Genomic DNA, 72,089 nt, shown 5'->3' on the forward strand with positions numbered 1-72,089 from the left:
TCTAGTAGGTTAGACTAAACTAGTAATATTATTTATTACGCTCTTATAGTAGTCTCTTTACTTACTTATAGTAAGGTAATAATTTATTTAGTTATAATACTATAAGTAGTTTAACGTCCTATATACTAAGTAGTAGTAATAATCCTATAAGGTACTATTAGTAAAGAGTTTTAGTTACTAGATAATCCTTAGGTTTTTAGAATAATAGTAGAATTATTACTATCTCCTTACTACTCCCTTATTAGTAGCTTATAGCTATATAGTAGCTTCTTTATATATAATACCTCTAGTTGCCTATAACCTCCTACTAACTAATATGCCCTATAGGTGCCCTAATAATATTTTAAATTAAAAAGATAAATCTTAATATTTTAAAAACTATTAAAAATATTTAATTTAGTTATAAAAGCTTTATATATTAAATAAACTATAAAGAAAAAGTCTTTTTTAATAATATAGATAACTTTAATATATATTAGATTATTAATTATATTACTATATATATATTTTAATAGTTAAAAATAAGTAATATCTAATAGTTAGAGTATATATAATAAATAAGTAGGTATATATAATATAATTATATTATTTACCTTATAATATAACTTAAAATCTATAAAGTAATAACTTTTATATTTATTAAGAATTAATAGTTTATATTTATTAATTCTTTTAGTCTTTATATATAAATTAAAATACTTAAATTATTTTAAGTACTTTTTATTTATAGTCTATTTATTTTTAATAATAAAAATAGTTTAATTATAAAATAAAAGGCTATTTTTATATTAAAAGGAGAGATAAGTTTTACTTATAATAATAATAAATAAAAGAATAATAATACTAACTATACTAATATACTTTATTATTATTATTTAAATATAATTTCCTTTTTATATTTTTTAACCTTTTTAATATCTTTTTATATCTATAATAACTATTTTAAATAATATATAACTTATTATAAAGTCTATCTTATTAAAGTTATAAATCTCCCCTTTTTATATACTATATTTTATAATAGTATTTTTTATAAATTAAAATTAGTTTTAATATTACTTTAGATTTTTATATTAGACTTTTTAATAGTTAATTTAATATAATAAATATATAATAAGTTCTAAGTATTACTTAATAAAGTTTATAAACTAATACTTTCTAATTAAAATATTATATTTAAGCTCTAATATATAGTTAGTTATAGCTTTTATATTATATAAATAAGATAGCTAAGATTATATATTTAAATTAAAAATATATTAAATAAAAAGATTTTTTTCTTTATTTATTAGTTTTTAAGAGTATACTATTATATTAGCTTAGTTTAGTTATTCTTATTAATAATATATTAGTATTATTTATAATATATTATAAATATAAGCTATATTTTAAAGTAATAGTATAAAGTCTTTTTTTAAAGCCTTAAAGGTATTAATAATATCTTTTTTATTTAAAGTTAAAACTATTTTATCTTATTAAGTTAATAGAATTTAAATATAGTTAGTTAAAAAATAATATAAAGTAGCTTACTTATTTAGGTAGCTTACTTACTTATAAACTATATTAGTATATATAATTATTATATTAGTAATAGGCGTTAAGGAACTATTATAATTAGATTCTACTAGCTTTAGTTAGGTTAGATCTATTATAATATATTACTACTAGATAGTAAAATAAATTAGAATTAATTAAAACTATAATAGTATAGCTTCACTACTATACTAGTAGGTCTACTATAATAATAGATAGGGTGCCCCTTTTTTAATAGGCTATATATAGACTTAAAGTATATAATTTTATAAAAATATAAAAATACGCTAAAAAAGGGAAATTATTTATAATAGTGGGATTAATATTAGGTTCTAGTTAGTATTCGTATATAGGCTAGTATAAGTGTGTATAGGTAAAATTATTATTTTTCAGTATTTATATAGTACTCTACGCCTAGTAGAGCTTTATATTAAAAACCCTAACCCTTTTACCCTACTTATACTAAAAGTCTACACTAAGTGAGGCTCACTTCCCTCTTAATAGTACCTAAGGTATTATATTATATATATATTAAGTGTATTATCTAATATCACACTAATTTTAACTCTTTTTAGTAATACTAATATTTTTTCTAGGTTTACTCTAAAATCCTTTAGTTTAAATTTAATATTATAAGTAATAGGACTTATTTATACTTCTACTAATATTAATGACTCTAAGCTATATACATTAAAGAACTTTAGAAACGCGAGAACCTGTGGTGCTGTTCCGCAACCCGCTATAGTAGGTGTAGTTGGCTGAAAGTCGACGAGTGGAATTTTATGGCCTCGGCAGCTTAAGCATGACGCTAACAATGTATACGTCTTATTAAGCGAGAGGTCCCGGCCAATAATTTGAACCATCTCAAGGCCGCCTTGCTGACGAATTGTGACGAGCGCTGATGGGTTGTAGCCTTTTTCTGCACCGTTGTGCGCACCTTGTAGTGTGACTACCTTGTTCGCGGCCGGCTTGTCCATTAGGCCTTGCCGGGCTAGGTTTTCGGTACCATTGCTGCCGCTCGGCACTGCGTTCGCGACATATATGAGGGCCTGGCCTTCTTGTCCGACATTGAGCGTTCTGACAATGGTGGGCGGGTAAACTGTCAGATCCACCTCGTCCACTGTATCGCTATGTTCGTTGAGAATGTACATGCGCGAGTTGTCCGGGCTCGGCCACAGGCCGTGAGGCTCGACACCTGAGGACTTGATGGAGCCGACGTACTTCGGTGCTTGATTTGCGTCCAGCTGTACGTACATTTTGGTCTCGTTCGTGGCAGCAACGGTCACGAAGCCGTACGTGGTGCCATTGATAACAGCAAAATTGGGGTGGTTCGTCTCTGCTCCCGTATCTAACACCGAAACCACCTTCCGCTCCTTGAGTGAGATAACTGAAACTTTGCCAACCATTTTGTGTGCGACCCAAAGCCTGTCGCCGTCGGCAGACAGCATCATATCTGAGGAAAACTTGTCCGCAAGCCCTTTAATGGTCGCCGTCTGACGGCGGCTCGCCACGTCGATGATAGAGATGTAGGTGCCATTAATGTGGTTAGAATACGCAGTCCTACCATCCGGGCTAAACAGTACTTTGCTCGGTCCACCTTGAGAGGGAATGCGGTCAATAACACCCCCGTTGATGCCGTCAATGACAGTAATGTTGTTAACGCCACGGGTGCCGACCCAGACGGTGCGGTTATCGGCTGCGAAGAAAGCCTCGTGAGCGTTGCGGTCGGTGTACGTTTGCGAGATGATCTTGTTGTCGGCGCACCGAATTACCGTCGCCGTATTCGTCGTCACACTTAGTGACACGATATACTTGCCGTCCCTGGAGAAGCCAAGTCCGTGTGTGTTGACAGACTTTAGGTATTGCGGGTTCAGCACGGCACCCAGACGCGTGTCTCCTAGACTGATAGTACCTAGCACTTTTCCCGTGGCAGGTTGTATGACGGTGATGGTATTCGACGACTGGTCTCCCGTGTAGATGCGATCGGCGTGAGAGATGGGTTGGGCGACGCCGCCGGGGGCTGGGGCCTGCACTTGCCCCTGCGCTACGGCAATTCGCAAGAGAAAAACAATGGATGCAAGTGCGAACTTCATGGCTTTTTTAGTGCAACAATCTGCTTTCGCAATAAAGGAATCATCAGAAAGAGACAACAGTTAACCTTATATAAATATAACATTCTTAGCGCCGGGTTTCACTTTCGTCCATTTCCCGATAGTGACATTAATAAGACCGTGCCAAACTCGGCAAAGCCGTGACTCAGCCTAAGCTCTTCGTCTCGTGTCTCACAAACATCCCCCTTAATAATTCTAGCAATCCGCTGTACTACTACAGTAATGGCTCATGTGTTTTTCATTTCCACGAATAGGATGTTGACAGCTATTGGAAGATTGCCAGATGTGGGGCAAGTGGGCCAGAAAGCGGGAAACACGGATATATAGAAAGGTGTCACTGCCGTGACACCCGTGGAGTGACGTAATTTGTCATGGTTTAGACCCTAAAGGAGACTCGAGCTAAAGCCCTTATTATATTATTACTATAAGATAGATTATAACTATATAGTTATAATACTTATATCTTATAGTTACTTACTTTACTACTATTTTAGTTAATATATAAATAACATTTTAAAATATATTTAGGATTTTTACTTTTTTAGTTTTCTTTATTCTCTTTTCTTATTATAAGATTATTAAATAAATTAAATAATATTTTTAAACTAAAATAGTTAATATATATACTTTTTAATATTAAAAAACTAATATTAATAACTTTTTTATAATTAATAATTCATATAGTTTATAAGTAAGTAAGCTATATAGGTAAGTGGGCTATATTATATAACCTTATACTTTAGAATATATTAGAATAAAAGAATAAAAGTTCTAGTTAATAAAAACTATTTAGAATCCACTAAAGAAGTAATATCTATTACCTTCCTATATATCCTAGAATTATAGCTAATTTTACTATAATTTTTATAGCGCTAATAGTAGGTTTTTATAAAGGTACTAGGCTTTAGCCCACTATTAAAACTAAGACAGTATAGGTTAGGCGTCGGCTAGCTAAGCTTTAGGAGGACTTTACTAAGACCCTAATTAAACTCCACACTAACTCTATATAAAACCTAAACTACTATAAAATAGAAAAGACTCCTCCTTTTTCTTCCTCTCCTTAAAAGAGTTAAAACTAATTATAATACCTATTTATAGCTACCTTAAGGCTAGTTTATAATAATTAACTCTTTTTATTAAGTAAATATATAATAGAAGGCTACTAAACTTATAAAGAGCCTTTAAGTAAGTACTATTCTCTTTAAGAATAAAATAAAGTACTATAAGAGTAAAATACCCTTATATAAGCCTAAATAAGGGTAGTATAAGAATAACTCTAAGCCCTATATAGTATAAAGAACCTACCCTACTATATTACCTAAGGCCCTGTAAGGTGCTGTCGGCGAAGAGCTTCAGTCACTAGATGATCCTTAGGTTTTTAGAATGATGGTGGAATTATCGCTGCCTCCTCGCTACTCCCTCGTCGGCAGCCCGCAGCTATATAGTAGCTTCTTCGCACGTGATACCTCTGGTTGCCTATAACCTCCTACCAACCAACGTGCCCTGTGGGTGCCCTGACAGGCTGCCCTTCCTTCTCACGCGCCGTCCCGGCGCGAAGCCTTCTCTCCTTCTGCTTCCCTATATACGCGCGGCTAGTACGCTGTCACTCCGTACTGCTTCCATCTCGGAGGTTCGCCTCTTATGCGGTCACGGGGCTAGGGTTCGCTTCGCAATTCACTTTTCTCTTAGTGACGTCGTCACTGCCTGTGTATTGCTGCTTACACGTCACGGAGTCGAAGCTTCTTCGTAGCGAGCCCGTTGTTTATTTAACTCGGTTCTAGCGCCTTCTAGCCTCCTTTGCAATAAGCTTCACTTTGTTCTTATATTGCGTACTGTTCGTCCTGCATTATAGCGTTAGCTTATGCCTCCGCTGTGTGCTCTGTGTGTGTGCGCGGTGACTTGCCTTCGTATTATCGCTTCCTTTCTATTCTCGAGTTTAGCTGTCTTTCACCTTTATTCTTGCCTTCTTAGCCACCTCGCTGGCCCTAGCGAGCTCTCACAATAATAAATAGCTGCTGAAGACTTGATTTCCTGCTTCTTCTTTCCTTCTTCCTTTAATAACCTCGAATTGTACGTTTTGGCATTATCTTTGCGTTTACTTTGCGCGTTATTATCTTATTCGCCGCTAACTCGATTTACAGATTGCCAAGTTTAGCCGCCCCGCCGCTGCTGTTTTTTTTTTGTATGTTCGCTTGTTGCTTGGTTTGGCGAGGTCGCAGCTAATTCGCGCGCAGAATTAAATAACTTTTTTTTTTTAAAAAGAAATCATCATGTAGGTTCGCTGCTTCCTCGCTGGGTCCTCGCTAACTTATCGTAGGTCTGCCGTTCCTACCGCAGCCCCCTTCCCTTTCGTGTAAGTCTGCGCGAGTTTGAGGTGGGTTTATAGCTAACTCGCTGCTTAGTACTATGCAGCTCTATATAAGCGAGAACAAGAAGGGTCTGCGTATTGTTAGCCTGTAAGTGCTTCCTTATCGCGTCGTTTTCGCTGCTAACTCGTATTGAAGTTAGGATGCTAGGTGCCGCCGCTGCCTTGGGCAGCTTATCGATAAGGGTGCCCCTTATCAATATCTGCAGACTGATAGTAAGTACCCTTTTCCCTACTAGTTCCCTATGACCTAACCGCGAGCTAGACAAGTCGCAGAAGTGTTTTCGCTGTTAAGACGGTGGCAAACCTTGCGTCGCGCTTACTGTGAGCGAGCAGCGAGTTTTCGACTCGCTCTGGGCTGCCTGTTGCTGTGGTGATTCGGTAAGTAGTTCCTTTTCTCCCTTCGCCTTCGCCGCTGACTCGCCGCTAGGGCCCTGTTCTCGAGGGTCTTTTAACCCAGGCTTGGAAGGTGCTGGGTTGTACCGACGAGGTCGTTGCGACCTCGCGGGGTCTGAAGCGCCGCGCCGACGCTGCTGCGGACCGGGGCGCTCGCGCTGACGCCGCTGCGCGCGCGCAGATTTTCTGCGCGAGAATGGCCCACTACCAGGGCGTCGTCGCCGCCGCTATGGCTGTAAGTTTGCTACTTTCTCGTAGCGTCTTCGAAGCTAACTTGTGTGTAGGCAGATCTCGATATCGAGGTCCCGCCGGTGCCGGCCCTGCCGGATTTCGGTTAGGATGACAAGGAGGAGGAGGAGGAGTAGGCGCTGCGCCCTTATTGTGTTGTCGCTGGCCCTTAGGTAAAAGTGTTTTTAAGAAAAGTGGAGTTTTAATACTGCGAGCTCGATTTGAGCTCGAACTGTCTTTATGGCGTGTTCGTAGCGATAAATTTATTAATAAAAGTCGCTATTTTTCCCCGCTTCTTTTTCACTTCTCCCTCGCCTCTTTTACTCTATAAACTTAATTCGTAGTTAGGGCTATAGCCTTAGCTTGTACTTTTTAGGTAGCGTTAGATCTGTAAAGTCGCTGCGCTTAACCTAGGAGTTTTCTGTGTCACTATAGCCCTCCTATTTTACTTTAAAGAGCCTTTATTTGCTGTTATATTTGTGCCTTATGATTTCTTCGACCACGTACTTGTCATCGTTCTTAAACGGGGCTCGCACATCTAGCGCTATACTCTTACGGCGATTATATAGTTTAAGGCTAGACATGTTAAACACGTTATAAATTCTTAAGCCCTAGGGTAGGTCCAGTTTATATACTCGTTTAGCTGTCCTGATCGCTAAGATGATCTAAAAAGGTCCCGCGTACTTCTCTACGAGTTTGCGGGTAGGTCGTGTTAGTTTCAGATTTTTTATTGACAGTAATACCTAGTCCCCTGCCTTATATTCTTTAGGCTGCTTTTTATTATTATAGTATCTTGCATACTACTTGTTAGCTTCTTATATGCATTTCGCAGCGTTTTTGTATACGATAAGTATTTCTTTTATGCGTTCCTAGGCTTATACATTGCCTGTATCTAGGGTGGGTACTAAAGGGTGGGTAGGCGTGTAGCCTAGCAGCAACTTCGCAGGTATATTACGGATTGCTGCTTGCCAGCTTGTGTTATAAGCGAATTGTGCTATAGATAGTTTTTCAACCCAATCGGTCTATTCAGTGTTGTAGAATACGCGCAGGTAGTGTTCTAGCGCCTGATTCATACGTTCTGTTAGGCCGTCTGTTTGTGGGTGGAATGCGACACTAAGTCGCCGCTTGCACGCCATAAGGTAGCAGAAGCTTCTCCAAAAGCCGGATATAAAGATACTACCTCGGTCTAAGACAATACCTTTAGGTGCTCTATATACCGCGATAATTTTCTTATAGAAGATTTCCGTGAGTCTATCGCTAGATAGGTGTGTGTTTGTAGCGATATAGATGTTATATCGCGTCGCCCTATCTACTATTACTAGTATCGCGTTATATTTACTATGTTGCCCCTATTATTCTGGTAATCCGGTAATAAGGTCTATTAATATTTCTTCGAACAGGCGAGATAGCGGCGGTAATAGTGTAAGGAGGCTATAAGGTCGATACGTTCTGGGTTTTGTTATTTAACACACGTGATAGTGTTTTACATATATGTTAATATCACGTCTTATTCCCTGCTAGAAGAAAGACATAGCTACTTTATGTAGTGTCCGGCGAGTTCCCTAGTGTCCCGTAGTGAGGTTATTATGGTATAATTATAAGATCTCTACCCTCTCTCTAAGTGGCACGTAGATTCTCCCCCTATTCACTAAGAGGCCTGCCACGTTTACCGCCTAGTGGACTCCCTGGATTCTCAGGTCTTCCTCGCCGCTATCACATAGTGCTTTCCTGGTTCGCTTAATAAAGACGTCTCCTTGTTAGGCCGCTAGCAGCTGCTCTTATAGCGTTTTCTCGCTTAGTGCGTTGTCTGTGTTATCACTGCTTCTTTACGGCGCGTTCTCTGGCTGCTCATCGCTCTCGGCCACCTGGGTGCTCCTCTGGCTCGCCCTAGTACGGCGAATTCTTACGTTATACCTGTTGTTCCCTGTTTGTATAAAACGGTTTAAGAATCGCGGTAGTAGTTGTTCCACACGTAGCTTATTTGCATCTATTTCGTGGTCCGCTCGGCGCGATAAAGCATCCGCGGGGTTATACTTACCTGGTCTAAAAATGATTCTGAAGTCATATAGAGATAGTTCGTCCATTACTGCTACTTGCCTGTGTGACAGCGTCTTCTTCTCCGCGAGATAGCTGTGGTTCAGGTGGTCTGTGATAACGTCAATAGTTGCTACCGGGTAGACTAGGTAGTGTCTCCACTGGCGGAATGCCACCAAAATTGCCAGCATCTCTGTATCTGGTGTTTAGTAATTTAGTTCGGCTCCTCGTAACTTCCTTAATAAAAACGCTACGGGATGCTAGCGAGTTCCCTGTAATTATGATAGTATTGCTCTGATCGCGAAGTCCGACGCGTCTGTTTCTACGTGTGTGCGGGCTTTTGGATCGAACTGCGTGAGTACGGGCGCTTTCCTGAATAATAGCTTAAGGTGCTGGAATGCCTGTAATTCGCGGATATTTAGCGTGAATTTCGCTAGTACGCCTCCCTTTGTTTTTTCCGTTAGAGGTGCCGCGATCTTGTTGAAGTTCTTAATAAATCGCCTATAGAAATTTATGAACCCTACGAATACCTGGATTTCTTTGATGGTAGTAGGTCGCGGCTAGTTCGCCACTCCTTTAACGTGTTCTAGATCTATTTCGATTTTACCCGGTTTAATAATAAAGCTAAGGAATTTGACTGTGTTTATGTTAAACTCACACTTTTCTAAGTTCAAAAATAGTCCAGCCTTACGTAGCTTTACGAGGACCTAGCGAACGTGCTGCGAATAGTCTGCGGGGTCCCTACTAAAGACTAAAATGTCGTCTAGGTATATAATACAGATATAATTGATATCCTCGTGTAGGGTAGTATTAACGTATTCTTAAAATGACACAGGCGCTCCGGTTAGCCCAAATAGCAATACCAAGTACTTAAAGTGTCCGAATCGATAGCGAAATGCCGTCTTCTACTCGTCGCCCTTGTGGATTCTTAGCCGCCTATACGCGTCTTTTATGTCCAGCTTGGTGTAGAACTTAGCGCCCTATAGTCGATTAATTATTTCTGTGATTAGGGGTAGTGGCGCCCTGTTTTTCTTAGTGATTTGGTTAAGGCTATAATAATTAACGTATAAGCGGAGTTTTCCCCCCTTCTTCGGTACGAATAAGACAGGAGCTCCCGCTAAGCTAGTAGATCTTCTGATCTATCCTTATTTTAGCCCTTTATCGATGAAGTTGCGTAGCTTATGTAGCTCTCTCGCTGCGAGGGGGTAGATAGGTCCCTATAGTGGCGTCTTGCCGTCTTCTAGTTCGATGGCGTGTGTGGGCCTATGTAACGGTGGCAACTTCGCAGCTTTTTCGGGTGAGAAGAGCTCTGCGAATTCCTGGTATTCTCGCGGTAACCTCGCGCGTATTCCTTCTATGGTTATAGTAGGTGGGTCCGGCTGGCCTACCGCTAGTATTATCCCGAATTTAGCGTTCTTTACAGCCCTTCGGGCTCCTTTCGAGTTCGATACTATCTTGATATCTTTCATATTAATGCCATAGTTCTAATAGTCTAGGCCGCTATAGATTAAAACGTTTTGTTCTCTGATCTATTACTAACTGAGGATAAAGTCCTCTAAGGATGTTATAACTAAGAAGGGAACTCATATCTCCTTTCTGCGCCTAAGGTCGTCTATAACTTGTAGCGTTTTAGTAACTTCCCCGTTTGCCTAGACTCCTTTTTTAGTTAAAGGATGTGTTAGTACGGTCGGTTTAAGGAAGCTACGGACTTCCGATCCTTCCACTATACGCTCGTCGATAATATTTAGATCGCTCCCTATGTCAATCATTACTGTCACTTCTTCCTAGCCGTGTCTTATTTGCGCCTTCGCTACGACCTTATATCGAGGGTAGATTTAATAGTGGACCTTATCCTATTATGTCTCCTCTGTCTAGCGGTTCTTAATTGGGCTATTATTTAGGTACGTCGCTGTGTCCTCACTCTAAGCTATCCGCTTCACCCTAGTAATTTTCAGCCAATCCCTATACTTATTAGTAGTATAACTTCCTCCTCTATAGATAGTGTAATTATCTACAGAGTAGTTTCTTTATAAGTAGTTGCCCCCACATTTGAAACATCCTATAGAGAAGTCCCTGCTAATACGCGGCGTATCTATAGCGTTCTGGTTACTTCGTAGCTTATTTTCATCTAACGTGGCGGGTCAAGGCCTCAGGATTATCTCAGCTTGTAGGGTTATGCCCACCGCTCTTTTAGTGTTCTCTGCACAGGACTCTAGCTCCTTCCACGTTATAGGATCGCTGCTACTGCTTATCGCCGTTTAGAGCCTATAACTAAGTCCCTCTAGAGCCATTATGATTTAGAAGCTAAGGGGTAGAGGATCTAGCAGCTCCATTACGGCGTTCTCCATTCGACGTAGATACTTCCTCACCGGCTCATTAGTGTTATGTTTATACCTTAGGAGGTCGCGGGTCGCTCGCCGTGCCCTGACGTTTTTATCCCCCAGTTCTTCTTTACACTAGATGTCGAAGTCTTCCCAGGTAACTCCCCTGTAAGTTCCCTGTAAAGTCGTAGTGAAGTAGCGGGCCCATCGCGTCTACGCCTCTCCTTGTAGACACTGTGCTGCGTGTATTACCCTATCGAGGTCATCTATATAGTCTTCCGCGTGCGCCTGGAAGTGCGTTTATAAGGTGACTATAAAGCTCATATACTCCTAGAACGATCGTCCGGTGAATACTGCGCTGGGGAGCTTCGTTGTCGCCGCGCGTTTCCTGCGAATTGGTTCCTTTAAGAGGTTTTCCAATTCTAGAGTTACCGCGATTAGCTGCCCTTTTGCCAGCTACTCATAGTATGCTGCTAGCTATGCTCGTTTCTGTTCCTCCACTGCTTTCTAGATGCTAACTCGTATCTCCTCCGCTGTCATTAAGCTGATGGCCGTGCTTACCATGCTGCCTGGTAGGTCGGACTGAACTGGCGATGTTGTTCGTTGCGCTCTCACGGCGGTCTCTCCGCTTACTTATAGCGAGGTAATAATTTGTTCGGTCATAGTGCTGTAAGTAGTTCGGCGTCCTATATGCTAGGTAGTAGCGATAATCCTATAAGGTGCTATCGGCGAAGAGCTTCAGTCACTAGATGATCCTTAGGTTTTTAGAATGATAGTGGAATTATCGCTGCCTCCTCGCTACTCCCTCGTCGGCAGCCCGCAGCTATATAGTAGCTTCTTCGCACGTAATACCTCTGGTTGCCTATAACCTCCTACCAACCAACGTGCCCTGCGGGTGCCCTGACAGGCCCCCTAATCTAACTAAATAATAATACCTATATATCTAAAAGGAAACCTCTCTTACCTAAAAAGAAGTATAATAGTAAATTAGATTTATTCTAAGGTTAGAAAAAGGTAATTAAGTATAAACTAGAAATTAATATAGACTTTATTAGTCTATTAAAGTCTTAGTTTATATATATTTAGAATAACCTTAGTCTAACTAACTAATAAATAGTTACTATATACTTTAAAAAGGGCGGCTAATATAGTAATATAAATCTATATAATTTCCTTTATTATTTAAGTAGAGTATTTAATAACTTATATTAATAAAAACTTACTTTAAATAGAATTAGTTAACTATAATAAAAGGAATAAGAGTCTTTTTTTAAGTTCTATATCTACTTTAAGTAATAGCTAGCCTTAATAGAAGGTCTATTATAAATAGATAATATTAAACTAAATAAACTTTATCCTACACTTTTAGACACTATAAGATATCTTACTATTAGCTAAAAGGTTTCTAAAAGCTATTATAATACTACTATATAATAACTATAATCCCTTATTATTAAGTAAGAATCTTACTAAATTAAAGTAATATTAAAACTACCTTTAAATAAGAGAAACTAATATTATATTAATTATAAAGGGGATTTTACTATAATAGGAATTAATATACTCTTAATACCTCTTTAAACTATAATTCCTAATACTTAAAGTAACTTAGGGTAGAAATAAGCTTTATAGGTTTTATAAGAAATTATATAGGTATAATAAGAATCTAATACCTATCTTAAATATAAGTAAAATAAGTACTATATTAAGGAATATAAGTTTATATAGGCCCTCCCCCTAATAGATATTAATTAACCTAATACTAGCTTAGAACCTAATAAATCTACTATAAGTTTAGAAAATAATAAACCTTAAAGAAAAGTCTTCTCTTAAAGTAATTAGAATAGTTAGTCTTAAATAATATACTAAGTATTAAATTATAAAATAAAATAGTTTAAAAGTAGGTAGAAAAAAGAATAAATACCTAACCCTTCCTAATACTAGTTATATTAGAGGCTTTTATATTACTTAATATTCTTATAGACTTAAATTATAACTATTATAAAGCTATTTAAGAGAGTATAACTAAGTAATTAGGCCTTTAACTTATACCCTTACCTATTAAATAGAATATCTAATTAATAGTAAAAAAAGGCTTTAAGTTTATAGTCTCTTATATAATATAAATAAGTATTAATATTAATAACTAGTCTTTTCTAATATTATTTTATATTATCCTCTTATTAGCTTATACTATTATTTTAGGCCTTATATAATTAAAACACTATAATCTAGTCCTAAATATAAATATAAGCTATATATATATATATATAATTAACTTTAAACTAATAAATATATATACTAAATAAAAGGTTAAAGGTATAAAGATATTCTTTACTTAATAGATATTAACTTTATAGAGTATTAAAATATAAATATATAGAAATTAGTAAGAAAGTTCTAATACTTATTATAAGTAATATAGTTAATAAATAAGTCGCTTAAATAAGTAAGTCGCCTATATTCTCTAACCTTTTACCCTTTAACTATTAATAACTTAATTATAATATAGAAGAATATCTAAAATTAATTAAAATCCTCTTTTTTACTAATATCTATATCTATAATATAAGTATATATATTATAGCTAGTCTAGTTATATATATTATATTACTAACTATATATTTTAACCCTTACTTTATAATAACTATAAGCTTATATTTTATCCTTTATTTAAGTATTAATATCTATTTATTCTTTTAAATCTCTTATATCTTATATAAAAAGAGATCTTTTAATTTATAGCCTTATTTTTTTAGCCTACTAATACTTACTAACTAGCTTATTTATAGTTTTAAAGCCTTATATTTAAGTATATAAAGATATAACCTTATATATAATAACTATTAATATAGTTTATAAGTAAGTAAGCTATTTAAGTAAGTAAACTACTTTATATTATTTTTTAATTAATTATATTTAAACTCTATTAACTTAATAAGATAAAATAGTTTTAACTTTAAATAAAAAAGATATTATTAATACCCTTAAGGCTTTAAAAAAAGACTTTATATTATTATTTTAAAGTATAATTTATATTTATAATATATTATAAATAATATTAATATATTATTAATAAGAATAATTAAACTAAACTAATATAATAATATACTCTTAAAAATTAATAAATAAAGAAGAAAATCTCTTTATTTAATATATTCTTAATCTAGATATATAATTTTAGCTATCTTACTTATATAATATAGAAGTTATAATTAACTATTAATTAAAACTTAAATATAATATTCTAATTAAGAGATACTAATTTATAAACTTTATTAAGTAATATTTAGAACTTATTATATATTTATTATATTAAATTAATTATTAAAGAGTTTAATATAAAAATCTAAAGTAATATTAAGACTAGTTTTAACTTATAGAAAATACTATTATAAAATATAATATATATAAAAGGGAGAGATTTATAATTTTAATAAGATAGGCTTTATAATAGGCTAAATATTATTTAAAATAGTTATTATAAGTATAAAAAGATATTAAAAAGGTTAGAAAATATAATAAGAAAATTATATTTAGGTAATAATAATAAAGTATATTAGTATAATTAGTATTATTATTTCTATATTTATTATTATTATTATAAGTAAAACCTATCTCTTTTTTTAATATAAAAATAGCTTTTTATTTTATAACTAAACTATTTTTACTACTAAAAATAGATAGACTATAAATAAAAAGTACTTAAAATAACTTAAATATTTTAATCTATATATAAAAACTAAAAGAATTAGTAAATATAAGCTATTAATCCTTAATAGGTATAAAAGTTATTACTTTATAGATTTTAAGTTATATTATAAGGTAAATAATATAATTATATTAGATATACCTACTTATTTATTATATATATTCTTACTATTAGATATTACCTATTTTTAGCTATTAAAATATATATATAATAATATAGTTAATAATTTAATATATATTAAAGTTATTTATATTATTAAAAAAGAATTTCTCTTTATAGTTTATTTAATATATAAAGCTTTTATAACTAAATTAAATATCTTTAGTAGTTTTTAAAGTACTAAGATTTATCCTTTTAATTTAAAATATATTATTTTATAACTTAATATAAAGTTATAGACTTTACTACCTTCTAGTTATAAAGGTACTAGGCTTTAGCCTACTATTATAACTAAGATAGTATAGGTTAAGTGTTAGCTAGCTGAGCTTAGGGTTGACTTCGCTAAGACCCTAGTTAAACTCTATACTAACTTCGTATAAAACCTAGACTACTATAAAACAGGAAGGGCTCGCTATCTTCCTATTTCTTCTCTTTCTTCTCTTTAAGAGAGTTAATAACAATTATAACGCCTATTCACAGACGCCCTAGGGCTAGTCTATAACACTAGTATTACTAATAGTTAAGAACTTCCCTAACTTCTAAAAACCCCTAATAACCTAATAGAGGCTTTATTTTAAATAGAATATATTAAAAAAAGGATAAGGATCTATTAGAGTAGCTCTTTAAGTAAAATTATTATAAATATCTTTTAATTATTAAAATATATAATAAAAGTAATATAATAGATAATATTAATATAAGAATAAATTAATAAGTTAAAAATAATAAATATATAACTTTTTTAGTACTAATATATAAAAAAAAATACTTATAAACTAGAAGATATTTTACTTTAAAAGCTAGTAAAAATTTAACTACTTAGTTATAAGAGAAGGGTTAAAGAAGATATAATAAGTCTAAAAGTCTAGGTCTATTAATATAGCCTAAATTATACTATTAGTACTATAATAATTATAGTAAAATTAGCTATAATTCTAAGATATATAAAAAAATAATAAAAATCATTTCTTTAGATAATTATAATTAATATTTATAAACTAGATTTTATTTTAGTTTATTAAAGTATATTTTCTATTATAAGGTCTTAGAAGGTAGCTTACTTACTTAGATGGCCTACTTATAAACTATATTATACTTTTTTTAAAATTATTAAGTATATTAAGACTTTTAGTTAAAAAGCTATTTAAGTAATTAGTAATTTATTTTTTTAAAATTAAAGACTATAAAATCACTTTATTTACTATACTTAGTATCTAAAAGACCTAAGATTTAGCTAATCTTAAATATAAGTTTAAAAGACTTAATATTATAAACTAAAGTTCTAAAATAGAAATAACCTTTTTAAAATTAAAATAGGTAATTCTAGTACCTTAAAAACTACTTTAAATATTTTCTTTTATAATAAACTTATTAAAAGTATTAAAAAATATAAAAAAGAAGTCTTTTATAGTAATATATATAATACTAGTCTTTATAAGACCTTTAATTTATTACCTATAAGTCTTTTTTAGTAAACTAAAATAGCTAATATCTAAAAGTTAGAATATATAAGAAAAATATATAGGTATATAAAAGGTAATAATATTTTTCTTTTAGTAGAAAAGCTTAAAAGTAGTTAAGTAGTAACTTTTATAGCTATTTAGAATTAGGAGATAATAACTACCCTTTTTTTAATCTTTTATATATTTATTAAAATACTTAATCTAATTTATACTAATTTTATTTATTATTTAGCTATTTAAACTTATATTAATATACTAATCTAAAAGTAGATATTTATCTTTATACTAAAATATAAAGTATTTTTAGCTTTTTATTATAATATATAGTAGTACTATTAAGCCCTAAGAATTTATTACTTAAATTATAATAACCTATTTTTTATTATTAAACTATACTACTTTTACTTTTTTAACCTAATTAGAGCTTATAATAACTATTCTTATTATAATAAAGTTGTAAGGTGCTGTCGGCGAAGAGCTTCAGTCACTAGATGATCCTTGGGTTTTTAGAATGATGGTGGAATTATCGCTGCCTCCTCGCTACTCCCTCGTCGGCAGCCCGCAGCTATATAGTAGCTTCTTCGCACGTGATACCTCTGGTTGCCTATAACCTCCTACCAACCAACGTGCCCTGCGGGTGCCCTGACAAAAGTCTATTAGAAATTTAGTCTTATTAAAGTTATAAATATTAGACTTTATAATATTATATTTTATAATTATATTCTTTAAAAGTATAAACTAATTATAAATAATAGTTAGATCTTTATATTTAGCTCTTTAATAATTATATCTTTATTAAAAATATATAATAAGCTTTTATTATTATTATATAAGGTTTTTTACCTAATATACTCTAATATATCTATTATTATACTTAGTAAATAGTTAATTTATTATATCTTCTATATTTATATACTAAAAGGGAAGTCCTTATAAATCTAACTAGAGAATATATTTTATTATAGCTTTTTCTTTTAAATTAGTAAGTTTTTTTAAATTAGGTATAAAGTTATATTATATAATTTAGCTATTATATTAGTTATAAATAGTTATTTAAGGTATATTATAGATTAATATAGCTTCTTTATAACTTAGTTTTAGGTCTTTTTTAAGAGCTTAAAGGGTAAGAATAATACCTATCTCTTTTAAAAGGATTTCTATAAATCGTTATTAAGTAATAGAAGTACTAAGACGAAGGGTGCTAAAAACTAGGTGGAGTGGGTGACTCGCTTATTTAAGCGACTCGCTTATTAACTACGTTAATTAATTATTTAAAAAGTAATAAACATTTCTTTATACTTTAATTACCTTATTATATACTATATATTAGGTGTGTTTATATTAGATATTGCCTTTTATCTATATAATTCTATTAGTCTATACCGCTAGTAGTGGACTTGCTAATTTATCTAACTCTACCCCCTATTGCTGCTAATTTCCAATCTAACTGTACTATAGTTGTGGTGGACTGGGTTAGTAGGCTAGCTTAATCTGCACACAAATAGTTCAGTCACGTAAAGTAAAGTAAAGCTAGCCAAGATCTGAGTATACATGAGACGAATTTCTTTCCTGTTTAACCGACTCCAGTCTAGGCGTCTGCGGGCTCTGCGCCTGGTGTTGTGTTGTTGGCAACTGGTGGCGACCCCGCATATATCTAGCGGACCGCGTCAGTCATCTCTCGGCACAAGAAGCCATCCACCGTCAGGTCAAAAAATAAACAAAAGGAATGACCATGCGATTCATCAAAAGACACACAGAATCATCATTGCAACTTCTGATGCTAAATATGTTCCGCAGCCGCCCCATAGGCAAGCGAAATCTCTGAAAGACCCTTGAACAGGGCCTAAGAAATAGAACAATCGGACTACTGCCCATGTAGACAGGCAGAGGTGATAAATTGAGTACAGTTTATATTCAAATACAAATCAAGATGACGATAATGCAACAAATCAAGATAAAACGAAGGAAATTTACAAAGGAAAGAAATATCGACCAATACCGTCGCCACACGCCTACGCGCCACTCGCCCACACGGCCATCACGTTCGTAACAGAGGCCACGCAGTTCAACCGGCCACTACCAGGGCCATGGTCGCCCCCCCCTATTCTCCCTACTTTGTGTCTCAACAGCGTTCAATAATGGATAATTGAGCGTTCCAGTCCGGGTACCGGACAATGTCCTCTACGCTCAAGGAGTACCCCTTGAGCTCCATATGCGCTGCCAGCAAACTGGCCGACACTAAATCGCCACCACTTTCAAAAAAGTTCAGGGGCGATGTGCTCCATGCTTCGAATGATCTGTTGAGTGTTTCAGACCAGGCCTGTAGCAGCGCCGCTTCGGCATCTGGGTTGTTTTGGGCTGCTACAGCATCGGCCTCGGTTATAGAGATATTCCTCGCATGATTGTCTGCATTCGAGCTCAGCGCCTTGGCGTATGTCGTCTGGCTCGGCGCCTGCAAGGGCGTATCCATAGCTTTGTAAAAGAGGATGATGGTGTCTCGCAGCCGGAAGGAGAGTTTCTGCGCCTCCGCGTCACTGAAGAGCCCGGGTCCGAAGCTGAGCTCGATCCTGTAGCAGTCTTTGTGCGCCTTCGAAGTGACATGAATGTCGACCATGTCAAGATCCCCGACCCCAAGATCAACGTCTTCTTCCGCGTGCATGCCGCGCGCCTTCTCAGCAGCAACTGAGTCTTCGAAGTTGTGGTGGTACAAGACGGTTCCGGCAAAGGCCCAAGTGGCCCAGTTCGTGCAGGCTCGGACAATTTCGCGCGAGCCGAGATTCTCGTGATTCATGCTGGCAATCTGCTGGTCGTTGATATAAGAGACGAGATCACGCGCCGTCCATGTTTGACCAAACTTCACACGCGTGGGAATAATGTTGACGCAGGCTCCGAAGACATCGTCTACTCCAGGCAAACCACGGCCGTGAGTCAAGGTGCCGAACACAATGTCATCCTCTGCGGTCGCGTGTGCAAGCGTATATGCCCATGCAGATTTCAAAATAGTTGAGAATGTAAATTCGCCGCCTTCTACGGCAGACCGGGGTATCTCGACTGCCATGGATGGGCCTTCACCATAACTCAGCTTGTACGTAGCGGGCTTTGTCATGGTAGTCATGGTCGAACCGTCGAGTAGTCGTCTCCAATATTCCAGAGCAGATTCCTTGTTCATTCGAGACAGCGAAAACATATAGTTTGAAAAGCTAGCCTTGCGAATGTCTTCGGAACGTGGGATGATACGGTTTGTGCTGGTTAGAGATTCGTTGTACATCTCTTCGAAAGCATCCCACATCTTGACCAGACTCATGCCATCATGCTGGGCATGGGACATGCGAACAATGATTCTGTAGGTTTGCTGTGCAACGTTGTGTAGGATTGAGATGCGCGTCAATGGTCTCCCATATGGGATTTGCATGGTGAGATCATGTTTGCGAATTTGTTCTGTCTGCGCATCAAAGTCGGTTCCGTTCTGGATTGTAAACACGGGTACGTAGACATCAATCTCTTTCAGAACAACCTGCAGGAAAATATCGTTGTGCGCGACGAAGACGGTGCGCAGCAGATCATATCGTTGGACTAGGGCGGCGCACGTTGCTCTCAGCTTGCTTATGTTGGGTGCACCGCTGCCGTCCATGGTATGATATAGCAGGAGATTGCGATTAGCCGAGTGTGTGAGAGCAATGCAACGCGCCTGATGGTCAGTGACAGGCAGTATGTCTTCAACAGTGTCCGAGCCGATGCCCAGCTCATAAAGCTGAGCATAGAGTGCCTCCTTGTTGTTAGATGCAGCAAGAGGTAGCAGAGAGAATGGTCTGTACCGTGGGGCATCCAAATCGTCTTCTTGACTCATTTTCTTCAGCAGCAGTGCTTGATCACAGAAGATTTTGCTGGTGAGGATGTTTGCAACTGTAAGCAAATAGCCACGCGCGCGAGCTTCACTGACAAGACGCATGGCGCTAATGGAATCACCGCCAAGTTTCAGGAAGTCATCATTGGCACTGATAGTAGAGGGCTCAACGTCAAGGACGGTAGACCACAGTTGCTGTAGTGACATCTCTAAGGCGCCGCTGGGCTCGCGGTACTCCTGGGTTGAACCGCCCGCGGCGGCCAAATCCTCGCGCGTCAGGCCGCTGGCAATTTCACGTAGCCGCCGGCGATCAGTTTTGCCAGTTGCAGTCAGAGGAGAATACAAAATGGGGATGTAGGCCGCAGGTATCATGTATGGCGGAAGCTGCAAAGCCAAGCGCTCCTCGAGGTCTTGTGTGGCTTGCTTGACAAAGTCCTGGAATCCAGCCTCATCCATATCCCGCAATTGCTCACCAGTCGCAATTACAAAAGCGACCAGCATCGACTTCCTGACGGCCGTGGGAGTAATCACTTCTGTAACCACTTGTATACCTCCACTGGTGAGGCAGGCTTCGATGTGGGATTCAATGTCGCCGAGTTCCACACGCTGGCCGTTTATCTTGACCTGCCCATCTTTGCGCCCGACAAAAGTCAGGGTTCCGTCCGTATTGTATCGTACCAAGTCACCGGTCTTGTACATTCGGCTGGTACGACCTGGGTGTCCTGGTGCGCCGCGGCCAAGGAACGACGCGCTGGTAATGAAGCTTGTTGCATTCGCATTGTCCCCAAGATATTCGCCGACCAAGGGGCCCTCCAAAAGAAGTTCTCCCACTACTCCAATCGGCACCAAGCTGTCTCCCACCGACGCATCCACAATCCAAGTATTCAACCCAAGTCCCCTTCCAATTGGAATAATTCCTGATGCGGCTTGTGTTGCATCAATCTCCGTAATTGTTGATGTCGGGGTACATTCACAAGGCCCATATGGGTTCAGCACCTTGGTCACTGCCGACCATGCTCGTGCATTCTCTGCCGACAACTTCTCGCCGCCAAGCACAATTGTTTCAAGTTGTGACAGCGTCTCCAGAGACAAGGTGCTGATTGCACTTGGTGTCATGTCCGCATGAGTTACCCGCATTCGGCGAATGGCTCCAGCGGCGTCGTTTTTTCTTTCGTCCTCGGATGGTACACACAGACAGGCACCAATGGTAAATGTGTGGCAAAAGTTTGACCAGCTCACGTCAAAGGATTGATAGGCGAAGTCGAACACGCGTGAGGTAGGTTTGAAATAGTGTGCTGCTTGCTGATGCTTGATGGCACTGCTGTAATTTGAGTGAGAGATTGCTACACCCTTCGGCACGCCAGTACTGCCGGATGTGAAGTTGACGTAAAGCCGGCATGCTGGATCCACACTAGGCAGAAGCATGTGGTGCGCTTGAGGTATACAGGATAGCAGCGCGTCACTGATAATGACCACGTTGGCGCCGTGGAGCTTGCTGGCGAGCTCTACCTGGCTGGGAGATGCCAATATGACCGGGGAAGTGACCTGGTTGACAATTGACTCTAACCGCTCAAACGGCTGGTTCACGTCGAGAGTGACGGAGCCCCCCCCGGCTTTCATTACCGCCAACATTGCAACAGAGGCCCATTTCGATTTTTCGACACAGTGAGGAACAATGGCGTCAGACGTTACGCCGAGCTCAATGAGATGATGGGCAAGGCGGGTTGCCAAGGTATCCAGTTCCTGATACGTCAGGTCGCCGTCCCAGGCGCAGACAGCAGCCGAATCTGGCTGCCTTGCGGCCGTCTCAGCAATTGAGTCGTGCACGCACTTATACTGAGTCTCCGGCACAGCCGCGTTCCAAGACCAAATATCATGCAAGTCATCCGAGCTGAGTGAGAGTGGCTGGCTGCCCTCGATGATGACCTCGATAGCTGACTGCATGTGGGACAGAACCCGCGCAGCTTGTTTCTCGGTTAAGTACGTGAGCGAGTAGCTGAGGTCAAGTTCAATCACAGTTGACCCATGGTTTATACCCAATCCAATCGCATACTGCAAACAGTGATTAGCCTTGGATACAATGGGGTGAGGAAACAAATCGGGCTTACCTCGGTTGGATCGTCACCATCAATGCTCTTTAAAATAATGGAGTCACTGCCCTGGTTATTGGAAGTTTCGACAACTCGCTGATACGAAACAATAGACCCAAATAATTGCTGATCGGGGCTGACTCCAAGGTCGTGCTGAATTGTAGCAAGCGAGCTGTGCTGGTAGCTGAGATCCTGCATCAGCTGTTGGTGAGTATGTTGCACAAAAGACTTGCCTGAGAAGTCATCATCAACTTCGGCCCGGCAAATCATCATATTTGTGTATGCGCCAACAGACGCGTGTATTTGCGGCACATCGACGTCTCTGCCGGATGCCAGGTATCCGAAGCAAACTGAGCGGCGGCCAGTATACGCAGACAAGGTGAGGGCCCAGGCACTCTTCAGCAGACTAGCAGGCGTCACCATACAGGCTGTGCAGAATTGCATGATGCGGGAGATCTGAGATTGTTCCAAGGAAACGGTGAGCTCCGCCGACTGAAAAGTGGCCTTTTCTGTGACAGCAGAGAGACGCGGAAACTGACAAGGATCCATATCTGACAGCTTTGTCGTCCAATATGCAGTATTGGCGGTCTTGTCCCTGCTAGATAAGACTTTTGCGTATGCCTGCATTGTGGGTAGCATGTTGGTAGAGAAAGATTGTCCCTTAAGTGAATCGATGAAGTTCTGCTCTAGGATGCTCGCAGAAGCGCCATCTGTTATAGCGTGACTCATTTCCAGCTGCCAGAAGAGCTTGTCGGGTGTTTGACAGAAAATAGCCCTGTGTGGAGGCACAGACGGTTGATATTCCACGCTCGAGATCCCTTGTATCTTCCGCAGTGCTTCGAAATCATCCTTTGCTGATAGGAGAATGGTATTCCCCTTGTACTCTGCCAAAATCACCTGATGGAATGCAGAACTACCATCTTGGCCGTTGATGAAGACGGTTCGTAATGCTGGTTGGTGTGCGATGACCTTTTGCCACGCTAGTAGAGCATTCTGCACACTTATAGCTTGACCATAAAAAGCAGATATTTCGTAGAGTTGCTTGGTTTTATAAGCGTTGTCCTCTCTCATTTGACTCAGGAGCATGCCATCAACTGTTGGTGAGCATGGAAGCACTTCTTGAACTGACGACTGATTTGTAGACTCAATCTCTGCGAGAATGTCGTTGGACATGAAGTCGAGAGTCCTATAATTGAGTGCAAGATGCTCGAAATCACAGAGAGTGCGTGATGGCTTGGAGTCCACCAGCTGACGGGAGATAACTTGCAACGAGTGGTCAATACCGGCAATCCACTGCCTGATGCGCCCCTGATGAGCAATATGACGGTTGAATGAAAAGTCAAAGCAAGCCCGACCTCTCTCGATTGCAACTTCGATGTTGAAGAAGCTGGATGCTGGACAGCTGTAGCCTTGCTCTGAGACACCCTCAAGATTAACGTCTTGAAACAGGGCCGATTTGTCTTCGAGCTGCTGGAATAGTCCGTGATAGTTAAAAACAACCTCCATGTCTGTGTTGTGAGACTCGAATACCTCCTGTCCTCGGGGATTGAGGTACCGCGAAGCAAAATAGGCCCATCCATTGGACGGGAGTCGTCTCCTGGCGTCCTTGACGGTTCGAACTAGCTCGATGACTGAGGAGAAACAGCTGACATGCAGAGGGCTGAGAGTGGTAAACCAACCAACAGTGCGCGATGGATCAATCTCGGCGGACCATGGCTCTCGACCATGACCTTCGTTGAAAACTGTCAAACCCTCTCGTTCGGGAAAGGAAGCCCGAAATGAGTGCCAGATAGAGGCAAGTAGAATTTCGACCGGTTCCGTTTTCAGAGAGGCATTGGCAGTTCCCAAAACAAGGCTTGTTGTCTCTTCACTAACATTGATATGCATGATGTCGTGATCCAACATATTGTTGGGAATGGGATTTGGGGATTCACTTGCCCAGAATCCGAGATTGTTAGATGCTTCCGAGGTTGTCAGCGTTGACGTCGGCACAAGCGATTGGGCCTTTTCGATCTGCAGCTCGTTCCACATCTGGAACGGCATTGCCTTTGGCAAGTCAACACTCTCTAATAGCAGCTTTAAATCATCCAGTATAATGCGCCAGGATACCAAATCAATCACCAGATGGTGCGCAATAAGTACCAAGTATTGGTCACCGTGCAGGTCGCAAATATCAGCGGAAAACACAGGGCCCTGTTCAATGTCGATGCTGCGGTGCCTCGCTTGTGCGAGATCGCGGATGGCATCCAGCGACTTGTAAGATGCGAGACCGACACCATATACGCCTTCGGAAGCGGCAACAATGCGCTGCTTCCACACCCCGGCTTGCTGCTCAAATCTGGCGCGCAGCATGGAATGATTTTCTACCAGCTTCGCAAAAGCCGCCATAATTTCATCGGTAGGAACACCTCGCGTTACCTTGACGTAGAAGCCCTGGTTATAGAAGGTTTCTGCCCCCTCAGAGCGGCTGGGCGGGTCTTGGTCAAAGTACCACTGCTGAATGGGCGAGAGAGGAAAGAGTGTATCGTGCTTCTCACTGTACGTAGCTGAGTCCAATGTGGTTCTCTTGGCGGAGCGCGCAAAGTCTTCCAATGTTTTGCTTTGAAGCAGCTCGGCAACGGAGAATGCGATATTGGCGACTCGAAGCTGCGAAGCTAAGCGCATAGCAGAGATGGAATCGCCTCCATTGGCAATGAATGACTGAGCAAAGTTCAACTTGTCAGGCTGCACATTAAGAACAGCGCTGCATGCTTCTTGGATAATGCGTTCCATTTCTGTGACTGGTTCTCGTACAGCGGCTTCGTTTCCGGAACTGTTGACTCTCGCAAACACTTCTGGATTCATCTCAGCCACCCAAGTGTTGACTGACATGCGGTCTTGCTTTCCCGAGGCAGTCATCGGGAGTGTTGCGGTTACCACCCAAATCGTTGGAATCATGTACCGTGGAAGAGAAGTTTGAAGCTGGTCTTGAAGCGCCATAAGATGAGACGAGACGATGTCATCATACTTCGAGGCTACCAACTGTACACTTCGTGCTGAGACGGTATCTTCGGAAGGAATATCTTTGAACTGGACAACGCAGACGAGGCGTTTAGCACAGAGACCTTTTGTTGGGAGTACAATGACACATTGGTGGGTAGCCTCATAGCGACCGATATGGCTCTCAATTTCGCTTAGCTCTACACGCTGGCCATTGATCTTGACCTGTGCGTCTTTGCGCCCAACGAACGCTACGGTACCGTCAGAATTGTACCTGACAATATCTCCAGTGCGATAGACGCGTCCGTGGCGGTGTTGACTTAGTGGGCCGTTGAGCAGGAACTTGGGGTTGGAAATGAATGCCAAGTTGGTTTTGTCGGGGTCACCAAGGTATCCGCTTCCGAGTAGCGGTCCTTCAAGCAGAAGCTCTCCAATGCCACCAATTGGGACCAGAGACTGGCCCGTGGCCGCGTCGGCAACCCAAGTGTTCAGTCCATGTGCGTGGCCGATGCTATTGCTCTGAACGTTACTTGGAGTAATGGCTTCCGTAAAAGTTGAAGTAGGAGTGCATTCGCTGGGTCCATATGAGTTCTTCACCGTGAGATTAGGGAACGCGGCCCATTGTTCTGCGTACGCAGCAGTAAGGCGCTCTCCGCCAAGTGTAAGGCTGTGCAGTATGCGTAGAGATTCATCTGATAGGACAAGGGCAGCAGATGGAGTCAAGTCTGCATGTGTCGGGTTCAAACGGGAAATGGACCCGTTCAAGTCGTCTTTTCGGTCACTGTCAGAGGGTATACACAGCGTTGCGCCCACTTCAAACGTCAGCAAGACGTTAGCCCAGGCAACGTCGAACGCGTATGATGCAAAGTCAAACACACGTGACGTTGGAATAATGCCCTGAGCTGTCTTCTGATGGCGAATCGCGCTGCTGAAGTTAGAATGTGTAATCATAACACCCTTGGGGGTTCCGGTGCTACCTGACGTAAAGACCAGGTAGAGCAGATTTGCGGGTGAAACGGTAGGCAGCGGCTTTTGCAACTTGTCTTGCGACATGTTGGCTACTAGGGCAGCCCCTATGACAAGGGTTTGTTTGTCACTCAGTGTAGAAGCGAGCTCTCGTTTCAAATAGGAGCACAAAATGATCGGCGCCTTTACTTGGCTGATGATGGAGCGAAGCCGGTCGAGAGGCTGGCTAGCGTCAACAGCGACCGAGGCAGCACCGGCCTTCATGACACCGAGCATTGCGATAGGCATCCACTTGGATTTTTCAAACACCAGGGCAATAATATGACCAGGACGTACGCCTTGCTCGATTAAATGGTGAGCCACTTGCGTAGAGAGGCGGTCCAGGTCAGAATATGTCCAATTACCGTCCCAGGCACACACGGCTTGGGATTCTGGATGCTGACAGCAACTGTCCACGATGAGTTCGTGCACGCAACTGCTGACAGTCTCTGGGACGGAAGCGTTCCATTTCCAGATTTCGCTGGAATCCTGCTCACTGAAACAAGATATGTCGCAGACGCGCTGTCCAGGCTGAGGGTCGGACAGCTGTCGAATAACATGCTCCAGCTGACGGAGAAAGCGCCACCCCTGCAGATCATCCATCACATATGAGTCGAAATTCATCTTGATTTTGATAGAATCTTTGCGCAAAAGACACTCTAGTGTCAGTGCATAGGTCTCAGACTCTTGCTGGGCGTCGTTGTCGTGGGAGCCCGATTCGTACACATCACGAACGATGACTTTACTATGCCACTCGGCACTTTCATCGGCTGGCTGAACGATCAGAAGAGTCTGGAAATCGCACAGTCGCTCCGCTGCCGCACTTAGCCGTCGTATATTTTGGAGACCCATTTGCTCGTAGCTGGTCATCTCAATCGACTGCTCTTGAACCATTGCTAGGAACATAGTCACAAGCGCATCCGCAGGAACAGAAATATGAACCGGCACCGTTGCAATGGCAGGGCCAATCATTGACTCGACACCAGGAACCGCAGCTTGTCGACCGGTGGTGGTTGCTCCATAGATGACGTCGGGTGAACTCATGTACGTCGACGCTAGAATGGCCAAGGCAGCACGAATTGCGGAAGAAGGTGTGACAGCGCTGTTTTCCCAGTTCAACGATTCAATTTCGTGCAGTATCCTTTGATCAGTCTTTGGCTGGTGCGACGACGATGGAAGTACTGGGAACGCTTGCGCTTCAGAGTCGGATAGCTGAGCGTCCCAGAATGTCGCACATTGCGACTTGTCAACTGATTGAATATACTTGACAAAGGAGTTAAACTGATGGGCGTTGTCAAAACCTTCGGCGCCATATGCTTTCTCGAGCCGATCAAAGATCAGATTTAGAGACCAACCGTCATAGACGGCGTGGTGGAGGGTAAGCATAAAGTAGGTTTTGCCATCCGCTGTCAACAAGCCATATTTCGCCAACGGAGAGCCGAGCGCAAACTCGTCTTCTGCTTCCTTCTCTGTGTAATCACGGAGCGATGCGGCAGAAGCATCTGTGTTCCACTCCGGAGTATACTTGACGGAAATCTGTGTAAGTCCTTTCCCCGTCAAGTCGACGATTCTAGTCTGCAGAATGGGAGTACTGCTGACGACGGAGTCCCACGCTTTTTTGAATTGCAGAACATCACAGTCCGACTTCAGCTCCAGTGCGCACCGAATAATATAATCTCCAGCGCGTTGTGCTGTGAGCGCGAGTAAACCTGCCTGGAGAGGCGTGCAGGGATACATATCTACAATGTCGTCTGGTCGTAGATGGCAGGCCATTGCGGCTTCTTCAATCATTGTAGCGAGTTCGCCCTCGAATGGCCTCATGAGAGAAAAAGCATCTACTATCGATACAGCCTCTGGGCGTTGGGTAGTTGTCAAGAGAGACATGTCGCTCAGTTTGGGGTTGCGAAGGATATTAGCAACAGAGAGAATCATTCCAGCCTCGCGAGCCGCTCCGACCAACCGCATCGCGCCGACAGAATCACCTCCAATCCGAAGAAAGTTGTCGTCCGCCCCGATGAGACTAGGCTCGACATCAAGAACCTTGGACCACAGTTCTTGCATCTGGCGCTCCATGTATGTATCGGGCATTCGTCGACTTTCGGACTGTGTTGATAGAAGCTGTTCCCACGATAAAGCATTTGCCATCTCCCGCAGACGACGCCTGTCTGTTTTCCCACTGGCGGTGGTGGGGACCTGTTGTAGTGGTATGTAGGCGGAGGGAATCATGTGCGCCGCCACTCTAGCAGTGAGAACATCGCGCAGATGCTTTGTCGCTTCATGTGTGAAACTCTTTAGCGTATCCGCATCCATTTCCTTGGCTAGCTCTGTGCCGAAGCATACAAAGGCAATGAGCATGGCATGTGACGTGCCCTGCGGCGTGACAACTTCTGCAACCACGTCAATATTGCCAAAGTCTTGCACAAGGCAAGACTTGACACCGGATTCGATATCGCCAAGCTCCACTCGCATGCCATTGATTTTGACTTGAGCATCTTTTCTTCCGAGGAAGGCCAGTGCGCCGGAAGCATCGTAGCGAACAAGATCTCCCGTCTTGTACAGCCGACCAACCCGGCCAAAGTCTTGAATAAATCTGGGGCTGTCGACAAATGCAAGATTGGTCTTAGCTTCGTCTCCTAGATAGCCAGCGCTCACTAGAGGCCCCTCCAAGAGCAACTCACCCGTTACGCCAATAGGGACGAGAGAGTTGCCACTTGTCGGGTCGACAACCCAAGTATTGAGGCCAGATCCAAAGCCGACACTTATATAACTTGCGTCTCTGCCCACCACCGGCGCCATGGTTGAAAACGTAGTGCATTCCGTAGGGCCGTACAAATTGGTCACGTTAACCGATGGATGCACAGATGCAAACGTTTCGGAGCGAAGGGGTTCGCCAATGAAATGGAGACTCCTTAGCCCATTGAGGGCGTCGAGATCATGGCCGCGCAGTGCCGATGGTGTCAGGATCACGCTGTTGACTTCGAATCGAGATATTGCAGACATGATGTCGCCTTTGCGATCTTCATCGGAAGGAATACAGACGCAACCGCCCGCTGACAAGCCGTGTAGGAGGTTGCACCATGCAACATCAAACATGTAGGATGAGAAGTCCAAGATTCGCGATTGCTCATCAAACTGAAGACTTGAGCGTTGGTGGTGAATTGCACTAGCAATATTGGCATGTGTAACAACAACTCCCTTCGGTACACCAGTGCTTCCCGAAGTGAAAACGACGTAAATGCTGTCAGAAGGCGAAACAGCTGGTAGAGGCTCTATAGACTCGGCCAATGTTGCAAAGAGTGTGTCGCTGACGGGGATGGCCACGGTTCCGGGGCGTGCAAGTCGGCTTGCAATATCGTGGCTTCTTGCTGAGGATAGAATTACAGTCGAATTCGCCTGCTCGACAATGCCCTGCAACCGATCCTCAGGCTGAGCTGAGTCCAAGACTACCGACGCGGCGCCGGCTTTCATAACGCCCAGCATGAGAACGGCTGTCCAGCGAGACTTTTCAATGCACAAAGGCACCACGTGTCCAGTGGTCACTCCAAGGCACGCAAGGTTCTTTGCCAATCGAGTCGTTAGCTTGTCCAGCTCGTCATATGTAAAAGTACCATCCCATGCGTCAATAGCTGTGGATTGGGGTCGCGACAGGGTCGTTTCTGCGATCAAGGCATGGACGCAACGGTTGACAGTCGTAGGTACAGTGCTGTTCCACTGCCATATATCGGCAGCGTCTTCGTCGCTGCAAGACGCTAAATCTTTGAGGGCGAACTCGCTACTCAATGCCGAGCAAAATTTGAGAAGCAGAGATAGGAGTCGGCTGGCTTGATTCTGGGCCAAATGATCGGACTTGTGATCGAGCAGGATTTCCACATTACTCTTTCCGTGGCTTATATTGACGACAAGGTCATACTGCGAAAATCAGTAATGCTTTTAGGCTGTGTCAATTGCTGTCATGACATACCTCTGTGGGATCTTCTCCGTCCAGAACAGTTATGCTAATGTGATTGCCAATGTCTGAAGGGCTCTCAACTTGACGTTGATATGACACGATACTATTAAATAGTGCTTCTTTAGAGGAAGCAAGCAGTTCGTGTTGCACGCTAGCAAGAGAACTGTGTTGATAACCGAGGTCTTCCATGGTTTGGTCGTGCACAGCGCGAAGCAAGCTGTTGCTTGACTCCTGGCAGTCTATAGCGACGCGGCTAACAAGCATATTGGTGTATGCTCCAACGACTTCATCTATTCCAGGAATTGGAACATCTCTACCTGAAGCCAGGTAGCCAAATACAACAGAGTCGGTCTTTGTGTAGGAAGCAAGACTCAGCGCCCAGGCCGTCTGTAAAAAGCTGGCGACCGTAATACCGAGCGTTCCACAGTGCGCCTCAATAGCACGCAACAATTCTCCATTGATTTCACAAGTCGAGACGAGAGCATGCGAGTCTTCGGCATTATATGAAATGGGTGGAAAATGGCATGGCTCAGTTCCGTGAAGCTTGTCTCGCCAATACACATCCTTCGCACTCTTGGGGACAGATGAAAAATGTTGCGAGAATGCTTCGGTAGTCGCAGCTAGGTTAGTAGTTGAAAGATTGTTAGCGTACGCATCGGCCCAGTCCTTCTGCAGGATTGAGGTCGAGGCACCGTCAGTGATTGCGTGGCTCATCTCCATTTGGCATATGACATCGCTTGATGAAATGCGGCAGAGCACCACGCGGTGGGGAGGGCAGTTTTCAGGGTATTCAAAGGGTTCCAAGCGGTCCAGCCAATCTGACGCACTTGCTTCATCAATGACAGTATCCTCCACCAGAATCACATTTGCGATATGCTTTTCGAGCACGACCTGGTAGAATGCCGAAGCACTGTCAAGAGCGGGAACAAATGCCGCGCGGAGGCCGGGTTGGCGATCCACAACCTTTTGCCAAGCATCTGCGAGATACTCTAGACTGATGATGTCTGTCGACTCGGATGTGATTCGGAAGCGCTGCATCGTTTTATAGGATCCCGCATAGTTGATTTGACTGATCAGAATCCCGTCAACTGTCGGGGTGCATGAGAGAACGTTTTGAACTTTGAAGCCATTTGCTAGTTCCACGGCGGGAATCACTGTTTCCTGAAGTGTCACAAGACTCTGATAATCAAGGTCCAAGAAGGGGTAGTCACATAGGGTCTGAGGCGGTCCAGAGTATGTCTGAAGCTCCTTGCAAATTGAGCGAAGAGCCGTGGGAATATGATCAATCCAGCTTTTAATCATTTCTTGATGGGCGATGTAGCGATTGGCAGACACAGATAACACTGCCATGTCGTCTTCCAGAGACACCTCAATACCGAATAGCGACGAAGCAGGAAGTAGAGGGCCTTGCTCTTGAACGTTGCTGAGTGTGACATTGGAGAAAAGTGCGTCGTCTTTTTCCAGCTGCTGGAACTGGCCATGATAGTTAAATGTCATCTCCATCATACTGCCATGTCTTTCGAAAGCCTGCCTTCCCTGCTCATTCAGGTACCTGGAGGCAAAGTATGCCCAACCGTTTGCCGGAAGACGACGGCGCGCGTCTTTTATGTACCTGAGTAGCCCCAAATTGGTAACTGCCGCACTCCGCGGAAGATTGATGGGGCTGATGGAGGTAAACCAGCCCACAGTTCGAGAAATATCCACGTCCATGGACCACGGTTCGCGCCCGTGGCCTTCACTAAATATGGTCAAATTGGTGCGATCTGAGAAGACGGCAAAGAATGCATTCCATACCCCAGCCATCAGAATCTCTACTGGCTCGGTGTTCAATGCGTCGTTGGCCGCGGACAGTATATAGGCTGTAATGTCCTTGTCCACAGAGACTGTTCGCACGCTGTGTTCTTCAACAGTGTTGACTCTCTCGAGGGGCAACTGCCAGAAATCAATGCTGTTGTGTATGTTTGTCGTTGAGAGAACGGAGTCTGGACTAAGCGTCGAAGCATGGGCTGTTTGCAGATCATTCCAGGTCTGAAATGGCAAGCTGGATAGAAGCCTGCCGCGAGATAGAATAGTCTCGAGATCTTCTAGCATAATACGCCAGGATACCAAATCGATGACAAGGTGATGTGCGACGAGTATAAGGTATGTGTCTGTCGAATCGTCACCCAGTGTACAGAAATCGGCCGAAAAAACCGGACCGTTCTCTAGGTCGAGCTCCCCATGACGCCTCATTGTCAGACTGCCTAACTCAGACAAGCTTGACACATGAGAATGAGAATACATAAAGTTTTTTCCGTTGCCGTGCGGTAGGACGAATTGCATCCATCTCCCTTCCACGTGCTGGAAACGTGATCGGAGCATCGAGTGGTGTTGAACAAGACTGTCCAGAGCGCTAGCCATGGTTTCGCTTGATAACTGCTGACCAAGCTTGACGTAAAAGCCCTGGTTGCACCAAGCATTCTTTGCCGAATCGCGCTTGTGTGCCACTTGATCGAAGAACCAGCGCTGGATCGGAGAAAGGCTGAAATTCTTGTTTTCTTCTTCCGTAAATGAAGTCGGTTTCACGGAAGCTGTCTGCATTCCAGTGGCGGCAAAGATCGCGAGCGACTTGCTCCTCAGCAATTGTGCAACAGAAAATGTGACATTTGCGGCGCGACAGTGCGCACTAAGACGCATGGCGGAAATCGAGTCGCCAGAGTTCGCAATGAATGACTTGTCCAAGTTGATGGCATCTGCTGGAATGTTGAGAATGGTACTGCAAGCAGAACAAAGGACTTTTTCTAGCTCTGTGGCAGGCTCGCGCCATGCTGCGGCGGTCCTGGCGAAGCTGGCTAGCGATGACACTGTCATTTCGTCAGCCTGTTCAATCCATTGACGCAGGCGCTTAGCGTCAAGTTTCCCGGATGTTGACAGAGGCAATTCTTTGAGAGGAACCCAAAGAGATGGCACCATATAGGCAGGCAGCGCCTCGCGCAACAGGACCTCGAGTGCATCGATGTGAGCACTGACTGCCTGCTTATGAGCATAGGATTGAAGCTCAATGCCGCTTTCACTTGAAGAGTCACTAACACCCGAAAGGCTAAAGAAACCAACTACTTTGTTGGCGCATAGTCCACTCTTTGGATATGCGCATGCAGCTTGGCGTGTGTTCGGGTGACGAGAGATGTGACTCTCAATGTCGCTAAGTTCCACTCGTTGGCCATTGATCTTGACTTGGGCATCTTTTCTTCCAACGAAGCTGAGACTGCCGTCTGCATTATAGCGGACCAAATCACCGGTCCTATATAGTCTTCCTGCGCGGCCAGCGTAGCCAGGGGCTCCTTTCGTGAGGAATAAAGCATCATCGACGAATGCTTCCTTCGTCTTCATTTCGTCATTGAGATATCCCAAGCCGACGAGGGGCCCTTCGAGTATCAATTCTCCAACAGCTCCGATCGGAACGAGCGTCTGCCCTGAAGCGGTATCAACCACCCAGGTATTCAGTCCAAGACCTTTGCCAATGCTTGCAGTAAAGGTGTCGTCTGGTGTAATATGCTGAAGGGTCGCAGTTGGTGTGCACTCACTTGGACCGTACGGGTTCTTGAGTGCCACCAGGCCCGACCAGTAACGCGCGTTGTCAGCAGAGAGCTTCTCGCCGCCCAACACCAGCGTCGTCAGGCTCTTGAGTGCTCCTTCTGAAAGGACCGCAGCAGTGGACGGCGTGAGATCTGCATGTGTCACTCCGAGTCTTTGGATGGAGCCGGCCAGATCGTCCCGTCGGTCTTCATCAGAAGGCACGCATAGACACGCGCCGATTGTAAAGGTATGGAAGAAGTTAGATACGCTAACATCAAAAGCGTATGACGCAAAGTCATATACTCGAGAAGTAGGCCGAAATCCGTGGGCTGCCTGCTGGTGTAAGATGGCACTACTAAAATTCGAATGGGATATCATGACTCCTTTTGGGGTGCCCGTAGAACCAGATGTAAAGATCAAGTACAGAGGGCTTGAAGGGTCCACGGTCGGAAGCTGGCCTTTGTAATGCTTTAAGGCGCGGGAGGATTGTGAGTCTAGGACAACATTCTCAGCCGAGCTAAGGTTTTGTGCAAAAGACGAGTTGCGCGCAGAGGAAATAATCGCGGTGGCGTTGATTTGAGCCACAATGGTACGGAGACGCTCCTCGGGCTGAGATGGATCTAGGGCAACAAATGCGGCGCCAGCCTTCATCGCCGCTAACATGGCGACGGGAGTCCACTTCGACTTTTCAAATAGAAGAGGTACAATTGTGCCAGCGACGTGAAGCTCCGTCAGTCGGAATGCCAACTTGGTCGCCAGGCCATCGAGCTCAGCGTAGACAAAGTCACCATCCCAGGCGCTGACAGCGGGCGAATGTGGTTGCCGTTTGACAGTCTCTTGGATTAGGTCATGAACGCACAGGTTTGCAGTTTCAGGAACAGTCTGGTTCCAGCCCCAAATCCTCTGCAGGTCGTCTTGGCTGGTCACATTGACGTCCTCCAGCTTACGAGTAGCGTTGTTTTCGTCGCACAGTTGTCGTACAATGTGCTCATACTGCGCAGAAAATCGCTGAACTTCATGATTGGTGATGACCTGCGAGTCGAACATGACGCGGACAGAGACTGCGCTATCTCTTAGTAGGCATTCCATTGTAAGGGCATAAGTTCCGAGTGCTGCAGCGCCAGACACATCGCCATCGTGCAAGTTGGAGGCGGCATCGGCAAAAATGGCCTTGCCGCTCTCGTTTGCTCCTTCTGCGGGCTGCACTACGAGGAGAGTCTGAAAACTGCAAAGGCGCGCGGCATCGGAGCTGAGACGCCGGATGTTGTGAAGGCCGTCTTGTTCGAACGCAATCATCTGCAGCGACTGTGTCTGAACAGCAGCCAGGAGACCTTGGATGTCCTGGTTTTGCTTTACAGAGACGCGGATAGGAACCGTTGCGATGGTAGGCGCCACGAGACTCTCGATATGAGGCACAGGGGCTTGTCGACCGGACGTGACGGCGCCGAATGTGGCATCTGGAGAATCTGTGTAGAAACTCAAAAGTAGGCCCAAAGCTGCGCGCAGTGCAGATGGTGCGGTACCTCCTGCGATGGGCCATACCAAGTTGTCAATGGTTAACTCGTACAAACTGTTAGCTCTGGGTTCGTAACCTGGCTCAGGGAGTGGCGGAAAGGTCTGCCCCTCAACACCCGCAGACTGCTGCCTCCAGAAATCGGCAGCTTTATCTGCGTTGCCATTCTTCATATATTGCATGAACGGGTGGAAGCTGGAGATTTGTGTGTCTTGGCCGTTGTCGGACAGATATGCTTGTTGCAGGCGCTCAATCATAAGGTTGACCGACCAGCCATCGTAGATTGCGTGATGCATTTGCCAGACAAAGTATACTCCCGCCTTGTCTCCTTCGCCCGTGGCGAGGTCAAACCTCCCCAGGCTTGCTGCTAAGCCAAACTGCCCATGCTCCTGGGTCAATCTCTCAAGGGTAGGAATATTCTCACACGAGAGGTTCGAGCCTTCATCGTGATGGCGCAATACAACTTGCACAAGACCCTCGCTGTCAAGATTGACGATTCGTGTACGAAGAATGGGAGTGGTGGAGAGTACGGTGGCCCAGGCCCTACATAATCGAGGCAGATCGACGGTTGGTTGCAGCTTTAGGTCGTAGCGAACAACGTAGTCACCTTCTCGCTTTGTAGACAGCGACATGAGGCCCTCCTGCAGCGGGGTGCAGGGAAGAATTTCTTCGATATCGGAGGCAGCGACGCGACACAAGGTAGCGGCCTCACTGAAAGCATATTTCGGGTTCGTATCAGGTCGGAATAGTGATGAAAGGCTGTAGACGGCTTCGTCACCTGAAGTAGAAGCATTGGTCAAAACTTTTGCCATTTGCTCTAGGTTTGGATGGAAGAAAATGTCGGAGACTGTCACGTGGAGGCCACAGTCCCGCGCCGCAGCAACCAGCTTCATGGCAGCAATTGAGTCTCCGCCGAGTCGTACAAAAGAATCATCGATGCTAAGCTCTATCTCACTGATCCCGAGGACGGAAGACCATAGCTCGAGTAGCTTGGCTTGGTTCGGTGTGGTGGGTAGACGCCTGGCCCCCAAGGAGCTCGCCGCCCCGGTCGCAGCAGCCAGATCCACTGATTTAACAAGGGAATGGAGCTTTCTTCTATCAGTCTTTCCAGTCGCAGAGAGAGGAAACTCGGCTAGAGGTATGTAGAGTGCCGGGATCATGTACGCCGGCACGGACGCACGCAGGCGATCCTCGAGCCCTTCTGTAATTCCGGCCAGACGTTGGGTAAGATCTGCCGAGTGGTTCTCGTCGGTGCTTTTCCGGTGCATGGCGAAAAAGGCAACAAGGAGTTTCGTCTCGCTGTTGCTGGGCTGAACCATTTCCGCGACAATGTCTTCGACGGAATCGGCCGGAATGGCTTGGCGAATGTGATGCTCAACATCACCAAGCTCGACTCGCTGGCCGTTGATCTTGACTTGCGTATCTTTTCTCCCGATGAATATTATGTCTCCCGTTTCTTGGTCATATCGCACCAAGTCGCCTGTTTTGTAGAGGCGCCCGTGACGACCGGAAGAAGCGGTACCCGGTACGCCATTGACCAAGAATGCTGGGTCAATCACAAACGCATCGGTATTCTTTGTGGCGTCCAGGTATCCCTCTCCAACGAGCGGCCCTTCAAGAAGCAGCTCGCCAACCTCGCCAACGGGGACCAAATTGTCTTCATCTTCGGCGCTGACAATCCAAGTGTTAAGGCCCAAGCCTCGACCGATGGCTCCACTGTACTCTGCGCTCGGGTCGACAGTGATGATTGTTGCAGTTGGCGTGCATTCGCTGGGTCCGTACGGGTTCTTCAGTTGTTTGACGAGTTTAGACCAACGCTGCCCGTGTTCTGTGCTCAGCTTCTCTCCACCGAGCACTAAAACATCAATTTGCTCCAGCACTTGGTCCGGCAATATCCGGGCAACTGAAGGTGTAATGTCGACATGTGTAGCTCCGCGACGAATAATTGACCCAGCGAGGTCGTTGCTGCGCTCGGCATCCGAGGGGATAAGGAGGCAGGCTCCTATAGTGAGAGTGTGTATCAAGTTCGACCAACTAACGTCGAATGCATATGAGGAAAAGTCGTAGACGCGGGAGCTTGACGTAAACCCGTGTGCGTCTCGTTGGTGGAGGATGGCGCTAGCGTAGTTGGAATGGGTAATTATAGCGCCTTTAGGCGTACCAGTGCTACCAGAGGTAAAGATGACATATAGTCGGTCGGCAGGAGACACTTTTGGCAGCTGCGTCGCACGGTATGGCGAGCAGAGGGCAACGAGGGCGTCGTCGCTGAGTATTACATGTGCCTCGCAGGAAACAATTTTGGCCGCCAGCGGCGCCTGCAATTGCGAGCAAATGATAACGGAAGCGGATGTTTGGCGTGCGATAGATTGCAAGCGCTCTTGTGGTTGGCTGGGATCCAGTAAAACCGATGCAGCGCCGCATTTCATGACCGCAAAAGCGGCTACCGCGGTCTGCTTGGACTTTTCGAAACAAATCGGAACAATTTGGCCCTTGCCAATGCCATTTGCAACCAGATATTGCGCCAACTCTGTAGACTTTTGGTCAAGTTCGTTATAGGTCCAATTGCCGTCATGTGCGCAGATGGCAAGTTCATCAGGTTTGGCGTGAGCCGTCTTGGAGAAGATCTCGTGAACGGTAGAAGCATTGGAACTGGGAACACTGGCGTTCCAGCCCCAAATCTTGGCTAGATCCGCCATGGCAGCAGGCATATGGGACGAGTCTGCGGTCCGCGTCATGTTGCTTTATCGTAGTGTTAGTGAGATAGGCGTGCGTCGTGAGCGTCGTGAATCGTCGCTTCAAGTCAGCTATCTCGAGTTTGATAACACAATAATTTGGGAGAGTGTTATCAAGAACTAGAGTGTTGGGTAGATAAGCTACAGTGGCCCTGATCCTTGGCTAAGTATGGCGGGTAAGGCGTACTTGAGAATGGGCGATCTCTGCTAAAGTCTTCGGGCACAGCGGCGATTAGCGCTCTTGGTTGTGTATCGCCCGCATTGGCAAGAGTAATCAAATTTGCCGTAAATAGGATCTTCTGTCATGCATTGCGAGATCTATGTGATATTCCACATACTGACCAGGACAGTTCCACTCAGGCTGACACAACGTCGAAACAAGCCTAGGCGCTCGTAGACGAATGCGGTAACGTGTACAGACACCATGCTTAGAATCGGCCTTGAAGCCACAGTGTCAATAGAGGCAGCAGCATAACTTCGAAAAGAGTGGGATGGGGCGTTACTGACCAAGTGCTGGCCGGAGTAATACGAACAAGACGGGGAGGTGGACCGGCGTTGTAGTCGCCGTCCAAAAGTAGAGCAGATGACCCGGAGGTTCCGTAACCACCACACGACAGCAGAAAGCGTACAGACGAGGGAGAAGAAAAACACTATTTGGAACCGCGGCTGATTAGTGAAGCAGCAGGGCTCTGTTAGCCTGCAGGTTACGAGCTACGGGCAAGTGCCGATAAGTCGTGGTCCGCCTGACCTTGACTTGAAACGTGCAAATACTCCAGGTAACCGAAGGACTCTGGGTCAGAGTTGGCAAGCAAACGGAATAATTTTAGACGAGGATTCCTAATCAACACGAATATTACAACCGCGGTGGGACATTATGATGACATGATGCTTCTTGCTCAGCTCGTGCAGGGGCCGGGAAAAACACCGGCTTAGCAAATACGCAATGGAAATTGTATTTCAGATTGGTTAGCACGTAGAGTCCGATTCTTCTACGTTACTTGCACTCGAAGGGCCGAAGCAAGTGTAAGGCCGAAGTAAGCGTTGTGGTCTGATTTCGTGGCCACTGGATGAGAATTGCCGACGTAAGCCACACAACGCATGTCAGACGCTTAGCATCGACGTCTTTCACCACGAGTAGCGTTCGGGCTGTTACCAGAAAGATCCGAGCTGCTCATGGAGTACAGTCGACCAAACTTGAACATTTCCATAAAAAAAGAAAAGGCCTGCGAGTGCCGATCAAGGTCCAACGGCACCGGGGCCTGTCAGCCTCACACAAGCATTGCGGGTTAGCTTCATTTCTTTGCCTGCGGGACGATGATATGGGTTATGAGACAACAGGACTTGGTATTACGCAAGCACGATTTTTCCTTCCATTTGTTCTATTCTCAGCTTCCAGAAGGCCTTTGTGGGGAAAGCCTGTCATTGGCGGAACTGAGAGGCCGGAAGATTTTTGAGGCCGGAAGATTTTAGATTGGCTGCAACCTCCAAGTTGATTTTGACGCAAGAAAATTGTGGAGTTTGGTGCGGGCACTTCGTAAAGATTTTGTTGTCGCCAGTGGCTGAGGCGTGAGCAACAGGCAGGGTTCGGAGTAGACGCCCCGGCTCGCGACGATGGAAGAAAGCAAGCAGTATAATCATCACGTCTAGCGTACTTGATGATTCTTGCACAGATTCTACCGGTTTATGAACTGCACTCGAGCGTATCCAAGAAAAGACATGCCCACCATTTGTCAACTGCTGGTCTAGCGCGAGATTTTACTTGCCCGAGGCGATTGCCGGCCGCGCCTTACAGGGCTAGCGAGCATTACAACTCAAGCCTTACCGAGCCGGCATGCCGGCCTATTTTTCTTCTTCGGCTTACCAATGCACAATCTACCGTGAGTGGGTCGGAGGTAATTCCGAGTGAAATGCCCCAAAGGGTGACAAAAAACATCGCCTGCGCACGCAAGGAATCTCACTCTAGCTACCAGCCATTGTCACACCAGACTTGGGAAATTTTATCTGAGAGTCGCTCGCTATGTGCAAAACTGAGCAAAGAATTTCATGAGATTCATTTTGTATTTTAAAATAACTTCTTCCTGTAGAGAAATTGTGTCTTTCCATGACATCTCTGGAGGTGGACCGGCCGTCCTTTTTGGTCACCCACATGACTGCCACCAAATCGCCGCCGTACATTAGCGCTCGGAAGTAACGAGGCACTAATCTGTATAATTTACTACTAGTTAGTTAGTCCATATTGGGCTCCATACTAAGCCGCTCCACGGACGTTGCCAAGCCACCTGGGCGTCTGCATCGGTACACACTTGGCACGTCAGCGTGGCGGCTGAGTAGCTCCGCACGGTGAGGAAAATCAACAGACGAAAATATGGTGACGGGGAAAAAAATTACTCGGTGAGGAAAATGACGCACAAGAGCTGCATGCTTATTTGTTGCCACTCACTTGACCCCTATTTGTAGGGACCCGGTCTAAATGCACCATGTACAAAGGTCGCGGCCTGCCTGCTGTGTGGTGTCATAGTAAGCACGCAGTGGTACATCACTACCCAATCGAATAATAAGACTGAAACTAAGTAACATTTAAATACACAAAAGAGGGATCCAGACCGAGAGCAGTCCCCACGACCTGTCAGCGTTACGAAAGGCAGAAGCGGCATTAGTTTTTCCAACCCCGCTTGCCATTGCAGTCATCTGCGGCTCGACGTTTGAGCCGCTACTTAACAATCGCTCGCTGAGGGCTTGCTACGGTTTCTGCATAGCTAGACTGCCGTGGCGCGCTTCTTACTTTGCCAATCGTAAAAGTGTTGTGTAGTACGAGTATCGTTTGCTCAGTCAAAATTGCAGCACTGTCGGAAAAAAAAAGTCCCAATCATGACGCTGTCGTGTCCCGTGTCCGCGGACAATGTCTTTGGGCCTGCGGTGGCGGCGCCGTGCAGGGCCGGTTTTGATTTTACGCTCCTTTTCGAAGAGACTGTCTTGACAATTTTACCCTTGAGTCTGGCAAGTGAGTGTGAGCCCCGCCTGAACAGGTCTTGTTTTTATAAATAAAAAATAAAAATTGCTGACGCGATTCAGTATGCTGGGTAATCGGTCGCCTTGTCCAATTACGTTCTGCGACAGCCAAAGTCACGACCGGCTGGCTCCTGTCTAGCAAACTGGTAAGTAAGAAACGTCGCCCGAGATGTTGGCCAGCCAGCCCTTTGTACAACGTTTAACGGTTCCAGCTCCTGTGGTCCGCCGACGTGGCTCTGCGGGTAGTCCAGTTAGCACTCTGGGTCTCGCGAGGCATACCCAGAACCGAGACGACGGTCGCTTGCTTGGCTCTATGTATCGTTGGGTCAGTTTTAATGCTCATTTGCTCGCACCGTGAGCATTTCCACGTGCTCCGGCCGTCGACTCCCTTGATTGTATTTCTAGGCGTGTCTCTCATTCTCGATCTCGCTCGCACACGAACGCTGTTCTTCTACTACACTGGCAAAGACGCTGTCGCCATTGTCAACGCGGTTGGGTATGGCGTAAAATTGCTACTATTTATTGCCGAAAACGTGGAAAAGAGACAGTGGCTGCGACCGCAATGGGCCGAAGTCTCTCGCGAAGAAGCCAGCGGCGTGCTAAACCGCTCGCTCTTCATTTGGCTCAACCCACTCTTCACTTTGGGCTTTGGTAGCAAACTGACGCTCAAGCAACTGTTTTCGCTCGATGCTGAGATTAAATCTGCGGCGCGTCCCGTCGAGCTGATGGAAGAATGGGAACTATGTGAGCGTGGTACCGCCTGTCGACTCGTGGACAACCGTCTGACCTTTGTGAACAGCGTCCAAATCGTCCAGTCATGCTCTGTTCTGGCAGTTTCTTCGCCACTACAAGTGGCAGTTCCTAGCGGGCGTATTGCCCCGACTCAGCTATAGCGGCTTCCTCTTTGCGCAGCCATTTCTCTTGGAGCGCGTCCTTGACTTTATCGATGAACAACGCGTGGCCAACACCGATTCGACTGCATATGGCCTCATTGCTGCCTATGGTATCGTATATATTGGGATCGCTGTAAGTGTCGGCTGGAGCGGTTGTCTGGCTTTTGGAACTGACGGAGAACGCAACAGGTCTCCTACACCATTTATCAGCACAAAACATATCGACTTCTCACACTATATCGCGGGAGCTTGATTGCCCTCATCTACAACAAGACGCTAAAGATGAACGTTGCGAATGTGACCGATGCGGAAGCCATAACGCTCATGAGCGCCGATATCGATCGCATCGGACACAGTCTGCCACTGATTCATGAGCTGTACGCAAGCCTCTTGGACATTGCCATCGCCCTTTGGCTGCTGTACGGACGACTCGGTATTGCCATGATAGCGCCAATTATCTGGATTGCTTGTGAGTTTGCGACCTAGGGAGAGGGAAATGCATGAGTGGCAGGCCCTGGAACTTTGCAAAAGCAGGACTTGTTTTGCTAACGCTCGCCAGTATTCACGATTGCCGGTCTACCAATTGCTGGCGCGGCTGGTAATGCTCAGTCGCCATGGCTAGACGCAATTGAAGATCGCTTGGCCGTAACTGCAAAGGCACTAGGCTCGATGAAGGCGGTCAAGATGACTGGCCTTTCTGATCTCGTTTCCACGACTCTTAGGCGTCTCCGATGGGCAGAGATTCACGCTTCTCTGCGCTATCGAGTACTAAACATTTTTGTGACCGTTTCCTGCAAGTGAATTACCATTCAACGGCTGAGGTCGAGTAACGTTGCTAACTTTTTCCCTCAAGATTTTGCATCCTCTGCCGTGGCTCCTGTCTGGGGGTTTGGTGTCTACAGTATACTAGCGAAAGCTAGAGGCACACCGACTCTCACTGAGGGCGTTGCTTTTGCTGCGCTCAGCCTGTTTGAGCTTATGAATCAACCGCTCATCCATATTGTAGATGGTTTTGAACATATTCAGACTGTCAGAACCTCATTCCGTCGCGTTCAAGAGTACTTGGAGTCGGACGAGCGCGAGGACTACCGTGTAATTGTCAATCGATCTCCTTCAATATCAGATGATGAAAAGGAAAAGCTTCGCATTCTCGAAAAGGCACCTTCACATCACCAAGATTTGAACGCAGATGACGCAGTCACTCTTGCGAATGTTTCGGCAGCATACAGCGTTGAGGGCGACCCGGTGTTGGCGAACCTCAACCTTTCCATCAAGAAAGGCGAGACTACAATGGTCTTCGGCCCAGTCGGGTGTGGCAAGTCGACATTTCTGCGACTACTCCTTGGCGAGATGGCTTCAGTCGTTGGAGAAGTCACGACATGCTTCTCCACGGCAGCATTCTGTCCACAGACGCCTTGGATCACATGGGGGTCTATCCAGAGCAACGTTGTTGGCGTACTAGACTTTGAGGGAAAATGGTACAACATTGTTGCGCAAGCTTGTCTGCTGCTGAGGGATTTCCAGGAGCTTTCTGACGGAGATCAGACCAACACCGGCAGCCGCGGGTCTCGACTCAGCGGTGGTCAACAGATGCGCGTGTCGTTTGCCAGGGCTTTGTACTCGAGGCGCCCTGTCATGGTCCTAGACGATGTCTTGACTGGCCTCGATCGTGTCACGGAGCGCGGTATTCTGGAGCGGGTATTTGGACCTGGAGGGTTGTTGAAAGAAATGGAATCCACAGTCATCATGGCGACAAACAGCTTTTCCCACCTTCAGTTTGCCGACAACATCATCATTCTCAATGAAAAGGGCCAAGTCGCGCGACAGGGCAGGTGGGAGGCTATTAGTGCTGATTCTGCATTTGCGCACCACTCCGTCCACGACGAACCCGTCGTTACACACCGCCCAGAGCTGGAAATCTCTGACGAAACCATGCAGGAAATTGGAGTTCCGCTCGATGCGAATGAAGACTCGGGCGACGATGACTCAGCACGTCCCGGTGACCTCCAAGTCTACGCATTCTATGCCAGAGTGGCTGGGGTTTGGCCAATACTTGCATACCTCTTCGCCTGCTCCGTGTTCGTGTTTGGTGTCAGCTTTCCTTCTGTTTGGCTGCAGAAATGGACAAACTACAACTCAGAGCACCCAAATGAGCGGATTGGATATTATCTAGGCGTGTACGGGGCTCTTGCCGGCGTGACCCTTCTAGGCTGCTCGCTCGCGGACAGCGTCTTCAACCTGGTGGTGATTCCTCGAACTTCGAAGAAGTTTCACGAGATGCTATTGACTACAACTATGAGGTAAGCGCCCGTCGAAATAAATGTTGTGGGACGCCGGAGCCATAACTGCATGGATTGATCGTCGATTAACAAAAAGCAACAGGGCCCCCACGTCCTTTGTCACATCAACCGATGCAGGAACAATCATCAACAGATTCAGTCAGGATCTTGAGCTGATCGACAATGATCTCCCCAAGTCTCTAGATCAAACTGTTTTCCAGCTGCTTAGCGCAGTCATGTCCGCTGTCCTAGTCTTCATCAGCTCAGGTTATGTTGCCATTGCGATTCCCTTTTGCATTGCTGCTATTGCTATTATTCAGCTCTACTACCTACGAACGTCGCGCCAGGTGCGAATTCTCGACATTGAGGCCAAAGCACCCCTTTTCTCGCAGTTCTTGGAAACTCTGGGCGGCATCTCTTGCATTCGTTCCTTTGGGTGGGTTGCTCAATACGAGAGCAACAACCGCGATGCTCTCAACTCGTCTCAGAAGCCCTATTACACCCTGTGGTGTATTCAGCGATGGCTGACACTGGTGCTGGACTTGTTTGTCGCGGGGCTTGCGGTCCTTCTTGTCGGGCTTGCTACAAACATACGGGGTGGATCGACTGGTTTCCTGGGCGTCGCTCTTTTCCAAGTGGTCACGTTCAGCACAACTCTTCAAGTCCTCGTGGCAGAATGGACACAGGTGGAAATGGCGCTCGGTGCCATTTCGAGAATTCGATCCTACGTACTGCAAACCAAGAACGAGAACCAGACGGGCGAGAATGGTACCGTTCCGGAAGAGTGGCCCGATTCCTCTGCCACCATTGAGTTTAAAAACGTTACTGCGTCCTATGACGGCGAATCTGAACCAATCTTGAAGAACCTGAGCTTCACGATCAATATGGGCGAAAAGGTTGCGATTTGTGGGCGCACTGGAAGGTAAGCTTACAGAATTGGCACTTTTGTACCGAGACTAATTAGTTGCTACAGCGGGAAATCATCAACCATCTCTGCTCTCCTCCGGATGCTAGAGCTTGATGGGGGGTCCATCCATATCGGCCAAGTCGATATCAGCACCCTGCCCCGCCAGTTGATTCGCTCAAGACTCAATTCCGTTCCTCAGGAGCCCTTCTTTCTCCATGGCAGCGTCCGCTGCAACATAGACCCTGCCGAAGACGCCGCAGACGATCGCATACACGAGGTTTTGGAGTCTGTAGGTCTGTGGGAACTCTTCCAATCTCGCGGCGGTCTGGATGAGGACATGAATGAGGAAACATTGTCTCATGGTCAGCGACAGCTGTTCTGTCTTGCCCGAGCAGCTCTCAGTAGCGCCAACATTATCATAATGGATGAAGCAACAAGCGGCGTTGACGAAGAGTCTGAAAATTTGATGGAGAGCGTTATTGCCAAGGAGTTTGAAACTCGCACGGTCATTTCCGTTGCGCATAAGTTGGACGCCATTCTCGATTACAGTAGAGTCATTCTCCTAGATAAGGGAGTCATATTGGAGACTGGTCAGCCGCAAGAGCTCTTAGCCAAATCCGGTTCTGCTTTCAAAGCTCTCTTTGATGGTCAGAGGCGTGGTTAGACTGGATCGGCTCGGGTTTTGGTAAATAGGTGCTGCCCTGCCTGGCCCCGCTACCCTACACAGCGAGGATTTCTGTAACGTTTATTCACTTAGAGAACCCGGCAGGGCGTATGACACAGAGAAGGCGATCTTATTGATGGAATCTAGTTACTGCTTGCGCATAATAACTAAGCTTGAAGCCCCTAAAAGCCTCCTGGCCCTTTCGGCACCGAATCGTGAGGGGTTCGGTGCTGGCACGAGGCCGAGTCATCAAGAGCCCACAGTGGCTAGATATGCTGAGTCGTCAGATCGTTACAATTTCCGCAGAACTGTAAAAATAGCTGCGCGACTTAATACCAAAGAAAAATGCTCTCTTTGCTCTCTGTTCGTCCTTTTTTTGTGTTCTGGGCTCAGAGAAAATTGTGTAAAACTGTAGCATCATTCCCACGTTTCCTGAAATAACTGCATTGGACCAAAGTCCGCATGAAATGAAAAAAAGGGTTTTGTCTCTTTTTATTCTCATTCTGTTCGCTCTTCTTTCTTAGTTACTTTGTAATCTGTTGTGAAAAAAAGAAGAACAACAAAAGCTCCATGAAATGAGTCTAAATTTCCCCATCCCCAGTTGCGGCTACTATTATTCCGCGTCCCTAACCAGATCAAACCAGATCAAATCCCGAATCGCCGGCTCGAGATCCAAGCCCAGTCGCACAGCCCGGTCATCCTCAAATACAAATTCGGCATCCATTGGATCGTCGCCACCTTCTAATGCATCACACAGGTGTGCTATATATTCCCTCTGATGACGTTTGTGTTCAAAGCTCAGGGTAAACCCGAACGCGCGATCGCATGCGTCCACGAAAAGCGCTTCGTCTTTCATCTCCACGGTCAAATTTTTATAACCAATGTTTGTGAAGGTGCCAATGTAAGCGTCCAGCGGTACCTCTTGCGGGGGCAGTGACCTTGCTTTTTTTTTCGAAGGCTTTTCCGCTTTTCTCTCATTCGCGGAAGCTTTTGAAGTAGCATCTACCGGCTTGCCTGCATTCCTCGCCTGCTTCTTCTTTGTGCCGGGAGCCATCGCGTACGACCCTTTGTCTCCTGCATTTTCAGTGGTCACATTCACTGAAACAGCAGCCGGGCGAGTGGGTAATTTTTTCTCCTTTGGTTTGGTTCGAAGCTGCCTTTCGGAAGCTGGGAGCCCGAGAACCTCGTCTACCAGAGCCCTAATAACAGCAGTGGAAAGAGCCCCTGCACCGGAAGAGTTGCCCATAACCACGACACCAAGTCGTTTTTCTGGCAAAAACACAAATCGGCTACCAAAACCAGCAATGTTTCCGTCATGGCCAACCAACATCTGACCTCTGTAATAGCACACTTCCATTCCAGCTGCATATATAGCAGGAGTCGTGTGTTGCTTCAGACGTTTTGCACCGGGGTTGACAATTGATCGCATCCTGGTCAAGCCCTGGTAGACCTTGTCGTTGATAGGAAACTCGCGATTCATGAGCGCTTTGACCCACTTGATAAAATCGGCTGCGCTGGACATGACGGAGCCGGCTCCTTGGCCTTCGGGGCAGTCCGGGCTGTCAAACTCGTCGTATGAAGTTTTGTTCCAAAGATGCCCTTTGGCAATGCGGTCACCGAGCCCCCTTTCACGGGCCAGGGCAGGTTGCAGAGCCGTTGAATTCATGCCGAGCGGGTTGAAGAAGCGATCTTCGAGGAAGCGGGCAAAGGGCATGCCGCTTTCCACTTCGACCAGGTGCGTTGCGGCTGTGTACATCATGTTGCAGTAGAGGTAACGAGAACGGAGTGGAGCTGCGACAGCCAGGTTACGTAGATTCCGGGTTATGGAACGAGCATCGTCTGGCTGTGCAGCGTATGTGCCCATGTAGGAATTATCATGGCTAACAGGTTTCGTTAGCCAACCTCTAATCAAAAGGGTTTCAAACTACTCACCTCGCCATACCAGTCCTATGACTCAAAACATCCTCCACCGTTACTCCATCGGTGTAGTGGGTTTCTGGCATGACAAAGTCATCCGCCAGAAGCGCCGACATAGTAGCATCGTACTGAACCTTGGGGTGGTTCTTATTGTCGTCCACCAGCAAGGCCACGGCCGCCGCAGTGAGTGATTTGGCAGAAGAAGCAACGTCAAACACAGTTTCTGGCGTACAAGGTTCATTCCTTTCGACAGACGCGAATCCAAACCCTCGCGCTGCTGTTGCGGAGTCGCCTACCGCAATGCCGACTGAGATGCCCGGAACGTGATGCTCCGCCATCAAGGCGTTCACATGGTCTGTAAAGCGACTAGACCCAAAAAAATCCATCGTGATGCTGGTTCGCTCTGTATGCGGAAATGAGAGCGTGACACGACCACAGAGAAGCTGGTTCTGTTCTTGTGTTTATGTGAGACTTCGCGTTTGTGACTACTTTTATGCTCACTAAGGTGCATGCAACCTGTCAGCGCTAGCCTAAAAATACAGCACCCCACAAAAAGTTAGTTGTTAAAATGCGGCGTGTTACTTTTCGGCATGTAGGGCACTGAATAAAAGTACTTCCTATACACGCAATTTAAGAGTAAAATAAGAAGTATTTAGATTTCTAGATTAATAATTAACTAAGGATTAATATCGTATATAATAACCCCCTATAGCTTTAACAGCTTCAAGCCAGCGAGGCGATAACTCTAGAATCTTTATAATATAGCTATTACTAATTACTACCTACACCTCTTATAAGTATACTTTAAACTTTTAGATATTTTCTAAATTATTAGTAAATTTATAAAGGTCTAGGTGTGCTTTAAATAATTTCCTTTTTAGAACTAATATAGTTTATAAGCGAGTAGGCCACCTAAGTGAGTAGGCCACCTTCTAGGACCTTATAATAAAAACATATACTCTAATAAACTAAAATAAAATCTAGTTAATAAAAATTAATTATAATTATTTAAAGAAGTGATTTCTATTACCTTTTTATATATCCTAAAATTATAGCTAATTTTACTATAATTACTATAATACTAATAGTATAGTTTAAACTATATTAATAGACTTAAACTTTTAGACTTATTATATCTTCTTTTACCTTTCCCTTATAACTAAGTAGCTAAATTTTTACTAGCTTTTAGAGTAAGAGATCCTCTAGTCTATAAGTGTTTTTTTTTTATATATTAGCACTAAGAAAGTTATATATTTACTACCTCTAGCTTATTAATTTATTCTTATATTAGTGCTATCTATTATATTACTTTTATTATATACTTTAATAACTAAAAGATATTTATAATAATTTTACTTAAAAAGTTACTCTAATAGATCCTTATCCTTTTTTTAATATATTCTATTTAAGATATAGCCTTTATTAAGTTATTAGGGGTTTTTAAAAGCTAGGGAAGTTCTTAACTATTAGTAGTACTAAGAGGTAATAAAGTTTATAACTTTATATTAAGCTATAAAATAATATATTCTAGATTAAAAAGATAAATCTTAGTACCTTAAAAACTACTAAGGATATTTAATTTAGTTATAAAAGCTTTATATATTAAGTAAACTATAAGGAAAAATTCTTCTTTAATAATATAGGTAATTTTAATATATATTAGATTATTAATTATATTACTATATATATATTTTAATAGCTAAAAATAGGTAATATCTAATAGTTAAAGTATATATAATAAATAAGTAGGTATATATAATATAATTATATTATTTACCTTATAATATAGCTTAAAATCTATAAAGTAATAGCTTTTATACCTATTAAGGATTAATAGCTTATATTTACTAATTCTTTTAGTCTTTATATATAGATTAAAATACTTAAACTATTCTAAGTACTTCTTATTTATAGTCTATCTAATTTTAGTAATAAAAATAGCCTAGTTATAAGGTAAAGGGCTATTTTTATACTAAAAGGAAAGGTAGGTTTTACCTATAATAATAATAAATAAAGGAATAATAATACTAGCTATACTAATACACTCTATTATTATTACCTAAATATAATTTCTTTATTATATTTTCTAACCTTTTTAATATCTTTCTATACTTATAATAACTATTTTAGATAATATTTAGCCTATTATAAAGCCTATCTTATTAAAGTTATAAATCTCCCCCCTTTATATACTATATTTTATAATAGTATTTTCTATAAGCTAAAACTAGTCTTAATATTACTTTAGATCTTTATATTAGACTCTTTAATAGTTAATTTAATATAATAAATATATAATAAGTTCTAAGTATTACCTAATAAAGTTTATAGATTAGTATCTCTTAACTAGAATATTATATTTAAGTTTTAGTAAGTAGTTAGTTATAGCTTCTATATTATATAAGTAAGGTAGTTAAGATTATATATTTAAATTAAGAATATACTAAATAAGGAGATCTTTTTCTTTATTTATTAATTTTTAAAAGTGTATTATTATAAAGGTACTAAGCTTTAGCCTAGTATAGATTAGTTTAGCTTTTTTATATTAAAAATGAAAAATAGTGGTGCGAATTTGCTCTATGTGCGAGTTGTGAAGCGGTATATGCTAGGTACCCCTAATAGCGTAATTTAGTGGCGGTATAATAGGACTATAATAGACATAGTATAAGGGGCTTTTTACTAGGGGATGAAAAATAAAATGTATAAAAGGGACGCTTATAATTAGCTAGTATAAAGGGGAAAAAAGATAAGGGAGATAAGGGTAAAAGGAATAGACTATCTTAGGCGTAGGCCTAGACACTTCTAGTATATTTGTTATAATTTATTAATAACTATAAGTATACTAGTACTATTATTTATCTACTCCTAATTAGACCTAAAGATAGCACTATAAACCTTATTAGGTATATAGTAGTATAATTATAACTCTCCTATTAATCTAACTAGTTCTATATATATATATATTATAAGGTTAGACGTATAAAGAGTAATATAGTGTATTTATTGCCACTCCTTCTTAACCTTATACTATTATAACTAGATGTAGAATATAGTAGCGCTATTCTAATACTATAAGGGCACCTAACTTCTTATATAATATAAAGTATTAGGTAGTAGTGTGCTAGAAGTGCTGTACTTACTTTATACTAGGCGGCCTAAAGGCTTAGAGAGACCAGCTTAGGAGGAAACCGTACTAGATAAAGGGTGATAAGCTATGTGTAATAATTAAGCTGCTATTAATATATGCCCTATAAGGGAAGAAAGAATTATAAAAGTGGCGGCTAAATAGGAGTTACTTAGGGTTAGGGTTAGAAACTGTAAATTGAGTTATCTAAGCTAGCTCGCTCGGGAATTTTCTAATAATACATTTAGAGAAAGTAATAGTAAGGAAAGAAAGTAAAGAGGAGAGTGTCCTATCACTTATACAGCGACAAACTAGGGGCCAGGTCGTTATAAAATACACTAAAAATTTAGACCTATAAAAACCATAGGGGGGCTAGGTTGTTATAAAATTAGAGCCTAAGTTGTTATAATAAGTTATAGTATAGAGTATAGTAAAATAAAAGGGAGAGGTAGGATAGAAAGAAGAGGGTTAAATTAAGTATAAAAATATAGAGTATATATTTTAGTGATTTTTAGTTAAATAGATATTATAGGTAATAATTCTATAAAAAATAGGTGTAATATAGTTAAGATAAGGCCTGTGTTATTATAGAGCGAGAACTTATTATATAAAGCGCTAAGAACTAAGGGGGTTTAGGGGGTAAGCCCCTAATAAAATAGATAGGAGGAGGTTAAATAGATATTATAAGGTTAAATTCTATTAGAAATAGATATATTTAGCTAAGATAGGCCTATACTATTATAGAGTAAGAACCTATTATATAAAGCACTAAGAACTAAGGGGGTTTAGGGGGTAAGCCCCTAATAAAATAGGTAAAAGGCGGGTATAGATAAAGTTAGAGGCTAAAGAAGTATTTAAATAAGATACTAATATATAGACGCCTTAGATAGGTTTTTAGGTATAAATATTTATAGTTATAAAAAGAAATTTTAATAGTAATATAGACTATAAAATAAAGCTATTTATATATAATAATAAATACCTATTTATATTTTACTAGATATATTAATAGGCATATCTATAAAATAAGGTTAGGTTATATTTAGCTAAATATTATAATTCTATCCCTATTATAATATATAAAGCTATTATTAACACTATATAATAAATCCCTAGTTTAATCTAAGATTAGGTATAGTTAGTATAGTATATATTACCTAATTACTAACACGCTATCCCTTATATCTAAGCACTAAAAGAAGATAGGTTATATTATAAGGCATACCTATATATTATATATAAGGTCTACTAGATATAGTAGTATTACTAAGAGTAATATAGATAGTAGAATAATTAGAGATAAGGCAGCTATAAGAAGGCAAAGCCGCCTAAGTAATACCTATTACTATAAACTAAGAATATATAGTACTAGTAGTTATTTACTAAAAGGGGGGTTAGTTATTAGTTTAAGGTTAAGGCTAAAGTTAGGGTTAGGTTAATACCCGCCTATACTAATAATAAAGGTAGTAGGTTAGGTTTAGATAGTTAGGACGCTAATATAGACGCTAAGGCTGTATAGGATATATTAACTAAATAGATAGACACTATGAAGGATTCGGGCTTTGCCCGCTCCCTAGGGACTTAATACGAGAGCTTACTTAAGCTCTCGTATTAGGCGTAGATTATACTTACTTTATAGTGTAGATTATAAGCTAAATTAGGGGAGAGGGAGAGAGAGAGAGCCTCCCCCTTCCTTCTTCTTTCTTCTCTCTTTAAGAGAATTAATAACTATTATAACGCTTACTTATAGTAGCTATAAGGCTAGTCTATAATAATTAATTCTCTTTATAAAATAGAGAATTATAACCCCTATAGTACTATATTAGAGATATTCCTAGGCGTATAAGAACAGTATAACGCCCTTATAGAATAGAATAGGAGATAAGCTAAAAAGATATAGCTCCTCTATAAATAAATACTACTCTTATAAAATCAGGCCGTACCGCCCTTAAGAGTAACTACTATACCTTTTTCTACTAAATTAACTAATACTAATAATAATCTAATAACCTATAAAAGGAAACCACTCTTATAAGGGGATAAATTTAATAGCGACTAAAAAGCCTTTATAGGCTAGAAATAGGTAATTACCTATAAGCTTAAAATTAATATAGAATTTATTAGGCCCTTAAAGGTATAATTTATATATATTTAGTTAAATCTAAGCTTAGTAGCTTAACTTAAAGTTACTATATACTTTAAGGTAGGCAGGTATAATAGGGAGTCTAACCCTTATACTTTCTTAAGCTACTTAAAGATAGTATTTAGTAACCCTTACTAATAGGAACTTATAATAATAAAGCTAAACTACTTTAAGTAAGGGGAGAGAGAACCCTTCTTATAGTTCTATATATAATTTAAATAAGAACTAGCCTTAACTAATAGCTTACTTTAAAATAATAAGGTTAAACTTACTAAGCTCTACTTAGTACTTTTAGATATAATATAGGGGCTTATAGTTAGTTAATAAGTATTATAGATAAGCTATAAGTCTATAATATAGGAACTATAAGAGCTCTCTATTAACTTAGAATTATATTAAATTAAAGAAAACTACTAATATAATATTTAGTAGAGAAACCCGCCTCTAAGAAAGGACTTAAAAGGGGACACTTTAATAATAGGTATATAAGGCCTATATATCCTACCCTCTTTTAACCTAAAGCCTTAAGGATAAAACTCTTTATATTAATAAACTACTTAGGTAACTAAAAAGGTTCTCTAGGAATAAAAGGATATAGGCGCCTGCCTTTATTATAGAAAAGATAGGCACTATATTAGTAAATACTACCTCCTACTAGCATATTAGCTAATAACTAGGATAAATAAGATTAACACCTATATAAAGGAGAACACTATATTAAATAACTTAGAAAATAAGGACACTTAGGGAAAAGACTCCCCCTAAGCTAATAAAATATAAATATATTACTAAAAGACTAACTAAAAAACGTATACTAGATAGAAAAAGTGTAGAAGGATATAGTAGGTAGAATAAATATAAAACTATTTCTTATACTAGCTATCCTTAAGACCTATACCCTAATAGATATCCTTATAGATTTAAGGTATAAGTATTATAAAGCTATATAGGAGGACACTATAAACTCCCTATAATTAGAGCGCGTATTACTCCCTTTATAGCGGTAAATTAAACTTATTACTAGGAACTCCCTAAAGTTCCTAATATCCTATATAGCTAAGATATAAGTAGATATTAATAGTTAGGTATTTCTAATACTCCTCTATATTATACCTTCTCTCTCTTAGTTATTAATCCTAAGATTGTCTTAGCTAGCTTACTATAAATTATTAATAGATATAGAGTAGCGTTATATCTACCTATAAGTAGTAGTAAGATAGAAGATATACTCCCTAGACTAGCACTAAATTATATAAGGCTCTAACCTATTAGGTAGTAGCTAGTTTTACTAATAATTAAAATAAGATTAAATTATATATAGTATAAAGATAAGGGTCTTAGTTATAAGTATCTATAAAATTAATAATATTATATAATATACCTTAAAGAGCTTAAAAAGCCTATTAGAATAGTACTAGGCCTTTTAGAGCCTATTTATAAAGAAGGATATAGCTACCCTCCTACTATACCGCCCTAACTTTAATTATAAAATTAAAATCCGTATAAAGCTAGATAGGAGCCCTAAATAACTTCTATATAGTAGGCTATATTATATACTATAAGACTAATTACTTAAACTATACTACTAACTAACCGCCCTTCTTAATAAAGGCTAGATCTAAGCTAGCTCCTCTCTAGCTATAGTACCTATACTTTTAGTTAAAAAGGCAAATAAGAGTTAGCGTTTTTATATTAATTACTAAGGTCTTAACGCTATATTAGAAGATAACTACTACCTATTACTACTTATTAAGAAGACTATCTATTCCTTATTAACTATAAAGTAGCTTACTAAGTTAGACGTCTACTTTACCTTCTATAAGCTATAAATAAAGCTTAGTTCTAAGAAGTATACTATATTTTATATAAGATTTAGATTATTTAAGTAGCTTATCTATCCCTTTAGCCTCTTAGATATACCTACTATATTCTAATAATATATAAACTAGGTTCTAGGCGATATTCTAGACGACTATACTATAGCCTATCTTAATAATATTCTTATCTATAATAATAGCGACCTTACTAACTATAAGTAAAAGGTTACTATAATACTATTATAGCTTAATAAAACTAGACTTTATCTTAATCTTAATAAGTGTAAATTCTTTATTAAGATAGTAAAATACCTTAGGTTTATTATAAAGGTAGGTATATTACTTATACCTAACCTAAAGAAGGTTTAGGCTATCTATAAATAAGAGCCCTTATAGACTATAAAAGGGGTATAGAGCTTTCTTAGTTTCTCTAACTTCTACTAGGAATTTATCTTAAAATTCGCTACCTTATTAGAGCTACTTACCTAACTTACTTAAAAGTATATCTAGTTCTACTAGGGGGGGGAGGAGGATACTATTTTTAAAAAGCTAAAGTTACTATTTCTCTCTAAGCCCTACCTTATACTTTAAGATCCTACTAAGGAGGTTATAGTTAAAACTAACTATTTTAGTATAGGGCTAAGAGGTTACTTATTATAACTTAATAATAGGAATATTTTATACCTAATTATATATTACTCTTAGAAGCTAATAATAGTAAAGTAGAACTATACTATCTATAATAAGGAACTCCTTACTATAATTAAGTGTATCTAAGTATAAGAAGTAGAGCTTTAAGGGTAAGAGTACCCTTTTACTATACTTACTAACTATAAAAACTTAAAGTACTTTATAAAACTATATATTATCTTAGAATAATAGGCCTACTAGGCTAAATTCCTCTTTATATTTTAATACCGCCTTTACTACTAGCCTAGCCCTCTTATATAACAGCTAGACGTACTTAGCTATTAGGAGGTATATAAAGATAGACTAGACTGCCTACTAATAGGGATCTTAAGGCTAATTAATATTACTATAATAAAGGATAGTCTTTATACTAAGGTGCTAATACCCCTATTTATAGATAATAACCTTAATACACTATAAGAATTAGCAGTTTAAATAGACCTAAGCTATATAATAAAGATCACTATAGTCTAAGATAGCACTTATATATTTCCACCTAAAGCTAACTTAAAGGATTAAGTAATAGACTATACTATCTCCGTCTATTACTACCTATAGTTCTAAAGCTATCTCTAAGTACCTAATTAGGAGCCCCTTACTACTACTCTAATTAAGAAAGTATATACTAACCCCTCCTTAGTGTATTTAGGGAAGAATAATACCTTCCTCCTCTTTATATAGTTATACTACTAGTCTAGTATATTATAGGATATTATATAGTATATCTAAAACTATACCTATTTTAGAGCTTATAAGTCTAAGAAACTATAATAGGGCCTCTTTTAACTAATACTAGTAGCTAACTACTACTAATAATAAATATCTATTAACTTTATAACTAATTTACTAGTATAAAATAGTAATACACTATAGTTCCTTATAGTAATTATAAACTAGCTATCTAAATTTATTTAACTAAAAGTAATAACTATAATAACAGCTAAGGCTTATATTAAACAGTTTCTCTTATATTAATAGCGTTTTTATAGCTTCTTTAGGTAAATTATTAGTAATAAAGGCTTTAACTAGGTTAGGGAATTTTAGTGTACACTATACTGCCTAATAGGCACTAAGTAACTCCTTTCTACTATATATTACCCCTAGATAGATAGTAGTATAAAGAGGGTAAACTAAGAAGTGTAAGTAGTACTATATATACTTATCTTATACTTATAGTATAATTAGATATAGTAACTACTAACTATATAATAGGTGTTAAATAATAGAGACTCCTTTATTACTAGTTATAGCTTAAACCTCTTACTTTATAGCTATAATAAGGAATTAATTTAGACGCTATAAGAGGTAATAATAGTACTAAAGTCTCTAGTAGGACACACCTAGACATTCTTTAAATAAATTTAAGATAAAGTTAAGCTTATATAGTCTACTATTATATATATATAGTAGTAATAAAAGGACTTTATAGATTAAATATATTAACTAGCTAAATAATTCTATATTAGTAATAAAGTATAGCTTTCTTTTTAAAATATTACTATATTATAACTAAATAAGAAACTTAACTAGGTCTATATAAAATATATAGTAACTAATATACTATTACTATTAATAGTTATATTAGACGTCCTTAGTAATATCTATAAAACCTTTTATATTAACCTTATTAAAAGAGCTATTACTAATCCCTTACTATCCTAAGCTTATAATAACTAGGCCCTAACACTTATACTAGTAAAAGATAAACTAGGTTCTAATCTAGCTAAAAAATACTTTATTAAGAAAATCCTATACACTTAGAACGCCTATAGGCGTATAAAGAAAAGAGAAGTACTAGTAAAATAGACTAGCTATCTTACTCTAATATAGGAGCCCTTAGTAGTACTAATAAATAGCGTAGCCTTATAGGAATTTAAAGTGGAATAAAGAGACGCCTAGACTAATAATAGTTTATATATAACTTATTACTATATAGTAAGAGCTACTTAATATTATAGAAAAGATATAGGCTTAAATTATAACTTTTAGAAAAATTTAATTAATAAATAGTATATTACTATAAAAGCCCCCTAAGAGCTTATAGCTTCTTTAACACCACACCTAGCCTCTTAGTATATATAACTTAGACCTATATAGGTATTAGGAAAATAAAGAAATAGTAAAGCTATAAGTATATATTAGTATAATATAAAAGATTAGGTATAAAAGGCTAGGGGTAAAAGGAAAAATAGGCGGGAGTATAGTAGCACTATACTAGGTATATAATAAAGATATCTTACTCCTTATTAGTAGACTACTTATAATTAGGGTAGGGGGAATATAAGTAATAATAAGCGTATAGTAAAGGCGACTTAAAGGAGTAAGAGTAATAATAGTGCCTAAAGTAGTAATAACTAGAACTATAGTAATATAAAGAGTGTAAAGAGTGGCACTTATCCTACTTATTATTAAGATAGGTAAGAGTATAGTATTAAGGAGTAATAAGTATAGTAATTAATATAAGGGTAGTAATTATTTACTATTATACTATAATATTATAGTTATTATATTCTATAATAGTAATAGTAGTAGTATAGTTCTCTATCTATATAGATAATTAATAGTATACTAATAGAGAAGGAATAGAGGGTATACCTAGATAGCTTAAAGGCTAACAGCTAGTCCTTAGAAGGCTTATATAGTTTATATTATCTCCTAAGAGAAGTTATAACTCTAACTAGAGGTAAAGGTAAAGACTATCTATAATAATATAAGAGGGGGCGGCGTAAATAAGGCCTTAGTTAGGGGGGGAGTAGTAGTGAATATATCCTAAGCGATATAGGGCTATAAGCGTATAGACTTTAAAGCGCTATTATACTAATAAAGAGCCTTTCTAAAGGTAGGTGTGGTAATAAGAAACTTATACCCCTTCTAGTAAGGTATACTAGTAGCTGCCTTTATAATAGCTCTCTTCCTATTAATAAAAGACTATAGACGTTTAGTAGTATAGTAAAGGCGTGTATTACTAGTAAAGAGTGCCTAGTTATAGATATAGAGCTTCTTCTTATACTAGTAAACTAAATAAGAGCTAGTACTTATCTAAATATAGATAAGTGTTAGATTTTTAGTAGTAGTATAGAGGTATATAAGGTAGGGGTATTCCTCCTTATTCTTTAATATAAAAGCCTTATTATCTAAATTACTAATAATAAGAATACTATTAATAGAGTAATAGGGGGCTTTATACCCTAAAGGACTAATATTACTACTACCTTATAGTAGAGGAGGGGGAGGAGGAGCTATTATAGCGGATATAGTATAAAGGTGTTAGGGAATAGTAAGGGAGTTATCTAGATTTAAAGATTAGGAAGTTAATAGTATATAGGTAGAGGATAGAAGGTAGAATATAGTTATAGAAGTTTATAAGAGGTTTAGTAAGATAGAGAAGAGAGATAGGATAGGGGTAAAAAGAATTTTTTAAGAAGTAATAATAATAGTTATAACTATAAGACTTCTTTTATAGGATATTCACTTTAAAGATAAGTAGTGTTATAAAAGGGCCTTAAAGGCTACACTTAGTTTTAATTATAGTATAAAAGTAAAGTATATTATAAAAGTATTATATATAACTAGTTAGGGTAAGTAAATAAAGTAGGATATAGCCTTTATAGCCTACACCTAGCCCCCTATTTATATATAGAGTACTAGTATATAAGTTTCTCTATACTATAGTATATATAGCGGAGGTATAGCGTATAGTATGCCCGTATAGTATAAGCATATAAGAATAGTTAATCTACGCTAGGACATACCTATACTAGTATAGCGATAAAAAACCTTTTTCTAGCGGCCGATATACATATAGTGTATTCTATATTTATTTCGGCCTAGCCTAGGAGGACAGGGGTATATAAAGGATTCAGGCTTTACCCGCTCCCTAGGGACTTAATATAAGAGCTTACTTAAGCTCTTATATTAAGCGTAGATTATACTTACTTTATAGTATAGATTATAAGCTAGATTAGGGGAGAGGGAGAGGGAGAGAGCCTCCCCCTTCCTTCTTCTTTCTTCTCTCTTTAAGAGAATTAATAACTATTATAACGCTCACCTACAGCAGCCGTAAGGCCAGTCTATAACAGACATATAGATATAATAGTACGCTAATATAGTAGGGATATAGCGTGTTAAGGAATTAGACCTAAAGAATAAAGCCTATTTATAGTTATAATATATTAGATAGATATAGTATTTAGAAGGATTAGAGGTTAAGATATTATAATAATAATAGTATAATATAGATAAGGAAGAGCTATTATTATAGTATATAATAGACTAGTACTATATATTATTAGAAGAGGTATATAAGATATACTAGTTATACTATATTAGATTAGCGGCTATATTTAAAATAAACTAGTATAAAGGGTTAATAAAGGCTATATAGCTATTTAAGCTATATATAGAGTCAGATTTATAGTCCTAGTACTAAGGTGTAATAGCGACTATTATTTAGATTATTTACTATATATAATAATAGCTATAGGACAAGTAGTTACTATATATAATAATAAGTATATAAGCCTATTATTAGTAGTAGTTTATAAAGGCGTGTATATATTTATAGGGATAGGAGGCGATAGAGGCGGTAGAGGTGGTAGAGATAGCAGAGCTAATAGAGGCGGCGGGGGTGAGTACTATAATACTAGTTTAATCTAACAGAAGGCATACTATAACTAGCTAGGTTATATTAGATCTAACTAAGACTATAGTAATAAAGACAGGCTATATAGCCTATATTACCAACCTAGGCACTAAAGCTAGTATAATATAGGACCCCTAGGCTGTATATTAGGACGTGTTATTATTATTTATTATCGCTATATTAGACTATATATTAGGCGACTACTAGTATAATAGTGTGTTAATTAGCGTGTTAGTAGTTATAGGCGTATAAAAGGACGGCGGATAAGAGAGTATATTAGATTACATACTAGTATTATTAGTGGTTATTAAGATAGTGTAAGTTATAGTATTATACTAGGTATATACTAAGTAGTAGGCAGAGGTGTGGCGTACTATAGATAAGTTATAGGTATATAAGGCGGACATATAGTAGTTAGGCATCTCTATATTTATATAGGTTTAGTAGTATATATAGCGGTTTATAATATAGATAGGCTAAGACGAAAAGATATACCTATTACTAATAGATTAGATTATAAAGATATAAATATATAGGATAAAGATTTAGTTTATAATAATAGTAAGTAGAGTAATTAATTAGATTAGCGATTAGGTAATATTTTATTATATCTAGTTTATAATAGCTAAGTTAAGTGGGTTTATATATATAGTATTATAAAAGGTATATAGTGTTATAGCTAAATTAATAATAGTAGGTAGCGTAGATAGTAAGGGTAGTATTAGTAGTATAGAGTTAGTAAGGTTATTAGCGATTATATAGGATAATATATATAATAATAATAGTAATAATGCTATAGGGTATTTATTTATATAAGATAAGTATAACTAGTTATAAGTTAAGAAAGGGTAAGGGTTTATCTAGAAGCAGTTAGTATAGAGCTAGTAGTAGCGCTAGGCGTAGTTATAACTAAGGTAGGACGGCTAAAGTAAGGGTGTGGGTAGCTATTACCTATTTAAAGAGATATAGGTAGGTATATATAGGCGGTTAGTAGATAAGTTCCGGGCTAAGTTATTATTATTAATATATATAGTGTTAGGTTTACTAGTATAGGTTATAGAGATATTAACTATATAGATAGAGAATATAGCGAATATAGGGATATAGAATATATTTATAAGTTATAGGTAGATATATTTTATAATAGTATACTATAAGAATTTCTAGTAGTCTAACTAGGCTAAGATTATCTACTAGTTTATACCGCCTAAAATAGGGGCGTTATTAGTGTAGTATATATAGTTAGTATTGCCGTTTTAGTAGAGTATATAGAGGACAATTAAGTAGTTAACGTTTTAAAGTATATATATATAGGTAGATAAGATTATATTATATAACGCTATTAACTAGGCTATAGATTAAAAGATAGGTAGCTACTAAGACTAGGACGAGGAGGGTATATAGTTAGATAAGGGTATAATATAGATATTCTATAAAACTAAGTAGTTATCTAACTAGGTATAGCGTATTATATAGTAGTATAGTAAGATATTATTAGGGTATAAGTTAAGTATAAGTAGTTAGTAATAGATTATAATTATAATATTAAACTAATATATTAATATAAAGTATAATCTGTTATATTATAGTAAGTATAGTAAGGATAAAGATAGGATTAATAATATAAGCTAGCTATAAGATTTATAGGTAGGCTATATAATATATATAATAGGGATAATTTATATATAAAAGATATAGTAAAAATTAGGGGGGTTAGTATTAATATAAGAGAAGTTTTATAAGGTTAGCTAAGAATAGTACTAATTTTTTAATTTTAGCTAAGATAGTATAAGCTATTAGGGCGTATAGGGCGAGGCTATAGGCGCGGTATAGTAGTAATAGTAGTAAAATAAGTTTAAGAGTAGCTAGTAGTACGTCTAGTTATAGCGTTTAGAAGCGTTATAGTAAGTAGACGTAGGTGCTATATTAATAGCTATTAAGGGCCTAACTATTACATTTCGCCCACACTAAAGGGAGATTATTCACACTATTATATATAGCGAGAGCCTAGTAGTTTAGATTACGCCTATAGGTAGGGGAAAGAGTATATTGTTTATATTACTAGCGTATTATTTAAAGTAGGGGAAGATAATTATTATTATACTATTAGTAGCGTTATAAGACGATATATAAGAGGAGTACGCTAAGTACGGGATTAAAGCTAGTAAGTAAGATAGTAAGAAGGGCGTGTTATAGAGCAGCTAAGTTATTTTAGTAATCACTAAGACAGTATATATAATAGCATTTTAGTATTATATTTAGCGATTATAGAACTAGTTTACTATAAACTAGGTAATAGTAAATAAGTATTACACTATATTAGATAGGTTAGACGTATTCTAGCTAGCGTTATAAGATATAGGCTAGGAAATTATATTATAGGGGGTATAATAGGTATTTTTAATAGTAATATTATATCTAAGTAAAAAAAAGGAGTTTTTCTAGTATGCCTATATTTATTTATATAATATAGTTATATTCTAAAGCTATATAATATAACGTAATATCTATCACTTATACTATTAATCCTAAACTTAAGGATTTTAGGAAATAACACTAATTTAAAAAAGGGCGCTAGTATAACAGATATTAGGGATTTTAAGTAATATAAGGTTAGGGATTTTAGGATAAACCTATAAAAAAATACACGTTATTAGTGTTATTTAAAAGGTAACTTAAAGTAGATATATTATTTATAGTAATAAGTGTATTTAGGCTAAGTAGTGGTCGTACTATTAGGTTAAAGTTTAGCTATACCCTAGTCTAGGTGGCATATTAGTGCTAATTATATAACAGCCTAAGCCTAGTAGTTAACTTAAAGGTAAAGGAATATATATATAGGCTACTAGTAGAAGGGAAAAAAAGAGTAAAATATATATATATATATAAATATAATTTAAACTAACTATATAGTAAGGAGCTAAATAAAGCTATAGCTAACTAAGTTATAGAGAATAAAGCTAAGAGGACATATCTATTTATTAAGTTACCTAAGTACCTATTTATTATATATAGAGCATATAAGTACGTATATATTACTAATAAGGTATAGGCGCATTTAAGGCGGTATTACTAGGAAATAGATAAAAAGAGCTAGAATAGGGTAATATATAATATAAAAGTAATACTAGGTATTATATGCAGCTAAGAGCGGTTATACTAGTACTAATTGCTAATATATATTAACTAGCCTATACCCTATATTACACCACTATAACTAGATAGGTTCTAGTATAATAAGTGCCTATATATTATTTAGATAGTATATAAGATATAAGAACACTATAAGAATAAGTATAGTTAGGTAAATAAATAGAAGTAAGTTAATAATTTTATAGAAGGCTAAATTATCCTATAAAAGGCCTATATCTATTACTAATAATTATTTCTAACCTAAGTGGTAAGTAGGTGGTTTAGGGTATAAGAGTTTATAATTAAACTAGCTAAGCTAGAGAAGGAGAGAGAGGTTATAGACTAGATTTAGGAATATTATAGTATATAAGAGTAATAGTTTTAAAACGCTAAAAAGACCGTAGTAATTACTAAAATTAACTAAAAAACAGAAACTAATAGGTAGTTAAGGCGTGTTAGGTAGTCTATATATTTAGCTAAATTAGACCCTAATAAGTTATATACTATAATAAACCTAGCGGGAAAGGATAAGGGCGTATTATAGTATATATATAATAGTTTAGATTATATAATAGAAAGCGCTTAGGCTATATACTATATAGGTAAGGTCAGATTATCTATATTATTTAAGATTAACCGCTATAAAGTGTAAAAGAAACCCACCTAGCTATTTAACGTATATATAGAGGAGGATTTATAGGCATAATATAAAAGCGTATAGTAGAAGATATTATATATATAGTACCACACCTAGTAATAAGAGGAGAGAGCCTAGCTACTATACTAGTTTATAAGTATATAGTAAACTATATAGGATTAGTTTATTAGGAGCGTATAGGTCTAAGAGGACATATTATAAGGCGGGGAAGATAGTGAAGTTAGTACTGTTATGGACTAGCCCTAGGGCGTCTGCGAATAGGCGTTATAATCGTTATTAACTCTCTTAAGGAGAAGAAGGAGAAGAAATAGAAAGACAGTAAGCCCTTCCCGTTTCGTAGTAGTCTAGGTTTTATACAGAGTTAGTATAGAGTTTAGCTAGGGTCTTAGTAAAGTTAACCCTAAGCTCAGCTAGCTAACACTTAACCTATACTATCTTAGTTATAATAGTAGGCTAAAGCCTAGTACCTTTATATACCCCCCCTATCTGTCCCCCCCTACTAACTAGTAAAAACTTTTTTTTTTTTTTTAGTATATATTATTCTTAGGCTCCCTAGGCGTGGCGTGGAAAAACGTGACTCTGGCGGGGCTATACGTCGCTATTAGCTAGGGGTTAGTAAGTAGTGGTCAGCGATTATACAGCTATAGCTAGGCCTTACCCGCTCCTTTAAGCGTCTAATTAGGCCTTTATTATAAACTATTATATAACATATAGTACTATCTAGGTACTTTAAGTGTAAATAAAGTAAAGAAATTATAAAAAGGTAAACTATATAGTAAAAGGACTACGCCCCTTTAAAGGAAATATTCGTAATAATAAGGTCTTCACTATAGCGCCTAATAGTGTTTTCCTCTTTTCCCTCTATTAACTATTCTATTTCCTTATAGCGCTATACTTATATTACTTTATTCCCTTCCTATCTTAACGATATTCTTATTATATCCTACTATGTGCCCTTCTAAACTTAACGACTTTCCTTACACGTCGTTATATCTTTATCCCGGACTTAACGATATATCTGCCACCGCTATACCTCCCCCTCCCCCTCCCCCTAGTAGGAACGGCCACGACCTAAACGCTAGGTATTATCGCCCCTAATATTCCCTAGCCGGCTTTATTATAGAGGGCGACTCTAATAGCGATAAATTTGCCTTAGATAATAAACTTAATATACCTTACCTGACCTATCTTAAGGGCGCCGCTAATAATAGTGTGCTTAACTACTAGCTAGGGCCTAAAGACGCCTACGTATCTTATAATAGCAGATATTAAACCTATAAATAGGCCCCTACTGTTTTTATAATAAACCCTACCCTACGCCACCTTATTTATAACATATAGTGGATTTACGACTCTAGTAAGGCCGTAAAGACTCCTACTATAGGCAAGTCAGGGGAGAAGGGCTCTAAAAAGGCCGTCTTACAGCCCGCTATAGCGCGCCTTGTCCGACAATATCACAGCGCGTTAGATACTACTATGCTCCGCCCTATCCTCGTTTAGGATGCCTTCGCTCCCCGTTGTCTCAGCCCTAACGCTAGTGAGGGCGCTGCCACTACCTCGTCGTAGGTGGCACTCCCCGCTGGTTCCCTAGGTGGAAACCGCGCTAGCCGAACCGACATCGCTGGCGCTACCAACGCCTTCAATCAGCTTAGCCAGAACATCTAAGCACGCATAGTGCGTATTCCCAAAAACCTAACTGTTATGCTAGATCAGATTAGGGGCCAGTCTATTTACATCAGCAGCTAAAAAAAAAACCCACAAAAAAATACAGGGGGCTAATCCATTTAGCCTAGTTGACCCTAATCTATAATAAAAGTATAGGCTAAAAAAATAAACCTAATCTAACTAGAGTATACCTAAAGTTAACCTAAGGCTATTCCTATAAGCGTAAGACATAAAGTAAGTTAAACGTTATTAGCTCGAAAAAAGGAGCCCTAAGGTAGCTATATATAGTAGATTATATTTAGATATATAGAAAGGTAGTAAATTATATATAGTATAGAAATATAGAAATAGCTAAGCTATACCCTAAGCTATATAGTATAATTATAGGGCGATTAAAGTAAATAAGGGTAGTAGTATAAATAATATAGCAATATAGTAATAATTAATATATAAATAACTATATTAGTTAAAATAGTGAAATTATTTTAGTCTTATAGATTTAATATAAGTTAAAAAGGCTAATTATTATATATCTATTTATTTATAACCCTAAGTTCCTATTTTTATTTTATAGCCTATACTAGTAGGTTATAGTAAGAGTTAAGGCGGTAAGCTATTTAAATAAACACTATAATAATATTCCTATTATTAACTAGAAAGCTATTATATAGGCTATAAAAGAAGCTCCTAATATTATTAATATATAATCTAAGTTAACTAAATATAAGCTGCTAGACTAGAAAGCTACTATCCTACACGTTTATCCGCCTAAAGTTAACAGACTATAATGCTATATATACCTATATATAGTACGGACAGTCTAGGGTATATAGTAATATTATTAAGAGTAGTATAGTTAGGTGAACGATTAGAGGCAAGGCTAGCACGCCTAGTTAAATATACTATCTATACACTAATTACTATAAATAGACAATATATATTACTAGTAGTTATTTATAGGCAGTCTAGCTAGTTATTAGTTTAAGGTATAGAAAGTAATAGAGAGGGAAGAGTACAATAGTATTATTAGTAATAGTAATACTAATACCTAAAATAATATATATATATTTAAAAACATAATATATAATATAAGTATAAAGTTTTAAGTAATAGTAGTTAATAAAAAGATTAAAGAAAATAACTAGAAAAGGGAAGTAAATATATAGTTAGGCTAAGTTAAATAGGTATAGTATTTAGAAGGGTTATATTTTAAGATATTATTTAAGATAGGTAACCTAGCTACTAAAAATAAGCCTATTTTATAGTAATTATATAGTAGTATTAAAAGAGTAATAGAAGCAGCTAAACAGGTATACTATTACTATTATATTAAGTTAGCGACTATATTTAAGATTAACTAGAAGGAAGCTAGTAAAAGAGCTAGCTAGCTATTTAATATATAAATAGAAAGCGATTTATAGATATAATATAAAGAGATATAGATATATATAATTTATATTATATACTATACTAAGTAGGTAAAGGATAAAAAGCGGCCACTATATGTAATAATAGAGGAGTAGGGCAATGTATAGGATACGTAGGAGAGTAGCGCCTAGGCACGTAGCTAGGCGGCTATTAGCTAGGTCTAACGCTAGGCCTAGGCGAGACAGGATGTGATATATAGGCAGTTAACGCCTAATAAGGCGAGTATAGCTAGTTATATAAGCAGAGCTAGCACCCTAATAACTAAGACGGCTATAGTTAATAACACTAAGTTTAACTAATAGGGGTTAGTAGCTATAATATATTTATTAAATTATAATATTAAAGATAATAAGTATAGTAGTACTATTATAAGCGCTATAGCTATAATAGGGATTAAAGGGGAGGATAGTAGTTAGTATAGCCTAATAAATTACACACCTAAAATGTTAGCTATTATTAAGGTAGTATAAATAATAGTAGTATATAGTGTATATTAGGCGCGGAAAGAGGATATTTACTAACTAATTACTATAAACTAATAGTACTAGTTATCTAGGGGGAATAGTATAGTAATATTAATAGAGTAAGAAGCTAAGTAAAGAGTAATAGGCGTATTCCCGTGTATATATAAGATAGTACACTAATTTATAATATAGATTAGTAAGGAAAGCGACTAGTACTTAGTACTAATAGAATAGATATTAGAGATATAAATATATAGAATATATATCTAGTTTAATATAATAGTAGCGGGGACTATTAATTAGTAGGGCGAGATATTATGTTTCTAGTAGATATAAATAGGTATAGCCTAGTTAGTAAACATATTCTATAAGATAGTTAATAAGGCGTATACTATATTAGAGGAGTTAATATTAGTAGATTAGGGTGAGATTAGATAGTTACTAGTAATCCTATAAGGTAACATTAAGGACAATAATAATAAGTAGTAAGATAGGTATTAGTTTTTAGCTAATAAGTATAATAAATAGGCGTAGACTAGTAAAGGGTATATAATATATTATATTATAAAGTAGGAGAAGTATTAGCACGTATAGATTATAGCTAAGAGCGGTTTATAAACCTTATTATAAGAGTAGGCTATATAGCGGTACTAATAGTATATTAAATAATTCTAGGAAGTAATATAGTGTTTAATATATATAATATTAGGCTAGCTAGTATAGGCTAGTAAGTTATTAGAGATCTAGTTCTATAACACATATAATAATAGGGTATATAATATATTTATTAGCTATAAGTAAGTTAGGTTTATAATAGTATACTATAAGAATTTCTACTAAACTAATAAGGCGAAAATTATCTATTATTTTTTACCCTATAAAGTAAGGGAGTTATTAGTATAGTATTTATAGTTAGTATTACTATTTTAGTAAAGGATTTAAGGTATTATTAAGAGTGTAAGGTGTATAAGTGCATTTTTATAAGTAGTATAGGTGTTAAAGAGCAAGCTTAGGGAGGATAAAGGGTATTATAGTGGGAGTAATAGAGAGAATAATAGGTATAAGAGTAAGTTAGGCTAGTTAATAATATTATATATATTATTATTACTAATAGATTAGTAAGATTAGATCTATAAGTATAAATAGATAATAGATAGGGTATAGTAAGTAATATAGGGGTATAGTAAGTAGTATATAGGAAGCTAGGTATTAATTATAGGATAGTAGTATATAGTAATTATAATCACGTAGTGGTTTATAGGCGCTAGTATAAAGAGTTTAAAAGGATATAAAAATAAAGATAGGATTAATAATAACTTAGTAGATTTATAGGCTAGGTATAGGTTATATATAGTAGGTATAATATACGCTTATAATATATTTAAGAATATAAATAGGATAGTAGTAATATAAGAGAGGTTCCGTTTAGTTAGTAAGTAATAGTACTAGTTATTTAGATTTTAAGGCGGGTATATAGTATAGCTAGGGGTAAAGTAGAAAAGGGAATAATATAATAATAAAAGAAGTAAAGCTAAGTAGTAATAGTTTAAGTAGATATAGTATATTAACACAGCTAATATATTATAGCAAATAGTTAGGGCTAGTATAAGGTTTTATAGCTAGTAGGAGCTAATAGTATAGTTAATTATATAGGGCGATATAGTAGTATTATAGATTATAAGTACTAAAAAGGGTAAAAGCGTATTATTTATATTACTAGTATATTATTTACTAAATAGTATAATAATTATAATTATACTATTAGTAATATTATAAGAGGATTTATATATACGTTACTAGGCAGTAAGTATTATATTAAGCGTATAGTAGAGTAGATATAGTATAGCGTATAGTAGTATAGTGTTTATAACGCTAGAGTTAGTATATATAAAGGGATTTAGTAATTATATATACTAGTTATAAAAGTAAGGGGTATTAGACTATATAGTAGTAAATAAGTATTATACGTTATTAGATATAAGTATAAAGTTTTAACTAAAAATAAGGAAAGTTAGGTAGGTAATTTAGGATTAGGGTATATAGTAGGTGTTTTTAACAGTAATATTAGGGCTAGAGGAGATAGTAGTATTTACTAAAGTGGTGGCGGTAGAGATATAAAGTTATTACGTATTCTAATCGCTAATAACACGTTAAAACATTACGTATAGGGTAGATATAGTAAAGGGTAGGGACGTAAAGATATAAGTAAATAAGATAATAGGTAAGATAATAGGCAATAAGATAGGTTTAGCCTAAACTAGGTAGGAGGAAGCTAAGAATAAGCAGGTTTAGTAGGTTATAAAGATATAGTAGGTAAAAGATAATAAAAAGCGGGCAATTATATACATAAAGATAGTAGAGCGTATATAAATATTAATAGTGATATTAAAATATAGCGTATATTATAGTAGCACTAACACGTAAAATAAGAAAAGTCAAATAATAAAGGCGTAGAAGGCAGATAAGTAGGTAATTATAATAACAAATATATTAGGAATAGGAATTAATATACTAGATATATAGTTAGTAGTATATATATAGATGTTATAATAGATCTGGGATTTAGTATAAGAGAGTGGGCGGGCTAGGCGGGATAGATAACAGAGCTAGTTAGTAGTAGTGTGTAGGCTAATTACAGACAGGGCAGCGGAGGAGGGCCTGTAGGTATAGGAGGCGGCGACGGTAGAGTATATAAGTAAGAGATAGTATTAGCGGATTATATTAGATAGGATAATAGACAGCTAGGTAGACTAGGAGGAATATAGTGAAGGCGAAGAGGTGTACGATATATATAGGGAGGCAGTAGTGACTATAGATAAGGAGGATATAATATAGGCGGCAAAGTAGGCATATAGCGAAGTAAGGCCGATAATAGAGTAGCAGACAGCTATAGTACGGGTAGCTAAGTATATAGTGTTAATAAAGCAGATAGAGGAGGCGTAGATATAGAGCGAGTTTAAGATCTATTTAGAGGATTAGGTAGTAGGATAATATACGGTATATTAGTTAATAGGTTAGGCGGATAACTATAATAAAGCTAATTATATAAGGATATAAGTAGGCATATTAAAGTGGTAGGTAATAAAGGTAAGGGCGGTATTAGAGAAGGAGGTATAGACTAAATAGTAGATAGAATAGTTTAGTAGGTATTAGGAATATAGGTTATTATAGAAAATATATAAATAATAGTAGGTAGTAAAGGGCGATAAAGGTTAGTAGTAAAGATTAGAGGACAGTATATACTAGTATAGTAGGTTATTAATTTATATATTAGGCGTGATGATTTTTATATATAAGCGGTAGGTTATTAGTAAGGTAGGCGTAGAGGTAAGTATAGCGGTATTTTATTAATAGATAGGGAGAAAGGTAGAGGGGCGGCAGGGAATAGAGAGTAACTAGATATATGTTTTATTTATAAAGATTAATTAGAAGGTTTAGAAGTAATAGAGATAAGGCTGGCTATAGCTAAGACAGATATAACTATATATAGGCAGAGGGGGGGAAATATAGTAGAAATATAATAGAGTATATTTAGTTTATATTAAAATTAGTAATTTTAGGTATAGTATAAGTAGTAATATAGTGTCTAAAGTAAGGGAGGTTTATAATAGTGTTTATAGTAGGCTATCTGTATTTAGGAAAGTAAAAGTAACTATTAAGGACAGGTTAGTAAAGGATAAAGTGGAGTAGAAAAGTTTAAGGGTAGAGAAAAGTAATTAGAGAAAGAGTTTATTTATATATTATATTTAAGGTAAAAGGGAAAGGGTTAGTAGAGTAAAGTATTATAGAGAAGAATAGGTAGATAAGGTTAAAAGGTGGTTTAGGTTGTGTAATATAGGGTAGTAGCTGTAGGGTTTAAAAAGAGAATATATAGTTTATTACCTACTCTACTATACTCGACCGTAACACGGCCTGTTCCTTATTTCCCGCTAATCACCTACCCTTAACTATAACACCCTACCTTAAAACGCCTAAACGCGCCCTATTCCCTAATCTCCCGGTATATAAAGCAACTTAATAGGGACATCATATAAAACCGCGCCTACTCCTTAAAACGCGCCCTATTCCTAATTTCTCACTACACAAATAGCAACTTAATTACAAAATAACGCAAACTAGGGCCTACTCTTATTAATATAGAAGAAACGAAATAGGGGTAGAGAGGACTAGGAATAAAGGGGGGTAATAAAATAAAATAACTATACTACACTACTAACTAGACCTAAGTGGCTTTCTTATATAAAATAATATCTAATTTAATTTTATTTAATATTCTTATATATATATACCTTATACTAGAATTCTACCTCTATATATATATTTATAAACTTAATATAGTGTGACTAGCTTATAGGCCTTAGCTTATATTTTAATTAACTAGAACTCGCTATTATCTATATCTAGTATAGCTATACTATTAAGCTAGATAGAGACTATATATCTCGCTATTTAGGCGAGAAGTATTAGACCCTAAAGCCCTTATATAAGGGCCTTAACGCCTTTATTTAGTCTTTATACCTACCTAATCCTATATTACTACTAAGATATAAATATAACTACTCCCCTTATCTATATCTCTTACTATAGAAAGGCTTTATTTATAAGCTATATAGATATTACTTATTAAGTGAAGATTTAATTATATATTACCTCTCCTTATCTTATAAA

The 72,089-nt window shown here is 39.2% G+C and overlaps 4 protein-coding genes across 4 annotated transcripts; 1 reads left to right on the forward strand and 3 right to left on the reverse strand.

Annotated features, from left to right (window-relative positions):
- Positions 1-2,223: 2,223 nt before the first annotated feature.
- On the reverse strand, positions 2,224-3,626 carry LMH87_008467 (uncharacterized protein; the record flags this gene model as incomplete). Its single annotated transcript, XM_056198730.1, has 2 exons — positions 2,224-2,272; positions 2,347-3,626. 2 exons carry the CDS (start codon positions 3,624-3,626, stop codon positions 2,224-2,226), a joined length of 1,329 nt encoding a protein of 442 aa, XP_056057568.1.
- A 14,818-nt stretch (positions 3,627-18,444) lies between these two features.
- LMH87_008468 (uncharacterized protein) lies at positions 18,445-37,965 on the reverse strand (the record flags this gene model as incomplete). The annotated part of the gene is made up of 5 exons (XM_056198742.1): positions 18,445-20,088; positions 20,138-20,164; positions 20,263-22,218; positions 22,275-30,149; positions 30,202-37,965. The coding sequence occupies 5 exons, from the start codon at positions 37,963-37,965 to the stop codon at positions 18,445-18,447; spliced, it is 19,266 nt and encodes a 6,421-aa protein (XP_056057569.1).
- Positions 37,966-40,857: 2,892 nt separating this feature from the next.
- Positions 40,858-45,741, forward strand: LMH87_008469 (uncharacterized protein; the record flags this gene model as incomplete). Its single annotated transcript, XM_056198753.1, has 9 exons — positions 40,858-40,990; positions 41,062-41,144; positions 41,211-41,742; positions 41,798-42,024; positions 42,081-42,360; positions 42,451-42,684; positions 42,745-44,191; positions 44,274-45,092; positions 45,144-45,741. 9 exons carry the CDS (start codon positions 40,858-40,860, stop codon positions 45,739-45,741), a joined length of 4,353 nt encoding a protein of 1,450 aa, XP_056057570.1.
- Positions 45,742-46,354: 613 nt separating this feature from the next.
- On the reverse strand, positions 46,355-48,044 carry LMH87_008470 (uncharacterized protein; the record flags this gene model as incomplete). The annotated part of the gene is made up of 2 exons (XM_056198764.1): positions 46,355-47,621; positions 47,674-48,044. 2 exons carry the CDS (start codon positions 48,042-48,044, stop codon positions 46,355-46,357), a joined length of 1,638 nt encoding a protein of 545 aa, XP_056057571.1.
- Positions 48,045-72,089: the final 24,045 nt, after the last annotated feature.

Source organism: Akanthomyces muscarius, assembly GCF_028009165.1.
Source record: "Akanthomyces muscarius strain Ve6 chromosome Unknown contig_16, whole genome shotgun sequence".
Classification (NCBI taxonomy): Eukaryota; Fungi; Ascomycota; class Sordariomycetes; order Hypocreales; family Cordycipitaceae; genus Akanthomyces; species Akanthomyces muscarius.